General features: G+C 42.2%; 5 protein-coding genes across 9 annotated transcripts in view; 1 reads left to right on the top strand and 4 right to left on the bottom strand.

Moving 5' to 3' along the window:
* The window catches only part of LOC138969683 (uncharacterized), a 3,339-nt gene extending 3,274 nt beyond the window's left edge, over positions 1–65 (bottom strand). Inside the window, exon 1 of the mRNA XM_070342541.1 lies at positions 56–65. Within this exon, the coding sequence (XP_070198642.1) occupies positions 56–65 (10 nt within the window). The remainder of the gene's footprint in view (positions 1–55) is intronic.
* An 11,619-nt stretch (positions 66–11,684) lies between these two features.
* On the bottom strand, positions 11,685–16,671 carry LOC138968589 (uncharacterized). Its single transcript, XM_070341179.1, has 2 exons — positions 16,145–16,671; positions 11,685–16,070 (listed from the first exon to the last, which is right to left on the bottom strand). The coding sequence occupies exon 2, from the start codon at positions 14,501–14,503 to the stop codon at positions 12,338–12,340; it is 2,166 nt and encodes a 721-aa protein (XP_070197280.1). The 5' UTR covers positions 14,504–16,070; positions 16,145–16,671; the 3' UTR covers positions 11,685–12,337.
* A 241-nt stretch (positions 16,672–16,912) lies between these two features.
* On the bottom strand, positions 16,913–37,116 carry LOC138968587 (ribonucleoside-diphosphate reductase large subunit-like). Its single transcript, XM_070341178.1, has 20 exons — positions 36,952–37,116; positions 35,994–36,082; positions 35,132–35,309; positions 34,530–34,630; positions 33,729–33,788; positions 33,405–33,444; positions 32,941–33,017; positions 31,965–32,050; positions 29,606–29,747; positions 29,201–29,284; positions 28,483–28,724; positions 28,034–28,235; positions 27,119–27,271; positions 26,285–26,506; positions 25,684–25,760; positions 25,104–25,239; positions 21,614–21,709; positions 20,140–20,328; positions 19,601–19,753; positions 16,913–17,606 (listed from the first exon to the last, which is right to left on the bottom strand). The coding sequence occupies exons 1-20, from the start codon at positions 36,968–36,970 to the stop codon at positions 17,448–17,450; spliced, it is 2,505 nt and encodes an 834-aa protein (XP_070197279.1). The 5' UTR covers positions 36,971–37,116; the 3' UTR covers positions 16,913–17,447.
* LOC138969685 (uncharacterized) lies at positions 36,969–37,865 on the top strand. Its single transcript, XM_070342542.1, has 2 exons — positions 36,969–36,973; positions 37,511–37,865. The coding sequence occupies exons 1-2, from the start codon at positions 36,969–36,971 to the stop codon at positions 37,863–37,865; spliced, it is 360 nt and encodes a 119-aa protein (XP_070198643.1).
* Positions 37,866–45,215: 7,350 nt separating this feature from the next.
* LOC138968585 (histone acetyltransferase p300-like) lies at positions 45,216–58,367 on the bottom strand. 5 transcript variants are annotated; one of them, XM_070341175.1, is made up of 5 exons: positions 57,762–58,367; positions 57,347–57,445; positions 50,039–50,251; positions 49,198–49,308; positions 45,216–46,070 (listed from the first exon to the last, which is right to left on the bottom strand). In XM_070341175.1, exons 2-5 carry the CDS (start codon positions 57,420–57,422, stop codon positions 45,994–45,996), a joined length of 477 nt encoding a protein of 158 aa, XP_070197276.1. In that variant the 5' UTR covers positions 57,423–57,445; positions 57,762–58,367; the 3' UTR covers positions 45,216–45,993. The 5 variants fall into 5 exon arrangements, with proteins under 5 accessions (XP_070197276.1, XP_070197273.1, XP_070197275.1 ...); XM_070341172.1 differs by having other exon boundaries at positions 50,039–50,254; XM_070341174.1 differs by lacking the exon at positions 50,039–50,251 and adding an exon at positions 52,807–53,019 and having other exon boundaries at positions 57,762–58,339.
* Between the last annotated feature and the right edge of the window lie 13,722 nt (positions 58,368–72,089).

The following is a 72,089-nucleotide window of genomic DNA, read 5'->3' on the forward strand; positions in this document are numbered from 1 at the left end:
GGCCACCCCAAAGAAACCGGAACGAGGTTCTTTTCCATAACAACCACCTGTCTACAGGGACCCATTTTGATTTGTCCTGTTTCTTTCTTTATTTGGTGTTTAACGTCGTCAACCGTTCAAGGTTATATCGCGACGGATTTGTCCTGTGGGTGGTCAGTCGTAATACAGTTTCGTTCGACTGTACTGCTACGCGGCCATGACCAAAGACAGCCTTTACTTGACTACCCAAGCAAGAGTTAGAATATATGTTTATCCTACATACCTGAGAGAGACACTCGTGATAATAATCGTTTAAATCACACGTGTGTATATCATGTAAATGAGGTCATGTCAAGCAAGTCTGGCAGGGACCTGTTTTTCCACTCAGTGTGCTTATGATGCCAAAGTCACCGAGACAAACGTCATTATAGAAACAAAAATTGCGCTCGCTAATTGACTTACTTGACTTATTCCTGTAGACTCCCTGTGGAGCATAGGGCCGCACGCTAATTACCCTCGATGAATTTTTAGAACTAACACGTCATGCCACACTTTCAGAGTGACGTTTCTTTACTTTGACGTAATAGATTGCACGAGGCTTTAGAAGAGATCTAGGTTCCAAAACAAGTGTCTTCAAGTTAGCTGCCTCGACTGCAGGAGATTTTCAGTAAAACACTCGTACGTAAGTACAGTTTGTAGGATAAACAGAATACTACATGGCTTGCTGTGTCGTACCAGATTTACACTCGTTGCTTTTTCAAATAGTGAACAGCTCGCTTTCGCTCGCAATTCAATATTTTAAAAAATTAAGTAGATGTGCAACGCCAAGGCACTGCATACCCCAGCGAAAGACAAACCTCTCTCTTACTCTCTCTCCGAGGCTCCCTCTCAAACACACACCCCAAGTTACACACTCACTCACACACACTTCATACACACAAAACACACCCCCATATAGACAGACGGACATACACACCTTTACAAAGAAACACACATACACTTACGCACTCGCACATACACCCACCCACCCACTCTCTCTCTCTTTTACAAACAGACACACACCCACACACATGTACATACGCACGCATGCACGCCCGCGGCGCACACACACAATTCTCATACACACAAAACACACTCCGTGATACGCACAGAGACCGGCACGGTTGGCCTAGTGGTAAGGCGTCCGCCCCGTGATCGGGAGGTCGTGGGTTCGAACCCCGGCCAGGTCATACATAAGACTTTAAAATTGGCAATCTAGTGGGTTATATGGCCCATGGGGTTAGTGGCGGACACCCCTCCATAAATAGTCCGTCAGAATAATGTGACTGGGTGAGACATGAAGCCTGTGCTGCGACTTCTGTCTTGTGTGTGGCGCACGTTATATGTCAAAGCAGCACCGCCCTGATATGGCCCTTCGTGGTCGGCTGGGCGTTAAGCAAACAAACAAACAAATACGCACATAGACACACACCTTTACAAACAAACACATGTTCACACTCATACACACACAAACAGACACACAAACTCATGCACACACACACACTCTCTCTCTCTTTCTTACACACACACACACGAGTACAGACTCATACGCGCACACACACACACACACACAAACAGTAACACTAACACATGTGCACAAAATGAACACACACACACACCGCGCGAGAGAAAAAGACTACAGGGAGGCATGACGTGATGATGCATTAATTGACGTCAAAGAGGGTGACAGAATCTATATATATATACGACTTGTGTCTGTGTGTGTGTGTGTTCGCGATGCACGGCCAAAGTTCTCGATGGAACTGCTTCAAATTTGGTGGGCATATTCAGGTAGACCCCGGACACAACCTGGTCGATGAGAATTTTCAACACGTGCTCTCCGCGCGCAGCGCTGAACCGATTTTGGTTTTTCTGTTCATCTTCCCAGATCCATTCCCAGTAACTCTTCCTTATCTTCTCCAGTGTTTTGCGTTTATCTCCCTTCCTTCGTGTGGCGTCAATCCATATTCCCGTTACTATTTTTAGAAGGTCACTGTCCACAACGCTTTTATCCCGGCGAAGCCGGATATTCCCGTTACTATTTTTAGAAGGTCACTGTCCACAACGCGGCTTTCATCCCGGCGAAGCCGGGTATTCCTCTACTTCTTCCCGGCGAAGTGGGTATTCATTCTAGTAAGCAATGTATACGTAGAGGTTACATGCCGAGTCTCAGTGATTATTAAAATTAATGGTCGAAGTTAGCGGATCATGAAAAATGCACAAGGTTTCAACAGTGATCACGGGGCGGACGCCTTACCACTAGGCCAACCGTGCCGGTCTATGTGCGTATGGAGTGTGTGTTTTGTGTGTATGAGATTTGTGTGAGTCAATGTGTGTGCGTGTGCGTACATGTGTGTGTGTGTCTGTTTGTATAAGAGAGAGAGAGAGAGAGTGTGGGTGTGTGTATGTGCGTAAGTGTATGTATGTAAAGGTGTGTATGTCCGTCTGTTTATATGTGCGTATGGGGGGGGGGGGGGGGGGTGTGTGTTCTGTGTGTATGAAGTGTGAGAGTGAGTGCGTGTACGTGTTTAACCTGGGGTGTGTGTGTGTGTGTTTGAGAGAGAGAGAGGTGTCTTTCGCTGGGGTATGCAGTGCCTTGGCGTTGCACAGTGCCACTTCTACTTAATTTGTATTTTTGACCAAAATGACATTTTACACAAATCGAGACAGTGTTCCTCCGAGTCCGCGCTAGCGGTCGAGGTGAACAATGAAACAATAACTGTCGAGATCTGTGTAAAATTTCATATTTTGGTCAAACACACAAATAACCTTTATGTATCGATCGATTCTGGTTAGAATTTTTTTTTTATTTCAATTTTTTCAGGCGAAGTTGACAAAAATGAAGATGAATAAGTACAGAATGTATGATATGATTAGACACAATAACATACATTGGCAGAGTAATTATACACAATGTAAAATACAAAACATGAAAATATTATTGGTTAAATAAATTGTTATACATTGCCCATTTTAGAGTAAAATTATGTTCCCTCATTTCAATTTGATGTACATATCGGTCAACTTTATATTGGTAATTAATATAATTACAAAATGCCACAAGGCGTGGTTTACATTTATTGAAACGACATTTGTACAGAAAATATTTGGCATGTAGCAACAAGAAATCAAAACCATCATCAGTTCTCGTTTTTTTATCGTAACCAAAAAGAACAAGTACTTTATTCATTCTCAGTCTTTGACAATGATCACATTGTGATTTTAACCACCTTTCAAAATCTTTCCAAAATAGTTGAACATGTTCACATGACCATAAGTAATGATAAATAGTATCTTTTTTCATATTGCAAAAAGTGCAATTGTTGTTTTCTACTATTCTCATTTCTTTTAGAATAGAATTCGTTACAAGTGTCCTGTATGTGATTTTCATCTGGAACCATTTTAAACGGATTTCTTTAATTTTATGTGTTTTGAAAAATATCTTATCCCAATCTATTTCATTCTCTAGCATTTGTTCCCATTTTTTGCATGGATTAGGTGTATCAATTTTTTGAACAAAAACATCATAAAACAGTCTAGATCCTTTAGGACTTCCTAGTGTCATACTGTACGCTTTACTGGAGGTATTCGGAAGTGAATTGTCAATGTCTATGTTTGAATCTTTTACGTATTTCTTGATAGCTGAAATGCAGCTGTAATATTCAAGAAAGTTAACTGTTTGTATATCATATTTTTGTTTAAATTCTTCAACTGTGTAGAAAGTTCCTTCTTCATTTGTCAGATCTTTAACAAGAAGGATGTTATGTTTGGTCCATTGATTATAACAAAACGGATTATTTCCAATTTTGAATTTGTTGTTATTAAAAATCGGCTCTGCCAATAGTTCGCTATATTTTTCTAATTTAACGTTATCATGAAACTGACCATATGCTTGAAATACGTCAGTCCAAAATGGATTTAACTTTTTGTTGTGTTTGTTAACATATTGTGGACCATAGTTTTCAAAACAATCTATATTCGGACAATTAGTTAACAGGATTTTGCTCCACTTAGGTTTGTTATGAAAAACCTTTTTAATCCAAGTCACTTTCAATGAGAAAATAAATGCTTTAATAAATGGAATTCCAATGCCACCTAGTTTTGTATGGCGCACAGCTGTATTCCGTTTGATTTTATCACGTTTGTGGTCCCAGACGAAATCAAAACACTCCATTTGAAGTTGTTTAATTAAATCATTTGGTGGGTTTGGTAACAACAACCAAAGATAGGTTAATTTGGATAATATTAATGATTTCAATATTGCTACTCTCCCTAGGGGTGTGATTGATCGTTTTGACCATATGTTGAATAAGATTTTAGTTTCCCTCATTTTCTCTTTAAAGTTTATATCTGCCATTTCACTAAGGTCATTAGTGAAGAAAATGCCAAGGAGTTTAAATTTAGGTGGGTTCCAAGTCATGTTAGTGTGAGACATATATTGTTTGGGTGAATTTTTTCTCCTTCCCAACCAGACATTTATTGTTTTTTCGTAATTTAATTTCAAGCCTGATATTTGTTCAAAACTATTCAAAGTATCGAACAGTTTTTCGAATGAAGCTTCATCTCCGTTCAGAGTAAATGCTGTATCATCAGCAAATTGACTTATTTTAAACTCTGTATCAGAAATCTGTATTCCTTTTATTTCTGTGTCTTCTCTAATTTTACACGCAAGAACCTCAGCACAAAGGATGAATAAATAAGGAGAAATGGGATCCCCTTGACGACAGCCACGTTTAATGTCAAATTGCCTGGATGTTTTACCATTGACTGTGATGGATGATTTTATATTTTTGTAGAAAGCTGAAATCCATCGACAGATGTCTTCTTTAAACCCATATTCTTTTAATACTTTGTGCATGAATGACCAGCTGACCGAGTCAAATGCTTTTTCAAAGTCAATTGATACTAGCAATCCTGATTTGTTGTTAGTGTCCAGGTAGTGAATAATGTCATATACCAAACGTATGTTATCTCCAATGTATCTACCAGCGACAAAACCAGTTTGATCTTCATGTATTAATTGAGGCAAAACCTGTTTTATTCTAGTAGCGATGCAAGAAGAAGCAATTTTATAGGTGACATTATTATTGACATGATTATGCCTTCTTTTTGTGTGATTGACATTTCACCATTAATAAATCCTTCATTTAATGATCTAACAACGAATATCCCAATTTGTTTCCAAAAAAATTTGAAGAAGTCTACTGTCATTCCATCAGATCCTGGACTTTTGCCATTTGGCATATTTTTTAAAGCACGCGCTGCTTCGTCTATTGTTATCTCCCCTTCTAAAAGTTCGGCATCATCATCAGATAAACTAGGTAGTGATGTAGTATATTCACCAATGTCAATGTCTTGGACAGGTCTCTCTGAGTACAGCTGTTGATAATATCCCTTAGTTTCTTGTAGCATGTCTTCTGTACCCGAAAGACTACGTCCATCCTGAGTTGTCAATTTAAACATTTGTTTACTAACAAAATGTCGTTTTTCCAAGTTGCAGAAATACTTTGTAATTTTTTCGCCTTTTGATGCCCATCTTGCTTTTGAACGTAAGAGAATGCCGTCCATTTTGGTTTTCCTTAGATTCCCTAAATTTTCAATTTTTTCCTGTAATTCTTCATTTTCTAGCTCAGTCCTGTTAATTTTATGTTCCAGTATTTGTATGTCTTCCTCTAATTTAGATTCCTCCATGTTATTATTCTTTTTCTTTTTAGAGCTGAACTCCATTGTTTTGCTACGAATGTTCATTAATAAAACATCTAAAAATAGTTGATCTGATATTGTGAACTCTATCTCTTCAAGAGGAACAGTCTGTAAATGTTGTCTGTTATAGGGTGTAGCTGCATACTGTTCTATTGTGTTTTTAATGACTTCCTTTATTTCTGGTGCATATTGTGTATCTCGCAATAAAGAGGAATTAAATTTCCAGGATGATGTTCTGTGCTTTTCCTCGTTTGAAAATTCTAACTGAAGAGTTATGAGTGAATGGTCTGTTCTGTAACCATATAATATATCAGCATCTTTTATGTATGATAGCAAGTTATCTGAGATAAGAAAAAAGTCCAGTCTGGCCTGTTGGGGTGGATTAGGTCTACGCCATGTGTATCTCTCAACTTCTGGATTGATTTCTCTCCAAATGTCAACCAACTCTGGTTAGAATTTCGTTTAGTTTTTATGATTGAACGCACACAAACATGCACTATGTTGTAGTCTCGGCTGGCCGCCTAAATATGAAGTTTTGGCTCAAAGAAGGGAAATCGTGTTCAATCGATACATCATTCATTGTTGGCCCAACCAAGGAAAAAATGCCATGTTTTTCACGTTGTATTAAAGGTTTGTGACAAGACGTTTCTAGACCTACAAAATGTTTGTAAAATCATTATATTTAAGGGTGTAGCAAAGTGTCACGTGACCTCTAACAAGCTCCGAGAAAACCACAAGGAAATGCATTATTGATTAACTGAAGGCCAAATGAGACACCTTCTGTCGACGTTATAAATGTCTCAGGTTTGTGACAGGACCAGGAGGTAGAATGTGTGTACGGTTGTGTCATTTGTTGTAGGATAAATTGAACAGGGCGAATATTTTAATAGTTTGTGTAACCATTGTTTATGTCACTGTATTTGAACGTTGCTGGTGATTGTCAATGACGTTTACAAAAGAAAAAATGGCGCAACGACTTACAACGGGTGGCAGGTGAGTACTTTCAGAATATTTTAGCTGAATGTCTAAAATGTATTGAGTATTGATGTTAGAAAATTGCAATATCTCTACTCTTTGGTCTGTCAGTCATTGAAAATGGTACCCGACTAGTCCAAACATTTTAACTTTTCTCAAATTTCAAGAAACAAGTTCGTGTGTTAACAAAACACATACGACCCTTTATTTCACTTGCATATGTGTAGGTCCAACCCCAATCTTGACATATAATAATAACTCCACCGTCTTTGCTAACAGACTTCAGGGCCTAGCATTGGAAAAAGTGAGTTCAGCTTACAAAGGCGGGGGTCTGGGGGCCGCAGGAGGCCCCTCGTGGGTAAATTAAAATTAGAAATATAAATAGTGGTGAAATAGAAAAAAACCCTCTGAAAATAGAAAAAATTTTAGAGATGTTTTTTTTTTTTAATCAAAAATGACCCTCTCCCCAGTGGGGTTCAGGGGGCAAAGCCCCTGGTGGGGAAATTAAAATTAGAAATATAAATAGTGGTGAAATAGAAAAAAAAACTCTGAAAATAGAAATTTTTTTAGAGATTATTTTTGTTTTTAATCTAAAATGACCCTCCCCCCCTGTACTGGAGATGCTATTTCGGCGTAAAGTAAGCCGAACGGCTTACAATGCTAGGCCCTGCGACTTCTACGGGCCAGCCACAGCGTCTAGTTCTTAGGGTATCCAAATTACTCCCCTTTACCCATCGGTTTATAAATCACTACTCACTGAGGCTAATTCAAATGCACATTCTGTCCATAGAGAGAGGAAAGCAACATTTTCACATTCAAATCTTGGCTGGAGAAAAGCGCATAAATAACCCTTGAGACCCGATAAGAAAACAGATTTACACACGATTTGAATTTCCTCGTAGAATGTTCAAATCTTGTAGAGGAAAATACTTTTCTTTCTTTATTTGGTGTTTAAAGTCATTTTCAACCACGCAGGTTATATCGCGACAGGGAAAGGGGGGAGATGGGATAGAGCCACTTGTCAATTGTTTCTTGTTCACAAAAGTACTAATCAAAAATTTGCTCCAGGGGCTTGCAACGTAGCACAATGTATTACCTTACTGGGAGAATGCAAGTTTCCAGTACAAAGGACTTAACATATCTTACATACTGCTTGACTAAAATCTTTACAAAAATTGACTATATTCTATACAAGAAACACTTAACAAGACTAAAAAGAGAAACAGAATCCGTTAGTCGCCTCTTACGACATGCTGGGGTGCATCGGGTAAATTCTTCCCCCTAACCCGCGGGGGGGGGGGGGGGGGGGGGGAAAGGAGGAGGAGGAAAATACTTGTTGGCAGTAATCCACTTTCAACAAAAGCTCAAATGCAAGGGACATTATCAAATCTTGCCGTTGTGTCACCAAGTCCTTTTCCGTCCACACACGTGACTAGCGAAGGGCAAAAACCATATGGTTAATCACATGGAAAGCCCAGGCATGGAATAAAATCTTCCTTTCACATCGACTAAGTGCAACAAATCAACGTCGGATGGATTCTGTGAAGAGTGGGAATTTGGGTATGAATGAATATCGCAAATTGGCATAGGGCTCACATAAAATCAATGCAAAATCAAAAATGTAACAAGACATTAGCTGTGGATTTGGCATTTATGTAATAGTAATGATCTTATCCAGCCTGAAAGATATGTGGCGGTGAACAAGACTGCTTTCCAGAGAAGTCGGACACTGACAAAATATATCGACTACTAGATTTCCTTTCTTTGAACCATGCGACATCAGAGGCCGACTAAAATTGATACTTAGGCAGCTGGCCAAGACTACAAAAGAGTACGTTCAATAATTAAAAATGAGAGGAATTCACTTAAATTGATACTTAGGCGGCTGGCCAAGACTACGTTTGTTTTGCGTTCAATAATTAACAAGAAGAGCAAACGCTCGATCGAGTCACTTTCGCAGTTCTGAATATTATATGAGGCATCAGATGGACAGGAAGAAATTGCTATTCACAACACAATGAGTCACGTTCACATAAAATTTGAGCCCGGTCACTTTTATAGTTTCCGAGAAAAGCCCAACGTTAAGTTGTGTGTTGCCGAACAGAAAAGGCTAGTTATCTCCCTTGTTTTTCTGATAACGTTCGTAAAAGGCTACAGATGTAAATACTTTGATGTAAAGAATAATCCTACAAAGTTTCAATCACATCCGATGAACTTTGTCAAAGATATAAAATGTCTAATTTTTCCTTTGACGCTGACCTGTGACCTTGAAAAAGGTCAAAGGTCAACGAAACCATCGTTAAAGTGTAGAGGTCATGACTAAACAAAATATGAGCCCGATCGCTTTGATAGTTTCCGAGAAAAGTCCAACGTTAAGGTGGTGTCTACGGCCGGCCGAACACTGACCGATTACATAGAGTCACTTTTTCTCAAGTGACTCAAAAATAAGAGGAATTCAGACTAAAATCGGACACACAAATGTTATTTACATTTTTGACCAAAATTTCACATTATACAGATCTCAAGTCACTGTTCACCTCGACCACTAGCTTGCTCTCGTAGAAGAATAATGACTGTCTCAATCTGTGTAAAATGTGTTTTTTTTCCGTCAAAAATATAAATAACATTTTCTTGCACCGCAGATGTGAGACCGAGAGTGAGAGAACAAAATAAAACACAAGCAAAGTGTATCAAACTTTGTTTAAAAATGGAAAATTTCCTAAATAAATTATCATTTAATTAATATACTTACCCGAATCACATTAGCATTGAGTCACCTGAGATGCTTATCACTGAAAAACGCTTACCCGGCTAAAGAATTTAAAGGGAAGCAACCCCATCACCAAAACGAAAGTGAAAGTAGCTTTGGTAATGGGCCAGTACACCGGGAGTTACCTCCCATACGGGTGTATGCCACGTCACTTCCTCTAGGAACACGTGCCTATTATCATACGGCTTTAAAAAATCTTAAAACCATAAGCGGGGCAGGTGGGAGGGAATACAGTATGTGATTCGGGTAAGTATATTAATTAAATGATAATTTATTTAGGAAATTTTCCATTTAATATCATATTCTTACTCCGAATCACATTAGCAGATAACATCAACAAGGCGGTGGGCTAGAAATGAATCAAAACTCACCATCAAGTTCTGGACAGGAACTGGCCTGCTGCTATGAGCGCTGGAAGGCCTCTGGAGCCATCCTGTCGAAGAGCTGTGACGTCCCGAAGATAAAAGTTTATGAAAACATCTTCGGAACGCCAATACGCAGTTGTCAGCACCTCCTCTAGACGTCTGGAGCGCAGAACTGCCAGAGAGGATGCCCACGCCCTCGTCTCATGGGCTCGGGCCGAGTCAAGTGGCAAGGAGGGCATAACCCCCCCCCTCTTTGTGCGCCTCCACTCATAAGCCTGCTTGATGAGCGAGGACACCCACCGGGCCAACGTTACCTTCGACAAATCTTTCTCGCGCCTAGTAAGGAGAGAGATAAACAACAACTTCTGAGAACTAGACCGAATCGGCTGAGTCCGGGCTAAGTACAGACGAAGTGCCCTCACAGGGCAATTGACCGAATCGGGGTCACCCGGGGCCAACGCGCTGGTCAGAGCCTTAACTCTAACCAGCGGAGAGGCCTGCCCCGGAGACTGATTCTTGGCCAGGAAATCAGGCCGGAAACGCAAAGATGCGGAACCGTCCGGCTCAAAGGAGATATCTCCAGGCTGACCCGACAGGGCGTGGACCTCGCTACCCCGTCGGGCCGTAGCCAACAAAAGGAGAAACAGCGCTTTGCGAGTGACATTGAACAGACTGGCCTCGCTAAAAGGCTCAAAATCCGCAGAACGAAGGAATTCCAGGATTAAAAACAAGTCCCACTTGGGAGCGGGCAAACGAGCTTTAGCTTCCTTAAGAGCAGCCCCTTTAATGACTGCAGCTATAACGCCCCCGACTCGAACAGAACGACCAATCTGCTGAAGAGTCGCCGAGATAGCGGAGCGCCGGACCCTCAACGAGGAGACTGAGGCGCCCTGTGAAGACATGAAAGAGAGGTGGTTAGCGACCTGAATAGAGCGCGGAGCCACCGAACTCACCCCTCTAGCTGAACACCAGGCAGTCCATGCCTTCCAGTGGGAAGCATAAACTGAAGAGGTGGACGCTCTATGCGAGCGAGCCACCAAGTCCAGAGTCAAAGACGACGCCCCAGAGCGCTTCAGCGAGTCCCGAACAACTTCCACACGTGAAGCTTCAGAAGACTGGGCTCCTCGTGTGGAATGCCTGTTCGGGGCTGCACTAGTTCCCCTCGCACGAGTGCGAGAGGAATGGGGGGCCCTTGGGCAAGCCGAAGAAGATCTGGAAACCAGACCTGCGACGGCCACAGAGGAGCGACCAGAAGAAGAAGGGCCGGCTCCTCCATCTCCGCTTTCCGGATTACTCGGCTGAGTAACGGAAAGGGAGGAGTCTGAAGATCTGTATGTGCCCCCCAACCCTCCCTGGACGCATCTGTAAAGAGGTCCAGGTCGGGGAGGGGCACGACGATCGGAACACCTCTGCAGACCCACTCCGTGTGCAACCACGGAAGGGTCGCAGACTGGAACCATCCCTGCAAAGGGATGAGGGCGTCCCAGTCCACCAGAGGAGAGTCCACAAACGGCTTCAGCGCGAACTGAAGCGGACATTTGTGGACCCGGCCCAGTGAAACCAGAAGAGCCATAGACTCCATCTGCCCCAAGATGGAGGCGAGCGAGCGGATGGAAGCCATCAGGAGAGGTAAAGTGGAGCGAATCTGAGCTTGGAGCTTGTCCACCCTTCTCTGAGAAGGCTGGACAGTCCAAGCGACCATGTCGAAAGACATCCCCAGATAAGTGAATGTCTGTGACGGGGTCAGCTCCGACTTTACCCGGTTGATCGAGAACCCCAACCAGTTGGATTCTCGAAGAACCGTCAGGGTATCCTGCGAACAGCCGCTCTGGGACTGGTTCATGATGAGCCAGTCGTCCAGATAAGCCCGCAGACGGATACCCTGGGACCTCACCAGTGCACAGACCTGTCTCACCACCATGGTGAAAATCCACGGTGCGAGAGACAGCCCGAAAGGGAGTGCGCGAAACTGGTAGATCTGATCTCCCCACCGGAAACGAAGCCATTTCCGGTCGGTCGGATGCATAAGAATGTGAAAGTATGCGTCCGTGAGATCGATCGAGGTCACCCAGTCTCCTGGGCGGAGAGAGTCTCGGACAGAGGCTGGCGTCTCCATCTTGAATTTTATCTCCCTCAAGAAAGTATTGAGGAGAGATAAATCCAACACGGGACGCCATCCTCCTGATGCTTTGGGAACAGCGACCAGACGCCCGTAAAATCCCAGGGAGCTGTGGACCCGAACTCTCTCCACCGCGCCCTTCTGCTCCAGGGAGGCAATTTCCGACTGCAAGACGGAACGTGCTTCCTGCGAGAAGGGGGGCTTGAACCGCGGAGGCACTCGGGTAAGAGGCGCCTTTTCCTCCCGCCAGAGTAGACGGAAGCCCGAACTCACCACTCCCACAATCCATTGGCTGTCTACTACCGACATCCAACGAGAAAGTGCCCGGGAGGGGCCTCCCGCCATCACCAAGGTGGAGGGCGGGAGGGAGGTGAGATCGGGAGCGCTTCATTGGGGGTGTGGCTTACTTCCAGAGCCGCCACGCCCCCTCCCCGATGCCGTCCTCTTCTTCCCACCACGAGCGGCCGGCGAAGCCTGCCGCTTCTGAGCTGGCTTGGGGTTAGACGATGTCTGAGCCTGCTTCTGTTTAGAAGGCTGAGACTGTTTCACCCCCTTCAGAGTGTAGTCAAGGAACTGACTGTCCTTGTTTGACTGAATCTCCTTCTGTCTGGCATCCAGTGCCAGCGGACAGAAGAGAGACTCCTCTGAGACCGGGGAGACTCTCAAGGTCTCCCTAGTAGCCAGCTCCGTGAATTGGGACTGCGAGAGGAAGAGATCCCTCCTGCAGAGTACCGCTTGGGTGTACTGCAGGGAGGAAAGACGCAATTGTTCCTCATTGACCTTGGCCAATGCGGTCAAAAGCGCAGAGACATCGTCCGCATTCTGTTCTTCACTGAGAGTGAAAGGAACTAGCGAATCGGTCAATGCCCGAGACAGAGCCCGAACGAGAGTCTCCGCAATGGAGGACAGTTCGATCTGCCGACGTCCAACCTCCTCAGCAGAGAGGAGGGAAGCCTCGGAAACCGGCAAAACCGAATCACGCTTGATCGGTTTAGTCAGAAGAGGCAGCAATTCCCGGGAAACCGGAAGGGTAGCCCTAGGGAGTGCAAAAGACGCCAGCCAATTCTGGCTCTGATTGGGCATGCCAAGCTTCCTATTGGCCGTAGGCACGAAGGAAGAGGCTTGGGCAGCTGAAGCCACCCACTGCTGAGCTGATTCCGGAACTGGACCAAAAGAAAGCAGTAACGGAACAGGCACTGGCCGAATACCACTCCCCGCATGTGCTGGACGAACCAGTGAATGCGAAAGTTGGTAAGCCACTGACGGAGACTCGGCGAACCGGAAGGAAGAAACATCCTCCTGTGCCGGCCGGAAGTCCGCCATGGCAGAAGGAACGAATGATGCGGAAGAGTCCGCAGCCACCACCCCTTCAGGAAAATAACGAGACGTTACTTCCGCCGCGACGTCAAGAACAGACTTGAGCTTCGACGGAAACACGCCCCGCGACTCCTCGCTGACCACTGATGGAGCATCAGAATAGTCACACGTGGAACCATGACCGAAGTCACCAGTTCCGGAAGCAGAAGCATGCCCTGGCAAACCGGAAACCGGAAAAGCCTGAGCACTAACGTCATCCTGCCGCCCAAAACCCTGTGAAGGTAAAGGGTAAGCAGGACGACCATCCGCAAAAACCGGAGCTGGATGAGCTGACGTCACTCCCCCGACTGAGTGGAGTGATGCCTGCTCAAGCCTAGGCGCTTGAAAGCCGGAAGGCGCACGCTGTAATCCACTATCTGGTATCCGGAAGGAACCACCAGAAGAGGAAGAAGCGTTTCCGGCCGAAACCGGAAGTGTAGTCAACGGAACCGCAAAATGCGGAAGTGAAGACTGCACTGGTTGACTTCGCGATCCGGAAGGACCGGAAGTCAGTGAATACTCCATCCTGCCGCGACCGCCGTAGCGTGCCGGAGCGGACGGATCATCACTTCCGGCAAGTGCCGGAAATGCGGCAGTCGAAACCGACTGCCGCCGCTGTTCGAACAAGTCCGGGGCCTCGTAGGTTATCGCCGGAAATGAAAGATCAGCAAGGTATCGGTCGTGACCCGATGCGAAAGAGCTGTCCCCCGAAGGAGAACGTCCAGGCGCCTCACGAGGGCTATCGGACCAGCTCTGCTTACCAACCGACGCTGAAGAGGGAGGACGCTGCTCCAAGCCGGAAGTGGAGGACAAAGACACGGAAGCCAATGCCCGGACGTCACTGCCAGATGCCGGAAACGCCGAACTGCTGGCGACGGAACGCTGAAATTCTGCCTGCACCAAGCTGCGGATTTCTGGAACCAGTGACTTTAACAGAGAGGAAACCAACGCACCTTGTCCAGGTGCTAACAAAGAAGACGAAGTCTCCGATGTAGAGACAGGTGCAGAAGTAACAGTAGCGCTAGGCGCCGCAAAAGAAGCAGAAGTAGTAACAGCGCTAGGCGCCGAAATTGGTACAGCCAACAAAGTGTTACGCTCTTGGTCTGTAACAAGTAACGTTGCTTTGGAAGAGGAAGACTTAGCCTTAATTTTCCCCTTGGGGTCCGACTTGCCACGGCGCTTGTCTGAATCAGACATGTTGACAACAACACGTGGCAACGCGAAAAAATTTACTGAAACATAAGTCTAAACGACTGGAAAATTCAGTAAACACACGCACTAATGCGTTAACAAAATACTATAGCTAAACTTGCCCCACAAGCAGAGGCACGGAGAGCTACAAACAAAGTCACACGAGCTAGAAAACTAACTCACACAACAAAATGGCGACACGCAAGACACTGACACAAACGTCAACAACACGTGGCAAAGTAAAAAGATTTACTGAAACGTAAGTCAAAACGACTGAAAACACAGTAAACACACACGCTTACGCGTCAACAAAATACTAAAGCTACACTTGCCCAAACAGAAAGAGGGCACGCAGAGCTACTAGCAAAGTCACACGAGTTAGCTAACTAACTCACACAACAAAATGGCGAAACACGCAAGTCACTGACACACAAGTCCGTAAAAAACGGACAACGTACAGTAACGAAACAGCGCAAACAACCAACAACAAACGGGAACGAGCTCACCAAACTGTAGGCAAGGCGAGCAGACAAGCTGGGTAACGTGGCCGGCGGGTGTCACTCAAACACACAAGGTCAGCCACAGAGCGTCAAAAAGTGAACCGTCCTCTCCGAGGTGAAAAAGACGTATGATAATAGGCACGTGTTCCTAGAGGAAGTGACGTGGCATACACCCGTATGGGAGGTAACTCCCGGTGTACTGGCCCATTACCAAAGCTACTTTCACTTTCGTTTTGGTGATGGGGTTGCTTCCCTTTAAATTCTTTAGCCGGGTAAGCGTTTTTCAGTGATAAGCATCTCAGGTGACTCAATGCTAATGTGATTCGGAGTAAGAATATGATATTAAATGTATTTTACATACCAGCGTTAGCAGTTACGTAATTTCATAAGGAACAGAGAATGAGATGATGTACATAATAAATAAGGCACATTTGTAATTAATCACCATAAAGAAAACAAACACAAACATTTCACTATAACTAAGCAGATCTTAATTTGCATGTGAGCCGTTACCTTGTTGCGGTAAACAGAACATTCTTACGACACATTATTTCATTTAGAAGAGGTAAATTAATGTATCATCATGAGTATCACCCATTCAAGTTCATGGTAGATGGATATTGATTTTGACTGGGCAAAATTCATTTGATGCAAGTACTTTATACTGTGAACAAAACAATCAAGAACAAATGTGGTGGTGGCGATGGCGATAACAAAATCATCAGGACAGGAGACAGAAAAAGAGAAAAAAAAACCACTTGAAACACGTGCAGTTACATCATATTTCTAAATTCAACTTACTGGTTGAAACAGAACGGGCGCTGTGGTGGGGTAGTAAGACGTCGGCCTCTTAATCGGAAGGTCGTGAGTTTGAATCCCGGCCGCGGTTGCCTGGTGGGTCAAGTGTGGAGATTTTTCCGATCTCCCAGGTCAACTGATATGCAGACCTGCTAGTGGCTTATCCCCCTTCATGTACACACGCAAGCACAAGACCAAGTGTGCACGTTAAGGATCCTGTAAACCATGTCCGAGTTCGGTGGGTTATAGAAACACGAAAATACCCAGCACGCTTCCTCCGAAAGCTTTCTTTCTTTCTTTCTTTGGTGTTTAACGTCGTTTTCAACCACGAAGGTTATATCGCGACGACCTCCGAAAGCGGCGTATGGCTGCCTAAATGGCAGGGTAAAAACTGTCATACACGTAAAAATCCATTCGTGCAAAAACACGTGTACATGGGAGTTTCAGCCCACAAAAGCAGAAGAAAAAGAAAAAACAGAACAGATTTTGTCATATTCACCTTTTATCAAAATAGCAATTGCGTCCATACTTGAACACCGGGTCCTACTTTTACAGAGGTTCACTGAACACAGATTAAATGCAAGGCATGTGATCATTAACTTGAAAAGAGCCAGACAGCGTGCCATCTCGAAATTTTTGTAAACAAAAAAGAAGAAGCAAATTCTTGCAATCTGGGGATCTCAAGAATGATCACTGGAGCTTTGAAAATCCGCCGATTGGTGGAAAAAGATCTCGTGCCGTAATACAGTGTAGGTGACAAGGAGTATTGAACAAATTACTATGCATACTGAAATTGAATGAACTGCCAAATGGAGGTATTTAGTTCTTTGTTTTAGAGGATATCGAACCAAAGAGAATATATCATGTGATGCAAATTCTCACAAAGGCTACCACAGTAATCATGTTGATTGTTGTATCAAGTACACAGAAAAAACATCAGATTTGAATGCACAATTCTTTGTTCAACTTTCCCAAAAAGTACATGTTTATGATAACATACATTCAAACCACACACAAATTCATATGAAATATTCATTTGCTATAAACACACACCATGCTATGGTGCCAACAGTCATCATTTCCTTTCATGCTGAACATGAAATGCACTTGTATGTTCTAACATGATAAACTTTATCTGAGCAAAGAATTTGAACAATTATAACAACAATGCCACTTGCCTTGATCCCTATATTGCACGAGTCTGCCAAATCCTGCATGCATGGGTTACAAAGACATGTTAATACAAAGACATGTTTAGTGTCTGTAGCATGGCACTGGCCTCTCTTTGTCTTACAAAAGGGAGAGTGAACAGTACTTCTTTCCAACCTCTGTTCCTACAAACCCCCAGGTTCCAGAGAATCACATGAATGAGGTTATAAATCCTGCAACAAATTCTGATCCATGCTGCCTTTTCAGGGTTCTGTACTCAATATTCCAGTGAAAAATAAGGGCACTCTTTAGCATAAAGCTAAGCTAAATGTAAGGATAAGATTTCATATGGTCCTGTGAGGTTAACCTCGTGGAAATTCCGGTTGCTTTCTCTCCAGGGAAAACGATTTCTGTGCAAAATCTTCATATCTACTCATCCAGTCGGCTTTTCCCCTTCCCATTCCCCAAATCAGCAATGTTCTCTTTCCAAGCCAAGCTCTAGCTTAAGAGCCGCACATGAGGCAATCATCTCTGTTCTGAAGAGAGCACATGAGTGCAGCCATGTTTTTCTTGTCCTGCGCTTCCTGTTCCGGTCTCTCCTCCTGCGTGGGTTCCCTCCCCTCCTTGGCTTGGCCCAATATCTTCTTGGCCTCGACCTTTACCTGCACAATGTAAACTTTAGTCAGAGGTGAGACAAACGGCGAGTAATGTTGAATCATTAAAGTGTTTAGAATGAACACACTTACACCCTCCCCATTTAGGAGTAGTCTTCCTGCTTCTGCATTACCAATACCGCAGGAGTGGGAAACAGTGTCATGATCACTTTAGGCAGCAGCACTATTGAATTCTCAGACTCCGTCCGTGATCTTGGCATCTTTCTTGATAGCGAGCTCTCCATGAAACACCATGTTATGAAAGTCTTGTCAGTCCGCTTACATCGAGCTTAAGAGAATAGGTTCTATCCGCCCATACCTTACCGAAGATACCACCAAGACCCTTGTTTCCTCCTACATTCTTTCTCGATTAGACTACGGAAATTCTGTTCTCATTGGCTGTCCTCAGTCTGTCATCCATCCTTTGCAGCGCGTTCAAAATTGTGCAGCCCGGCTAGCCTGCAAAGCCCCTCGGTCCCAGTCCTGTTCCCCCTTGCTTAAGAAACTTCATTGGCTCCCTGTAGAGCTGAGAATCCAATATAAGTGCTGCTGTATCTGCTACAAAATAATATCTGGCTCAGCCCAATCCTACCTGTCTGACCTGTTCACACGCTATACACCCTCACGATCCCTCCGCTCCTCTGTAGACACTAGAACATTCCGTCTATCTTCTTTTAGTCACAAACACCACGGTCAGAGAGCCTTCTCCCACTCTGCAGCCGTTGCGTGGAACTCTCTCCCTTACTCTATCCGACAATGCCAAACTTTTTGTTCCTTCAAATCAAACCTTAAAACACACTTCACACAGTATTTTGATTAATTTTTATTTCAATATGGTGCATTTTTAATCAGGTGTTTGAATGTTTTGCCTGTGTTAGTATGCTTGCAGCTTGTATTGATGTAGTGTTTCGTTGTTCACTTGTGTGCTGAATGCTGCTGCACATGCTTTTTCACTTTGCTTTGTATGTATATGTATGTTTTTTTCATTGTAAAGCGCTTAGAGAACGTAAAGCGCTGTATAAATCTCCCATATTATTATTATTATGTTCAGCAACTGAATACATTTCTTCTAGAATACTGTATACACGGCTGCTGTTCTGTGATTATTGCTTCTCAGGCAATAAAATAAACTCTTTCACAAAAGGTTGTTGAGACATGCAAAAGTCAGCAGGCATGGGAATTGAAAAAAGTTAAAAAGGCTGAACATTTGTAAGTAATATCAAAATCGTCGGCGCGGGGTCCGGGGGCATGCTCCTCCGAAATGTTTTTCTCCAAAGAACCCAAATAGTGCAATTTGGTGTCATCTGAGCTCCAAGTTTGCCATTAAATTCTATTTTCAGAACCATTTTTGCCTCCCCCATTTATTTTTTCGGCGGACACTTTTGCTTTTACCGCGGAAAAAAAAAAAAAAAAATCGGCGGAAATGTGCCTTTCGGCGGACAATTCCCATGCCTGGTCAGTAGGACTCGATACACAAAAATATTGCTTCCCAACACATGGTATATTGTTATCCCCATTGTTGTGAATGTCTAATGTGGTTTTATTTTTTATTTTTTTAAGCTAGCATGATCCCCATGGCTGGTTATAAATACTGCTACCAGAAATCATTTGCCCAACACTCATTCTGTATTGGTTGTCAAAGAGTGAATACTCATGGTTTTATTGAGGCAAACTTTCTACTCAACTCTTTCACAACCCATGCACATCCAACAGAATTTCTTCCAAAATCAGTTTAATAGGCAGATGATTTCTAGTAGCAGTCATCATGACTACCTGCGGGGATCATTCCAAACATCACAGTCCTGAACGAGGGGAGTATTTTCATGTAACTGGCGAGTAAAAATGTTCATCTACTCGCCAAATATGAGACAAGTTGCTGAAAGAAATGGTTGGTTTGGCGAGTAAAATTTGCTCTCTAGCTAGTACATTTGTTGGACTTTTAGGGCTGCATCATCATTTTTTTTTTTTTACTTTCAGGGCTGAATCATCGATTTGCATCTTACCTTTGAAGCGCCTGCAGCACCTATCTGCAGCTTGTCGACTGCCAGTTTATCCCCCTCCTGAGTGGCCTGGGCCAGGACCTCCTTGTCGATGGTGAACTGGATGGCGTTGGCTGCTGGCTTCGTACGCAGGTAGTACATCCCCGTCTTCAGGCCCTGCAAACAAGGTCAACAAACTTTTACAAAGCCAAGTGAAGTCAATTTTAACAAACTTTTATTATTCATATTCTGACCGCTACACAGAGTTGGGATTAGAAATAGGTTCTAGGGCTCACAAGAACGGACTATTGCATGCTTGTGATTATTTGTTTTGAGCGTAACACTAATGTGAACAAATGTACATTACAGAGCTGCCGACTTTCATTGTGCCTTTTAAGTGCGGTTCACATGGCAGACTTTTAACCAACTTGCCCCCAACTTTCAAGCAATTTTGGTCGGCGCCAAATCAATGATCTGAAATCTCTTCAAAATGTACAGAAAATAATAAATTAATGCAAAACATCTCATTCACATTTTCTTTAGAGAAGCAAAAAAAAACTTACCATCTTCCATGCAAAGAAGTGCATGCTGGACAGCTTCCCGTAGTTGGGCTGCGCTATGTGGATGTTGAGCGACTGGCTCTGGTCAATGAACGCCCCTCGCTCTGCGGCCATCTCGATGATCACTTTCTGTGAAATCTCCCACGTCGTCTTGTACAGAGCCTTCAGATCTTCAGGGATTCCCTTGATGTTCTGCGATGAATTACAGCATGGTTAGAGAACTTTCTTTCCTGTGCTTTTGTAATGGTAGTGCCAATAGCCAGTGCAACACAAGTGAAACAAAGAATCGCTTCTGAGCTAGCACACAAACGATTGAGCTGCATGCTAAATAAAATAAGCCAACACAGTTTAACAGTTTAACCTGGCCTGGGGACCACCTTTCAATAATAAACCCCTTCCAACAACAACCGCCCCAAGAGATCCCTGACAAGTTTACTTTCGATATTATGTACTCGCCCATAGCAAACACTTGTGAATTTAAAATAAAAAAAAAATTCTGTGCAAAATCGTACTTATTTGGAACATGTTTACTTTCGATATCATGCACTTGACTTGCCCATAGCAAACACTTGTGTATTAAAAAAATAAATAAAATAAAATTCTGCAAAATCTTACTCTACTTTGCGCATACTTCTGTCTCTTGGAAGTCGTTATAGACAGGTTCAACAGTGTACAGAAGTACACGGACACAGAGAAAATTACCGGCAACCAGATTTAAAGACACAAAGTAGTTCTGCATGTGCAACTGATTCAAGGGAAACAACACTTACAAGCACGCACCAATTTTGGATATGCTCCCTTCAATATCCATGGGTGGGACTGAAAAATGTCATGAATCCTGAAGAATTTTAAGGGGGGCCCCCAGACGCTGAAGGATTTTAAGGGGGGCCCCCAGACGCTGAAGAATTTTAAGGGGGGGCCCCCAGACGCTGAAGAATTTTAAGGGGGGCCCCCAGACGCTGAAGAATTTTAAGGGGGGGTCTGGGGGCCCCCAGACGCTGAAGGATTTGTATAATTTCATTTTTTTTCATTTTCATTACTTTTTTGTCCCATCGCTGGGAAATTCGGGTCGCTTCCTCCCAGTGGAAAGCTAGCAGCAACGAAGTCGCGCTACCCAGGTGTCTGCGTGTTTAGGTGTATTCAGCCACCTGCACTTATGGCAGAATGACCAAGGTCTTTTACGTGCCATTGTGATGACACGGGGGTGGGACATGGCTTCCGTCTCTGGGTCTGCACATAAAGTTGACCCGTGTCCGTCCCGGGCCCGAATTCGAACCTGCGACCTTCCGATCACAAGTCCAGTGCTCTACCAACTGAGCTACCGGGCCCCCCAATTAACAACCAAATACGTTACCAGACAATACGAATCCCGATTTCCTGAACAAACTGGTAGAATCCCGTCCATGAATATCATCCACGCAGATTTGAGACAAAAGACAGACACACAAACATTTGCAATGCTCTTTATGGTCTATACCTGAATGGATCCGCCCTCAGAGATGAGGAGCGTCTTCATGTTGTCACTCCACAAGCCCAGGTCAGTCAGGTCTTTCAGCAGGTGCTGGTTGACAATCTGAAAATAAGTTTAAAATAAGTTTCAAACTCAGAAGTTTTCAAGAACTTAAGGCAAGGTAGGGGCCATCAGCTCTCACTCACCCAGTGGGGATGGGGAGGAAGAGATAGAGAGAGCAAGGTCTTAAAAATAATATCAGGAAAAATAATAATTTGAAAACGAGCACAAAGAAAGGACTGGTTTGAACTGAAAGAACGTACTAGCACACAGCATAGTACAATGTCAATATCAGATTATAGTACTATTTACAGAATACTACATTGCTTGCAGTGCCGTACTGGCACACAGCATAGTACAATGTCAATATCAGATTATAGTACTATTTACAGAATACTACATTGCTTGCAGTGCCGTACTGGCACACAGCATAGTACAATGTCAATATCAGATTATAGTACTATTTACAGAATACTACATTGCTTGCAGTGTCGTACTGGCACACAGCATAGTACAATGTCAATATCAGATTATTGTACTATTTACAGAATACTACATTGCTTGCAGTGTCGTACTGGCACACAGCATAGTACAATGTCAATATCAGATTATAGTACTATTTACAGAATACTACATTGCTTGCAGTGCCGTACTAGCACACAGCATAGTACAATGTCAATATCAGATTATAGTACTATTTACAGAATACTACATTGCTTGCAGTGCCGTACTAGATTTACACGAGTTGCTTTTATAAATATTGCACTGCAAGCAAAAGTGAGCTTTTCAATATTCAGGCATGGGAACTGGAAATCATCAAAAAAGAGGAAAATAATGCGGGGGCCAGGGTGCAACGCCCCCTGAAGCTGAGGGTTTTTTGCTTTTTCCAAACCTAAGACGTGCACCAGGAGACACCATAACAGACCTGTTTACCCTAAACCCGAGGCAAGAGTACTTTCCCAAAAAGTTGAGTGTATTTTTCAAAAAGTTGGTGTACTTTGCAAGCAAAGCCATATGGGCTAGGGAAAATGTACGCGTGGGTGCAAACGTGTTTGTGTAAGAATAGCATGTCTTTGTGAAGACCTTCAGAATTTCACTCCTTCCAATACAACTGGGATAAAACAATTTTATTTACCTGTCAGTTTATAGCATTATAACCAGTGTCTTCCAAACAGATTGATAATTTCGTGAAATAACATCTGTGGTTGACAGTGGCAAGTTCATTTTTACAATCATCTCAGAAAACATTGCTTCAGCACGGACTACAGCCTTTTCTTCTGGCAGAACTTCATAATTCCTTGGCAGCTTTCAGCGGATTTCTTTGCAGCAACCTTGTCCACGTGAGATTTGGAACTGCAGTGTCGTTCGATGTCATATTTCCCAGCATGGGCAACGGAGAAATCTGATTTACAATACTTGCAGTGTGCATGACTTTTTCCCATAGTAGACTCCACAATTCCTGGCTCTTTCTTATATTTCTCCAAGAAAATCTGCTGCTTCTGCTGTTTAGATTTGGTACAGTCATCCGAAACTGGCACATTTTTCCGCTTCATTTTGCCACGATTGTCCAGACGATCGCACGTGCCAACAACTGAACAAGGTTTCCACAGCTGAAGACTCGCTGTGATGGTTATCTCCCTTCGACCGAAACCAGTTGTACGATCCCATAATCAGCACACCAACACCGGAAAACGTATTCTAGACTTTTTCTTAGGCGTATTTTGTGTGTGTGTCGCGTATTTGCGTACCGATAATGGCGTACAAAATACGCCCAAATCGTACTGGTAAACAGGTCTGCCATAACTTTACAAAACAGTGCACTTGAAGCTGCAGTAATTTCTCACCAATGTGTTCAAAATCGTTAACAGAGAGCTCCACTGTGTGTTCTTTTTTGACTTTGCCTTTCGTCAACCAGATCGAAGTCTTCACTCTCTCCTCAAGCCAACCAAAATGCCATTTGTTTTTCACACTTGAGTTGATTTCGGCCGCAGAGGCCTTTTCGCTTTTCGTAGATGCATGGTGACCAAAATGGCGCGTGGTCAAGAAAGTGCACTATCCGTGAAAACAAAGAAAGCGCTGGGAAATCTTCAGCAAATTCCGGAACAAGCATAAAACCACTTGCTCGGCTGTTTCCGACAGCTTTCTTATCCCCGGGTTCTACTCGGAAAATTTCGTACAAGCAACATTCAGTCCAAACAAGAATACGCCAATTGAGAATAAACTATCGCCGATGGAAGCTGTGTTACGCGGGTGAAAGTACCCCCCCCCAAAAACAAATTTTCTCAACGGATTTACACCAATCTCAGAGATGACCCTGGGGCTCATCAAAAAGGCGGATTTCCGCCAAACGGAGGAAGATTCTCTTGCCTGAATATTTGAAAAAGCAACTCGTGTAAATCTAGTACAGTAGTCCCTTCCATTTCCGGCCCTTTCGTGGGCGTGAACCTGCCCGGAGCGGCCAGCTTTCCCATGACTAATGAGTTTTCCTTCTATAATTGACTCTTAATGGCCGTTAACCTGTCTGACGCGGTCAACGGTCACTGATTTTTGCCCAAAGGTGCCCCTCTTACTCGACAGGAGCGGCCACTTAACGGCCACTTGTCACTTTCACGGGCGAGCGCCTGTGGTGTGTGTGTGTGTGTTGTGTGCACAGAATGCACAGCACGAGCAGACGACATGAATACTTACGCATGCGCAAACTGTAAATACAGACATGCGCATACATGTACATTTACGGCAGTCACTTCCGGATCGATCACAGCTGATGTGAGTTTGAAACACTTGTTTATCTGACACTCAAATACATATATAATAATCCAAACAACACACATAGAAACATACGAAACAATAGCTTAGCCAGGACGATCGAGTTAAACACGCAAATAATTAAGATGTATAAACGAAAGCAAAACTAACAGAGACAATGAATCGGCGGCTCATGGATGATCGCTTTCTTTTCTTCATGAAAACTTGATCGTGTTTTGGGGTTTTTTTTGGAGGAGGAGGGGGCCTGTAATGGACGGCCACCTGATATTTGCGGTCACCTTTGCAATGACTAATGGGTGACCGGATATGGCAGGTACTACTGTACATGTAGTACATGTAGTATTCCATTTATCCCACATACAGTACCTGCGTATCTTTTGCTCCAAACATCCCTCAGTTGAAGTGCCCAAATTGAGGACGCTTCAAATAGAACCCAGATCTTTTCTGAACCTCATGTAATCTTTTACGTCAAAGCAAAGAGACCTCACTCTAGAAAGCATAGCTTGACGTGTACGTTCTCAAAATTCTTCCACGGGAAACAACGAGCGCAAAAGTGTTTCCAGAATGACATTTGTCTCGGTGACTCAGCATTGTAAGCAGTGGTTTGAACGATATTGTTATCTCATGAGTGGTATATATATATCTCTCTCACGTATGTAGGATAAAACACAATATGAGATGAAGTATGTACCTGGAACTCCCCAGACAGCACTCGGCGTGTGTAGATGTTGGAGGTGTAGGGCTCGATGGATTCGTTGTTGCCCAGAATCTGTGCTGTGGATGCTGTGGGCATGGGGGCCACCAGGAGGCTGTTGCGTACGCCATGTCTGTGGACAAGAGATCATTCAGTATCACTGCATCAACAGATGAGAATGGATTCGAAATGACCAAAAAAGATTAAAAAAAAAAAGGGTTTAAAAGTTTCAAAATTGGAACAAAGGAGTGATCATTCACTACCATTGCACAGACAAAAATCAGAATGGAAAATGGCCAAGAAAGATGTTTTTAAAGTTTTAAAATTAGAACAAAAGAGAGATTATTCACTATCATTGAAGGAAAAGAAAATGGACCAAAACAGGTTTACAAGTTACAAATTTAGAACAAATTTTCAGATTTGCATACATTTTGTTGTACTCCTAAATGGATAAAAGACAGGCACTCATTCACACATGACCTTAGTGTCGTTTACTGCTTCACAATAAATGAGTCTTGTCGAACTGTTCACACGAAACGGAATGCCAGGGGGAGATAAAGAGGAGGACTGAACTCACTTGGCGATCTTGGCTCGGAGGCCGTCCCAGTCCAGATCTGTGTAGGGCTTCACATCCCACATGTCAAACTGCAGGATCTGTACAGGAAACAGAAATGAAGATAAGCAAAAGGAAAAGCAACGCAAGTTCATAAATTCTTGAGTGTTGTGATGAATTCTATGACAAAAACTTGAGGCTTTCAAAGGCACAAAGATTCCTGCTAGTGCTACATGCAGAGAGCATACAGTCAAACATTGATTATCAACTAAAAAACCCAATTCAGCTGTGTACTGCTTGGAAAACTACCAGGTAAGATCAATGTTTCTCTCATTTTCATTCACATTTATTCAGCCCTAAAAAGTAACCAAAGATTTCAGCGAGATGCCAAGGATCAAGTAATTATCTTAAGAAAAAAAAAAATGTAAAAATAATTATTTTTTTAATAAAAGCCGACGCACCCATCTCCCCTAGCTTTTTGTATGTGCAAAATAGAAATATGTTGATGTCAAGAGTGATAATTGAAACGGACACATACACACAAAACCCCTGCAAGTCTGCTCTGAAGCAGGATAATCTCTCGACCGATCAATCAAATCAACTAAAGCATCAACGCAAAACCTACCCCTTGACTGACAGGAGATCCCTGGTATGTCTCGTACGCACCGTCCCTCTCGGCCACCTCACAACTGGCCTCCAGAGCGGCAAAGTACAGGTGTTCAAAGATCTCCTTGTTCAGCTGCCGCGCCTCTGGGCTGTCGAAGGGGTATCGCATCAGGATGAAGGCGTCCGCCAAGCCCTGCACCCCCAGTCCGATCGGCCTGTGCCTCATGTTGGATCGGCGAGCCTGAAAGTCAGAGAACATCCAAGATGTGGTAAGATGATTTAACACAGACCTTTCTGTAATACAGAAGAACAACCCTTTTAAAAACCCGGACCCCCCCATCCCCCAAAATAATTTCAAGAATTCAGACTTCTTTTATAAGACCCCCTTTTTTCAGATTTTTTGTTCATAGCCTTTGTAAATTTACCTCCATTTCAAGACTCGCCGTCTCTTAACACCTGATTTTCTTAGATTTTTGAAAGTCGTTCCACTGTATCGGCAAGAAAGCAACTGGAAATTCTAACAATACTACTAGCAACATTAAGAACACTTTCCTCCTGATTGCTTCAGTTATTAACATATCCACAGTAGTAGTTACCAGTAATCAATGCTCACCTTATTGACATAATCCACACAACGAGTAGATGTATAAGCTCGGTATCTTATAGGATCACCTATTATACCATAAAACCAAAAAGGGAGAGAGGGTGCGAGTGATTGAACGTAATAGAGATCAAAAAGATCTAATACAGCCATCTTATGCACATCAATGATTAAATTAAATTCTTGTTCCGTAATTTAGTATTTACCAGCCTTATCTTTCACATACTTTTTTCATTCCAGACACTGTTTTACCTCTTCAATGGGGTAGAAGTTGATGTCGATGATCTTGTTGAGATTTCGCACCATAACCTTCACCACCTCGTGGAACTTGGTAAAGTCAAACGTCCTCGTCTTTTGGTCCACGTACATATTGAGAGCGATGGAGGCCAGATTGCACACTGCCACCTGAAATACAATCATGAATAGTTACGAATTTGCTGGAAAAGTCAAGGATGAAGGAGAGTGGTACAGCAGTACCTGCGATGTGTGGACCCTTCCATGAGAGGACACCTCCCTAAAAAGGACACCTCTTGTCCGTTTTTATATTATCTCTACCAAAGTATACCTGTCACGAAAGGACACCTGCAATGTAGGGACACTTTAGGCTGGTCCAAGGGTGTCCTTTCATCGCAGGTACTACTGTACCACTGACATATTCAGACCTCAAAATACTAAAATTGACATGAATTTCAGAGACATTTAATGAGCCGGAAAGAAAACCAAACCAACCAACACTTGCAACACCACTATGCATTTGATAAGCATTGACAAACAATGTAAAGGTTGCTCTTAGCGCTTGAAGAGAAAAATCTGCTCTGCTGGCAATTCATAAGCAGTGCTCCAAGAGCCAAGAAGGGGGCGACAAATTCCTAAAATATTGTGGGCAAAGATTGCATGCAAAGTTTGCAAGAACGAGTCTTCAAATTTAAGATAAATTTTATTGTTATTTTCTGACGGGTCAGCGTGAAATTTACGACTCGTTTAGTCAGTGCGACAGTGAAACCTCACAAGGCGCTACATCCGGAAATAGCAGCTGTTGTATAACTGTTCACTCCTAAATACCCATATTATTTTTGCAGATTAAAACAAATCGGTCTGGGAATCATAAACATTGAACAAATATTTCTTGGCCTTATCCAGTTTATGAGACATCTCCCAAAGCCACACCTCATCAGGACTGCTGTACTCCACAATCTCTGTGCACAGGTTGCTGCACTTGATGGTGCCCAGGTTCTGCTGGTTGGACTTGCGGTTGCATGCGTCCTTGTACAGCATGTAAGGCGTCCCTGTCTCTGTCTGGGACTCGATGATTGCATACCACAGCGTCTGCGCCTTCATCGTCTTCCTTCCTTTGCCTTCACTTTCATACCTGTTATCAGGAAAATAACATGGTCATTTTTAACTGAAAAACTCCAACAGCAGACGTTTCTGTCAACGATAAATTCATGATGACGAACCAACTTGCTGCCACAAAAAAATTGCAGGCAGACCTCAGTTCAAGTGCTCACACCCCATACTTTATCATCCACAAAACCATAGACATTATGAATACGGATTTCCGGAAGAATCCCACCCATGCCCCAATCCCATGCACACACAGTTCAAAACCCACTCACTTTGTGTAGAGCCTTTCAAACTCCTCGCCCCAGACCTCGTGCAGGTTGGGACACTCGCTAGGACACATCAACGTCCAGTCTCCGTTCTCCTGCACCCTCTTCATGAACAGGTCAGGGATCCACATGGCATAGAACAGATCCCGCGCCCTTGACTCGTCCTTTCCAGTGTTCTTTTTCAGGTCCAGGAAGTCGAAGATGTCAGCATGCCAGGGCTCGAGGTAGATGGCAAAGGCTCCTGGCCTCTGCAAAACACATATGGGTTTTGTGAAATGTACAGTTATACAACAGCTGCAATTTCTTGATTTAGCGCCCTTATGAGGTTTCACTTTTACACTGAACAAGTCTTATAATGTACACTAATTTTTCACTACATTTGATGTCATTTCCACAGAGCTTCACGAAAAGTCAATATGCCACTAAAACTGTGCAAAAACAGCCCCTTCTTTTTTTTGTCTGCTACAAGTACAACTCTTACTCAGATGGGTTCCAGATAGAACTTCTTGATCTGTCCGCTGTCCCAAAAAAGGGTTAAAGTATCAGCATATTCGAAAAATTGCAGATCATGTGTCAACTTGAACTTGAAGCGAACCAGGTTGGTTCCCGTGAGAAGTGACTTTACATAACTTAATTTCAATCAACCTGAAGGCTTTGGACCGTCATTTCATTTTGAAAGCTGAAGTTGTCAAAAGGGCCTGCATAAGAAGAAACTCGGACAAACCTTGTTCCCTCCTTGGTCCACGTAGCGAGCGGTGTTGTTGTACACACGAAGCATAGGGATCAGTCCATTGGAGTGGCCGTTTGTCTGAAAACACAAGGAAAATATGTTACTTTGTTACAGTGTAACCAAGTAGATCATATATGTTGCTAAAAAGTCAAATGTCCGGTCACAGTCACCGTTGAAAATACAGATGGAATATTTTGTTGTTCTATCGCTTACTATGAACAGCTTCTGCAAGGTTCACTATTGTAACTGAAAGACTAGCACGATTTAAAAGAAAAATATCTAAAAAAATCTGACACAAATCAAACATCATTCTCATTTCTTTGACAACTCATTAAATATTACAATTTACTGGGATTAACTTTAAAAATAAATAAATAAATACAAGCGGCAAAGACTCACCCCAGCGATGTAGCTGCCAGTGGCACGGATGCAGTGCACATTGAGTCCGATGCCGCCAGCACTCTTGGAGACGAGGGCGCACTGCTTCAGCGTGTCGTAGATTCCTTCAATGCTGTCCGAGTGCATGGTCAACAGGAAGCAACTGAAACGCAAGCACCAAACTTCAGAGTCAATTCACTGATGCAGGTTACGAGGGAATATATGTTCATGTCACATCAGAATTATTTTAAAAGCGGTATGCAGAACTCTAGCAGCAGTGGTGTGTACAACAATCAACAAGGTAGTTAATAACACTAAAATTCCATTCCTCGCAGAAACTGCGGGTCTATCAGATGCGCATGCATGGGGATAGCGTTAGCCTTCAAACCAGGAGAATTTTTACCATCTCCCTACCTTCCTGTAAACTGCAATCATGGAATTCTACACAAACTTCAATGTGGTAAGTACTTGTCTATGTGACACAAACCGACAAATCCGAACAGATGCATTTGCACACACAAGTGCCAAGTCAGGTGTGACAAGAGTGCAGAATTGACAACTAAGGACAGGTGTGACAAGAGTGCAGAATTGACAACAAAGGACAGGTGTGACAAGAGTGCAGAATTGACAGCTAAGGACAGGTGTGACAAGAGTGCAGAATTGACAGCAAAGGACAGGTGTGACAAGAGTGCAGAATTGACAGCTAAGGACAGGTGTGACAAGAGTGCAGAATTGACAGCAAAGGACAGGTGTGACAAGAGTGCAGAATTGACAGCTAAGGACAGGTGTGACAAGAGTGAATTGACAACTAAGGATAGGTGTGACAAGAGTGCAGAATTGACAGCTAAGGACAGGTGTGACAAGAGTGCAGAATTGACAGCTAAGGACAGGTGTGACAAGAGTGCAGAATTGACAACTAAGGACAGGTGTGACACGAGTGCAGAATTGACAACTAAGGATAGGTGTGACAAGAGTGCAGAATTGACAGCTAAGGACAGGTGTGACAAGAGTGCAGAATTGACAGCAAAGGACAGGTGTGACAAGAGTGCAGAATTGACAGCTAAGGACAGGTGTGACACGAGTGCAGAATTGACAACTAAGGATAGGTGTGACAAGAGTGCAGAATTGACAGCTAAGGACAGGTGTGACAAGAGTGCAGAATTGACAACTAAGGACAGGTGTGACAAGAGTGCAGAATTGACAGCTAAGGACAGGTGTGACAAGAGTGCAGAATTGACAGCTAAGGACAGGTGTGACAAGAGTGCAGAATTGACAGCTAAGGACAGGTGTGACAAGAGTGCAGAATTGACAGCTAAGGACAGATGTGACAAGAGTGCAGAATTGACAACTAAGGACAGGTGTGACAAGAGTGCAGAATTGACAGCTAAGGACAGGTGTGACAAGAGTGCAGAATTGACAACTAAGGACAGGTGTGACAAGAGTGCAGAATTGACAACTAAGGACAGGTGTGACAAGAGTGCAGAATTGACAACTAAGGAGAGGTGTGACACGAGTGCAGAATTGACAACTAAGGATAGGTGTGACAAGAGTGCAGAATTGACAGCTAAGGACAGGTGTGACAAGAGTGCAGAATTGACAGCTAAGGACAGGTGTGACAAGAGTGCAGAATTGACAACTAAGGACAGGTGTGACAAGAGTGCAGAATTGACAACTAAGGACAGGTGTGACAAGAGTGCAGAATTGACAGCTAAGGACAGGTGTGACACGAGTGCAGAATTGACAACTAAGGATAGGTGTGACAAGAGTGCAGAATTGACAGCTAAGGACAGGTGTGACAAGAGTGCAGAATTGACAACTAAGGACAGGTGTGACAAGAGTGCAGAATTGACAACTAAGGAGAGGTCCATGACCCTACACAGTGAGAAAGACCAACACCAAAATGTCCAGTGCTTTGCTCGCATTTCTTAACTTTGTTCAGGGGACACTAGCACTTGACACACCACCATGTTTCACAAGTTGTAACAATCAGGCATAGGAATTTGAAAAAAGTAAAAACGGCTGAAAATTTGTAAGTAATATCAAAGTTGACGGCGCGAAGCGCTTAGCCTTACTAGGGGGGTCCGGGGGCATGCTCCCCCGGACATTTTTTTCTCCAAAGAACCCAAATTGTGCAATTTGGTGTCATCTGAGCTCCAAATTTGCCATTAAATTCAGTTTTCAGAACCATTTTTGCCTCTCCCATTTATTTTTTCGGCGGGCACTTTTGCTTTTTCGGCGGAACAAACATTTTGGCGGAAATTTGCCTTTCGGCGGACAATTCCCATGCCTGAACAATCACTGAATATTATTGATAGTGTCAATCACAGGACTGGAACAATTTGACATCGCAATATGTTTTCAAGAGTAGAAGTAAAAGTACCTGGACAGCTGAGGCCTACAGGTGCCAGCATTGAACAGCGTGGGTGAGGCATGTGTGAAGCACTTCGTGGACATCAAATTGTACGTCTGCACAATTTATCACACATTAGTCAAGTTAACACAGAACTGGTAAGATGAAAACGGAAAGGGACATGTAATAATGAAAGCAGAATGCAAGATACAGTTAAGCTCTACAGACATCCACATGTTCACCAAAAGTAATTACTTGTTTCATCTTTTTATTAAATTATCGTCCCATTGCTTGGAAATTCGGGTGGCTTCCTTCCAGTGAAAAGCCAGCAGCCCAGGTTTGTGCATGTTAAGTTGTAAGCAGCCACCTGCACTTATGGCAGAATGACTTGAGGTCTTTTACGCACCACAGGGGTGGAACATGGATACAGTCTTAAGAGTCTGCACATAAAGTCGACCAGTGTCCGCCCCAGCCTCCAACCCGCGACCCTCGGATCACAAGTTCAGTGCTCTACCAACTGAGCTACTTGGTCTCCTTGGCCCGGTAGCTCAGTTGGTAGAGCACTGGACTTGTGATCGGAAGGTCGCAGGATCGAATTCGGGCCGGGACGGACACGGGTCAACTTTATGTGCAGACCCAGAGACGGAAGCCATGTCCCACCCCCGTGTCATCACAATGGCACGTAAAAGACCTTGGTCATTCTGCCATAAGTGCAGGTGGCTGAATACACCTAAACACGCAGATACCTGGGTAGCGCGACTCCGTTGCTGCTAGCTTTCCACTGGGAGGAAGCGACCCGAATTTCCCAGCGATGGGACAATAAAGTAATGAAAATGAAAGAAAATGAAAAATGAAGTAAGCTTGACAAACAAACTAACAATTAAAAACAGAACGTTGCAATCTATTATACTGCAGTGACTTTCAAAAGCAGAACCTGATCTCTCAGACAAAAACAATGGTCACTGAAACCCGAGACTACGGCACAGAGAATAAAACTGAGCAGTACCTCTATCGCAGCTGGAATGTCTTCACCATGTATCCCCACCGATACTCGCATCAACATATGCTGGGGTCGCTCCGCAACTGGAAAAAGAAAACAAAGGGGAAATTTAATTTAAAGAAGAGAGTTACAGTTAAAGTTACAGAAATGAGGCAACACACCACCACTTAATTATACAAAATGTAACATCCATGGTACTGGAACCTGTAGCCCTAAGGAGCTTCAACTTTCAAAGCAATGAAATAACATTCACCTGGATACAAACAAAAACAAGTTAACAAGAAAAAAAAAAGAAGAAAAAACCAGATCTGCAGCAGTCAATTTGACAATAGCATACTGCAGCCATTTTTATGCACCTAATCTAGATATAGCCCTAGGCGCTTACATATTAATTTCTGTATTCTATCTATACTGAGGTGTGGAATCAAATACTGAAATAGGAACACAGTTTAAAAGAAACAAAACATTACCTTTGCCGTCAATTTTCAGAAGGTAGGATCTTTCCAAGGTCTGCAATTAAATCAAAATGACAATAATGAATATTAATGTGAACTGTCTGAAATTATGTTTACCCAGGTCAAAACATTTGTACTGATGGCGAAACAGAATCAACTAAATTGTTATCTGGAACTAATCCAACCCCCCCCCCCCCCCCCCCCAAAAAAAAAACCAACCCAACCCAGATCACATAATCAAAAGAAAAACATGCATGCGTGCCGCATTACTAAGTCAATCCACAATTACTTAAATAGAAATCTAATACTACACACAGGTGGTGCAATCTGAAAATGTACCTTGAATCCAAAGTAGTTGTAGCTGTAGTCCCTGTCGTACACTATGGCAGAATTCAAACGCTGAAAAATAAAAAAAAATAAAATAGAATTAGAAGTGTAACTGTTAACTAATAAAGCCAACAATTCTTAAAATGTCACTTTCTCCACAAATCTAACATTTGGAACAATTTGATTTCTGTACAAAAGTTAACACAGCGTATAATTACTGCTACTCACCAACCATGAGCAGGGCTTGACATTAAAATATAACACATCAGATAAAAATGTTTGAGCAAATACACAGCAGTGATTACAATAAAAATCAAGACACAGCACGGAATTATATTTATTTCAAAAAGACAATTCAAAAAAGCTAACAAAAGGGAATGCATTCCCTATGTTTAAAATACAAGCACATGCATTCTCACACATCACATAAAATGTATAACACATCAGCAGTGACTTAAAAGGCTCAAACACTACACACAACGAACACATCCTTCATTTATACTTTATTGTTAACGCACCACACAACGGACATGTGGCTATTTCTGCTCTGCTTAAAGTTGCATGCAGGCCTTGAAAGTCCAACAAATGGTGTACTCGCCTTTGGCTAGTGATTCGGAACATGTATCAGCCAGAGAGCAAACTTTACTACTTATACTAGCCAAACCAACAATTTGTTTTAGCAACTTCACTCGCATTTGGCGAGTAGATAAAAAAATTTACTCGCCAATTACATGTTCCTACTCGCCACTTTCAGGCCCGACATGTCAACATCTTTTGGTGTCTCGTGTCCATCGACAACAAAAACCAACTCACCGATTCATGCTTCATGATGATGTCGTAGGTTTCCTTGGATATCATGGGCGAGTGTTTGCCAGTCTTTGGGTTGACCCATTCATACAGGTCAGTCATCACCTCTGCAGAAGAAAAAAAAGCTCATTTTTAGATGTAAGGCTTGGAGTATTCCCAAACAAAGTTGTTGTATTTTTTTATTTTTAGAAAAATGAGCGTACTCCCCACAGCATTTGAACATCCATGATTCAACCATGCTTCACACGCATCCGTCGCACCCACCGAGTAGTATATAAACTCGATCGGCTTTGGGATGTGCTTGTGAAGAAAAGTAGTCGAGGTATTTTTCTCGTCATCTTTTTTCCCCACTGACCATACTGATCGTATTCTAGACAATCATGCGTACAAAATCGTATGGGTTCCCAGGTCTGAAGACCCCCTCCCTTATCAGACCCCGTTTTCTCAGAGTTTTTGTTCATAACATTTTCAAATTCACTCCCTTTTAAGACCCAATTTTCTCAGATGCATGGAGGTCATAAAAGCGGGGGGTGGGGGTGTGGTGTCCCACTGTACGACATCAGTTCCAACTTCCATTCAATTGTATTTGGACAAAATTTGACACTGACCGCTGTAGACTTTTCTGGTCTCCTTGTGCAGGTTGGACACTGCGATGCGAGCGGCCAAAACAGCGTAGTCGGGATGTTTAGTGGTCATGGTGGCCGCAGTCTCCGCCGCAAGATTATCCAGCTCCACTGTGGTAACGCCTGGGTACAGCCCATTGATCACCTTCAGGGTGATGGCTGTCTGAAAGTTGAACACAATGCATATTGTTTTCAACAAGCTGTTGAGAGTGACTAATCATATAAAAACATCAGTCAAAAACAAAAAAAATAACATGTCAGACACAGCTACTTACTCAAACAGTATGCATGAGTCACAGTATTGTGATGTTTAAACAGAACAGTCAGCTATACACACATGAAATTAAGTACTAAAAGATAGCTGCCAAAGGCATGCACAACCATATCAAATGATCCAAATTGATCAAGGTATCCATATAAATACCATAATTTCCACTATCATTTAATTGAAATGAAGGTGAGAAAAGCATACATAAATGTGAAACAGATACACACATAACGAAGGCAAAGTTAGTAATATCAGGCACGGGAAATTAAAACAGTCAAAAAGGCTGAAAATATTTAAGTAATAGCAAAGTCGACAGCGCGAAGTACCTAGCCTTACAAGGGGGGTCCGGGGGCATGCCCCACCGGAATTTTTTTCCACTCCAAATAACCCAAGTGGTGCAATTTGGTGTCATCTGAGCTCCGAGTTTGCCATTAAATTAAGTTTTTAGAACCATCTTTGCCTCCCCCATTATTTTTTTCGGGGGACACTTTTGCTTTTTCGGCGGAACAAAAACAAAATTTGGCGGAAATTTGCCTTTCGGCGGACAATTCCCATGCCTGTAATATGAACTGTACTCACTGGTTGTACAAACTCCTTGTGAAGACCATAGCAGAGTTTCTCAATCCTGGACGTAATCTTGTCAAAGTGCACAGCCTCCTCACGGCCATCTGTAAAAGCATGTGCAAGCAAAAGTGAAATTTGGTGGTCAAGCTGAACAAAATTATAATGACTCAAACAAAGTAATGTGACTGTTATTACTGACAGTGACACACATTTTAAATCAAAAAGTAGGTCATCACAGATCATTGGGTCAAAAGCGTGGACTTTGCGATAAATTTCACCCAGCGATCAAGCCCACATGAAATTATTTTTTGGATAAAACTGTGGACTTGGCAGTAATTATTATTTTCATCAAGCAATCAAGCTGACACAAAATTATTTCTTGGAACAAACTGAGGACTTGGTGGTATACCAGTTACCACTATAATTTGTATCAAGCAATCAAGCCAACACAATTTGAATTATTTTTTGGGATAAAACTGTGAACCTGGCGGTAAAAGTCAATATTGTCTGTATTGAAAGTTAACACTGACTGCCATACCTAGCTATGCTCATGTCGCCTAGCATCTCTGTTTAAGAATACCATCAAAATTTCAATGCAAAACAATGTCCTAAAAGTAACGTTTCGCTGTATTACGGATCATAAAACTTCTTCCTGGTAAACTTGTTTTTCTTCTGAAGCAAGCAGTAGCAAGGCCATCAATTTCATGATCACTGATCAGACAACACCCAAAGCCTGCTGTTACCTTAAATATATCTGCTCAGCACTGAAAAGTGGACATCTAAAAGAAAGAAAAACTGAAGTTGTGACACAAAATAATGGCAGGTCTGAGTTGTATAAAAATATTAAAATTACGGTTGACTTTGTTGACTTGAACCAAGTTGGAAGTTGAACCTGATGATTGTAAATGTAACTTCAGCTGCTAAACCCTGCAGAATGCAACGACAATATTGAGAAATATCTTGCACAAAGTACCTCTTTTCTTGACGAACATGATGTGAGTTTGTAGTAGGATCTGAAAATTCGCGGTTGAAAATCACAAAGGACGAACAAGGCTGCCCCCTCTACGCTTCGTGTGATGAACAAGGACTGTGCGCGAAAACTTCCTATTTGGCGCCAATTTTCTCTGCACGCATGCGTATTAGGCGTAATATTTGCTGACGTGAAAAAGGTGGATAGTTCGTGGTTTTGAGCTTGTTCTGAACCGTTTCTTTGCAGGCGACGGGGGAGGGAGATTCAATCTGTTTTGGCCGTGTCACACATATGACTGTACCAATATTGCACCTGAATTTAATAATAAGTAAATTCAACTTACACAAGGGCCTCGCTGATGGAGACCAGGTCAACGCAATACCTACTCGACTTCTCCAAGGCTTTTGATAAAGTCCCGCACCAGCGCCTACTGCATAAACTACAGTACTATCATATGGAGTGAGAGGTACAACGCTAAACTGGATCTCATCTTTCCTGGTAGGCCGCTCACAGCAAGTAGCACTTGAAGGAGTTTTTTCTCCAATTGCCCCTGTGACATCAGGAGTACCACAAATCACCGTATTAGGCTCGTTACCGTCTTTCTAATCTACATCAACGACCTCCCCGACTCAGTGAAGCATGCTAAAGTGAGATTATTTGCAGATGACAGCCTCCTTCACAGAAACGTCAAGACGAAAAGAGATCAAGTTCTGCTCCAACAAGACCTGGATGCCCTGGCTGAATGGGAGACCACATGGCAAATGAGCTTTAACCCCAGCAAATGCAACACCATCCACATCACCCATGGAAGAGGCAAAATCGCACACCCGTTTGACTACGTTCTTCATGGTCAAAAGCTAGAAACCGTCACAAGCTGCAAGTACCTTGGGGTCACAATCTCCAACAATTCCACATGAACCCACCATATCAACAACGTGGCTGCTAAAGGGAACCGGACTGTTGGTTTTCTGCGACGCAACTTCAGGGACTAGTGTACCCAAAAGGCGAAGACGGCAACCTACACCACAATGGTCAGGCCCACCCTGGAGTATGCTGCACCAGTATGGGACCCCCACCTTGAACAGAAAAAGGCTCCACTTGAAAAGGTCCAGCGACGAGCAGCTAGGTATGTGTTCAACAACTACACAGACAGGAACCCTGGCTCCGTTACCACTATGCTCAACAAACTCAACTGGGACAGCCTGGAGACCCGCCGCCAAAACATGCGACTATTGATGTTGTACAAAGTCAAAAACTCACTAGTAGCCATCGCCGCAGCAGCGTACACCTCTCCCTCCGACCCTCGAACACGGGGAGCTGGCCGGCTGCACCACTAGGAGTACGCCCTCCACCCAGCCCTTTCAAACTCATTTTTCCCCCGCACAATCTCCGACTGGAATAAGTTGCCAACACGGGTATCATCGTCGGCCCCCTCCCTGGAGTCGTTTCGCTCCCGTCTCGGCGGCAGTCTCCTGCAGTCGGGCATGAGAGTCCCCTGAACGCACTCTCCCCGTCCATAGTTTTAAACCTCCCCACCTTTTTAATCTCCCTGTTTGTCGGAGCTAGCCACTCTCGGTAACAGTGACTCAACCGCAGGACTCTGAGACGTTCGCAAGAACCCAGTCCTCTACGGAAGAAGAAGAAGAAGAGGTTTGCATTCTTCTTAGAACCTTGTCGATCAAACATTCTTTTGCAACCCAAAAATATTGTTTACCAAAAATGTGTGGGTTTTTTGTACACTTCAAATTAAGATTATTCGGGATTTTTGTGTGCGTTTTCTTGGATATTGTTATGAAGCAAACTTGTTATTTCACTGGCCAAGACACTTGAAGCTGTATCAAACCACTGAGTTACGTGTAGGTTTATGACTGGAAGCGGAAAACCATGTGGTGTAGAAATCCCAAAACAACATTTTGTCAGATAAGCTTTTTTCTGTATAGTTAGTGTTTGTCTGTCTGGTCGAAATATCTGGGAACGTAACGTTTTGTTAATAATTAAACGCCCCAACAACATATCTTTCTTGTGGTGTTTTTTTTATTCATGTGGTGTAGACTTGTAACCACAGTCAAATATTCTCACAAGGTTATTCTGCTTGACCCCCTCCCCGACACCCCCCACACACACACACCCACACACACACACACACACGTTTCCCCTATGAATCCTGTCCGTATTCCATTGCTTCGCACTGTTTTGCACTGCATCCTGAACCTTGGTCCAAAATCCTTACCAACAATACGCTAACCCGCGCTTACCTTAATGCGTCGTCTGCTGAGCTTACACGCTTGAATTTGAAAGAGGAACTGACCTAACACAACCGCTCTGCCGCGGTGCGAATCCATGGATATGAATCACTAAATGTCGTTGTTTTTGACAGTAAAGCTTTCTATTCAAAATAGGTGCTTGCTTGAGTATTGCTGTGTTATTATTAAGTCTATTATTTATTTCCATGCACGTCCAGTGAATTGTTTTGATTTTGATTTTTGGCGCACGAAGGGAAGTGACTCTCATTTGGTTTTCAAATGTGTGCACGTTTGAGCCACACCCCGAGGATATTTTACCTACAGAATCAGAGAAAATCATGCTGTGTCAGTAATGTGCTGACCAGTGTATTTCCATTAGGAAATGATCATGACATAAGGTTCCAACAGGAGTGAAATCTGCTAGAGAGGGACGACTCAGGCGTTGGACTCGAAACAAAGAGAGGGAAAGGCGTGACAGCGGCCGGAGAGCGAGAGATCAAATTCTATGTTTTACGAATGAGGGAGAGAGCCAAGAGCTCGGAGAGAGGTTCAAGTCAAACACGAGACGCGCACACACACAGCGGGTACACACCACCTCGCCTCTGTGGCACGACACTGTGATACACACTCACACACACACTGACTGACTTGACACACAAGGTCACCGCAGCCGTACCGTCGTACACGCATTGACATACACACAGACACATCTGGACTCACTGGCTCTGTGGCACACTGACACTGTCACACACACACACACACACACACACACACACACTGATTTATCCTTGGCACAAAGGGTCAAAAATCCCACAAATGAGGCCTTATTTCAGAAAATAAGGGCTTATTTTCGAACTGAGGGACTGACAGCTAGACACAGAGAGAAAGATAGAAAGAGGGGGTGTGTGCGTGCGTGCGTGCGTGCGTGTGTGTGTGCCACGATGTTTGTGTGTTGTAATGTCTTTATGTGTCTTTGTGTCTAGGTTTGTGTGTGTGAGTGCGTGTGTGTGTGTCAGTTGCAAATGCGTTAGGGTAGGTACAGGAGAGTCCAGGTGCGACAACCGATTTCAACCAGTGTCATAATGTTTATCGTTTGGAAATGTTTTCTCTTGTTCCATTCATTATCTCTTTTTTCGCGCTCACGCGCATATAGTGTGCGTTCGAGAGTGTGCGCGTGCGTATGAGTGTATGTGTCAGGGGCGGACGAGGGGGGGGTTTCAGGGGTTTCCGGAAACCCCCCCCCAGCCAAAAATTTTTTTTTTAAATGGTGTTTTTTTGGGGTATTAATCAGTGACAAAATCTGCTGCCTGAAACTGGTAATGATCATCCTCAAAATGCACCAGATTGCACCATTTTGCATCCTTTTTTACAAAATTTTCCGGGGGGGCATGCCCCCGGACCCCCCTAGCAAGCTAGGCGCTTTGCGCCGTCGGCTCGGCGCTTCGCGCCTTCACACCCATATCTTCACAATATACTTTTGGAAACCCCCCCCCATAAAATGAACTGATCCGCCCCTGTGTGTGTGTGTGCCGTGTTGTGTCTATATGTGTCATTAAATTATTATGGGGGCCAGGAGGCCCCCATTCATACGGTTAGTTTCGAGGTTGACCATGGGCAGCGCCATTTTGTTGTGAAATACGTCATCAGTTTGTGTACACAGGAAGTTGTGACATCCGTCACCCTATGGGAGGGGTGAAGGCAACGTGACATTGTTCATCAGTAGAACTTGAAGTTGTGAAATCCGTCACCCTATGGGAGGTGTGAAGGCAAAATTGGTCATCACTGAGTTTGTGGCAAAATTGTTCAACAAAAACATCATAGGTCGAACTGTGCAGGGTCAACCGCAACAAACTCAAACCATTCATACTATACTGCATTTGAGTGACTTATATACCAACATTTTTATGTCTTATTTTCAGCACAGGTGTAGGAAAAAATCATGAATCAAAATGTTATTTATTTTCTAGTTTAACATTTGTTTTACAAATGTGACCATGGTCTTTCAAACATACAGTGACATTAAACATTGCTATGTTAAAAAAAAAAAGAAAAAAAAGAAGCTTTTGTGCACAAATCAGAAAATACATTGTACATTTTACCTACAGGCCAAACAAGAGATCCAAGCAAGTTGTCAAGAACAGGCGCTTGCATTTGGATGTGTTCAATGATAGTAGGTTTGGTTGTGTTCAATCAGAATAATGTAGGAATAAAAATGTATGACAGTTTGGTATGATGACATGTAATTCACATATTCTGAAATATAATATTATACATCATATAATATTAATATGGCTGTTGCCATGACCATGAACCCCAAGAAACGTTTAATGTTATGTAAATCAAAATACCAAAATCAAGCACCTATTAATCTGGTCTACGGCGCGGGAAGATTGAGGCCTTTGTTAACGTTCAACGTTGGCCAATAATGATTTTAACAATGTTGTGTCGTTTTGTATTATGTTTTATTTTGTTGATCAATTGATAAATATGTCTTCCCAGCATATTACAAATCAAACAGAAATAAAGTCTTAGAGAACTACAATAATTATTGTTGCCGTCAAAACCTTGCAAGGCCTCAACCGTTCTCACGAGATCAGTTACATTTTCTCTCTCTCTCTCTCTCTCTCTCTCTCTCTCTCTCTCTCTCTCTCTCTCTCTCTCTCTCTCTCTCTCTCTCTCTCTCTCTCTCTCTCTCTCTCTCTCTCTCTCTCTCTCTCTCTCTCTCTCTGTATGTATGTCTTTGTATGTGTCTCCCTTTGAGTCTCTCCGCTTCTGTGTTTCTATGTCTGTTTCTGTATATGTATGTGTGTCTGTCTGTCTGTCTGTCTGTCTGTCTCTCTCTCTCTCTCTCTCTCTCTCTCTCTCTCTCCCTCTCTCTCTCTCTCGCTTTCTCTCTCTCTCATCTGACTTGGCACACAGGTCAAAGCAGAGGTTAACTTGAGTGCACGTGTACCTAGCAGGAGGGGGGTGATTTCTTGAATTAGCTGAGGGCGGTAAACATGTGTCTCAAAGCAGAGGTTGGCGCAGTAGTGTATTGTGCTAAGCAGGAAAGCGCGCTTTTCTGTATTCTTGTTATCTAGTGAACGACGAAGAAGAAGAATGTATTCTTGTTAACTTCGCAATTTCCGGAAAACATCCACTTTCACTTTGAGACTGTTCTGTTCACATTCGACACTATCAAATCCACTTTGCAATTCTGAAATAATTTGTTCTGTGTTCGAAAGCTACAGCCAATCGTTATCATATCCCCTTAGGTACAGTTTTATAACATTACTGGCACATGTAAACAATTGGAATTAATTAATGAACGCTACGAACAGGGCAGCCTTTAACCTCCCTGTTGTCACTCAGCATTTTTGTTTTATTCTCATCCACACTTTCAGCACTTCCCCCACCCGCCCTCCCCATCTCAGATGTAATTTGTAAATAACGTTTTCAGCCTTCAATCCACTATTTAACATAGTAAGTCAAGCTTTTCAAACCTTATTAATAATTGCTTTGATGTTTTGCTGATGTTCAGTTTATTTTTTAATAAAGATCTCATGGTTCAAAATTTCATATTGTTTTTTTCAAAAACGTGCGTGTGTTCCATTTCAAACTAACCTCACTGATGCGAACTCCATTATTACTGTCACATCTGTTTTACAAATTACACCCATAATCCAAACCAACGCGCAAACACACACACACACACCACAACTACACACATATGTACTCGTTACCATTAGCCAACGCTCGTCACAACACTGTCAGTCTCAAGTCTAAATAATAATAGTATAAATCATAACTAATTTTCTTCACACCATCATAGACATAATGTTGCTTCACATGTTCTTTGTACAATCGTTGGTTTTCACAATAAATATTGCATTACTGTAATTGTCTTCTTTTTCTTTAACAATATCTTTCCAAAAACAAAACTCAAAGACCACACAAGCTATTGCAACCTACTCCTATCTCTGGTCTCACTTCCTGGGTACAATGGTACCTAAGACTTACATTCAAATGCTTACATTTCCATGCTACCCACATTGTCAAAATACCAATACACGTAATTATTCAAAACAAATGTTAACTACTACCTAACTTCATTTCAGACCCACACCCATTATTATACACACATTTCACATTTAAACCATTAGTCGCCCCCCTGTCGATCATTATCGACTAAGTTCCTTGTTGTGTGCTGCTATTAGGGTGAGCAGTAGTGATGCGCAGAAAAATAAGGCCTTATTGTTTTAAGGCCTTATTTTTTTAAGGGCTTATTTTTCTTAAGGCCTTATTTTCCTAAGGCTTTATCGAAAATAAGGCCTTATTCTATTAAGGTCTTAAAATCAATAAGGCCTTGTTTCTTTACGCCTTCATTTTTAATGACTATAGAGATTTAAGGCCTTATTTTCAAAATAAGGCCTGGCCTTATTTCTCGAAAATAGGGGCTTATTTTCAAAAATAAGGCCTTATTTTGAAAATAAGGGCTTATTTTTTTAAGGCCGCCTTATTTTGTGGATTTTTGACCCTTTGTGCCAAGGATACTGACTGACTTGACACACAAGGTCACCGCAGTACACGCATTGACATAATTTTACACAAACACATCTGGACTCGCGCAGTCAGGCTGAACTGAAGAAATGACCGACGACAGACGCTTTAGCATTTCAAATTCAAGTTTATTAATCTCCAGTCACTGAGGGAATGGTATGCAATTCAAAATACGTGGATAGAGACGGCATGGCGAACTTGACAATTGTAAAACTGGCATCTTGTTCTTTTAACATTTTAAACTAAGACTGAATCAATCAAAATAAATTGTAATGATTGTAAGATCTGAACTTTGTATACTTTTTTTTTAATCATTTTTTTGTGGGGGTCGGTGTGCACGTGTGTGTGCCGGATAGATCGACAGATTTTGATGATTGATGTTTGGCGCGCCGGTTTTTTATCTATATTTATTTATTTTTATTTATATGGGAGATTTATATAGCGCTTGACGTTATCTAAGCGCTTTACATATTAATCTATACCGTGTGAGATGGAATTTTTAACACAATATATCACGCATTCACATCGGCCAGTAAATCTCAAGCGATTACGGCGAATAATTATTTACTATTCACGGCCTATTATTCCAAGTCACACGGGTATTTGGTGGACATTTTTTTTTTATCTATGCCTATACATTTTTGCCAGGAAAGACCCTTTTGTCAATCGTAGGATCTTTAATGTGCACACCCCAATGTAGTGTACACGAAGGGAAGAAAATTGCTAACGCCCCGACCCAGGGTCGAACTCGCAATCTCTCGCTTCCGAGGCAAGTGCACTTACCACTCGGCCACCCTTTCCCGGTTTGATTTGAAAGTACTTTCAGTCTTAACTTAGGGTACGTATGCCTCGATCAGTGTAGTGGTGGATTTAGGGGGGGTGGGGGCGAAGGGGGCCCGGGCCCCCCCTTCACGGAGAAAAAAGAGAGAGAGAGAGAGAGAGAGAGAGAGAGAGAGAGAGAGAGAGAGAGAGAGAGAGAGAGAGAGAGAGAGAGAGAGAGAGAGAGAGAGAGAGGAAAAAAGAAATAATGGAAAGAAGGTCCCCAAAAACTGACCAGCCTCATGGGGGCCTGATTTCTGACTCCTCATCAGATTTCTCCTCTCCGATCACCAGCAAGTACAATATTATCGATCTTGGTCAAGTTTTCAAGAAGCACACGCCAAGAACCAACGAAGATCACAGCAGCAATATTTTGTTCGCGTGATTACAGTTTTAAACACGTGACGTCACATCCGCATATCAAAAAGTTGGAAACCGTTGGGTGTGATGCACAGGATTTGAAAAAAAGGAAAAACATAAGGCTTAAAAATGGAAATTTGGCCAGATGATTAAATGACAGTTTCTGAGCTCAGGTGGCCCTAGATTGCAGCATTTTGCTTCCTTGAAAAAACAAATTCCGGGGGGCATGCCCTCGGACCCCCCTAAAATGTTCGGGCGCTTTGCGCCCTCAATTCAAAAGTGCAAAAAAGTTTGGGTGTGCCCCCCCTTCCTTAAGATCCTGGATCCGCCCTTGCAGTGTATATTTTTTTTTTCTTTTTGCGTCACTGAGCTTGCCTGTGTTCATACTACAATCTGTATGCGACTGTACTTTATTTCATGTGATTGCTGGTTATCTATACTTCACCATCCGTTGTGTTTAACTGATTGCCTTTTCTGTTTGTTTATACGTGTGGTAATCGAATGATGATGAGTTCAAGGTTTGATATCCAATACGTTATTTAAAGCGGCATGAAACTATCGTTTCAATAATAGTAAAACTTACGGGCCCTGAACGAAAGTAATTACAGACACTAATGCATGTAAACGAAATAGCAATCACAGCAGTGAGCACACACCCCCCCCCCCCGCCCCGCCTCCCCCCCTCCTCTCTGGGCCCCGATTAGGTCGATGACGGTACGTAGCTATAAGTCTATGGTAACGGGAAACCTCAAACAAATTAGATGTGCGGAAAGACAGTGGTCGGTGCCACCACGTGCATATTTTTGTGTGTGTGGTCAAAATCCACCACAAGATCAAGTTGAACTATACAAGCAATGATGATAATACGTCTAATAATAATAATAATAATAATAATAAAAATGATAATAATAAAAGTAACACTGAACAACATCAACAATCAGAACAGTTTGTAAGATATATTGTACCTAACCCTACCAGATACATACGGCATGTTATTACGATTTTTACAGATCGTTAGACGGTTACGCAGGACACAGAAAGCCATGGTTCAGCCAGTTCAGCACCATGTGCAAAGACAGGTAATCTATCCTCCTTCCACAAAGTTCCAGGGAGCTCTTCCAGCCACGATTGGTCCTTGGCGAAAGGGCTGCTGCGCAACGCCTGAAAAGAAGAGTCAGCATTACGAGGATTGGCAAGCTTAAATGACTAAATGTGGCGCGCATTGTTTTTTTGTGTTTTTTTTTTTTACATTTAATCAAGTTTTCACTAAATGTTTTAACATAGAGGGGGAATCGAGACGAGGGTCGTGGTGTATGTGTGTGTGTGTGGGTGTGTGTGTGTGTGTGTGTGTGTGTGTGTTTGTTTGTTTGTTTGTTTGCTTAACGCCCAGCCGACCACGAAGGGCCATATCAGGGCGGTGCTGCTTTGACATAAACACAAAAGACAGAAGTCGCAGCACAGGCTTCATGTCTCACCAAGTCACGTTATTCTGACACCGGACCAACCAGTCCTAGCACTAACCCCATAATGCCAGACGCCAGGCGTAGCAGCCACTAGATTGCCAATTTTAAAGTCTTAGGTATGACCCGGCCGGGGTTCGAACCCACGACCTCCCGATCACGGGGCGGACGCCTTAGCCTACCACTAGGCCAACCGTGCCGGTCTGTGTGTGTGTGTGTGTGTGTGTGTATGTGTGTGTGTGTATGTGTGTGGTGTATGTATGTGTGTGTGTGTGTGTGTGTGTCTGTCTGTCTGTCTGTCTGTGCGCGTGTGTGTGTAGAGCGATTTAGAGTAAACTACTGGACCGATCTTTATGAAATTTTACATGAGAGTTTCTGGGTATAATATCCCCAGATGTTTTTTCTCATTTTTTTTGATAAATGTCTTTGATGACGTCATATCCGGCTTTTTGTAAAAGTTGAGGCGGCACTGTCACACCCTCATTTTTCAATAAAATTGAAATTTTGGCCAAGCAATCTTCGACGAAGGCCGGACTTCGGTATTGCATTTCAGCTTGGAGGCTTGAAAATTAATTAATGACTTTGGTCATTAAAAATCGGAAAATTGTAATACAATTTTTATTTTATTATTTTTATTTTTTTTATTTTTTATAAAACGATCCATCTTATTCTTCATCATTTTCTGATTTCAAAAACATATAAATATGTTATATTCGGATTAAAAACAAGCTCTGAAAATTAAAAATATAAACATTATGATTAAAATAAAATTTCCGAAATCGATTTAAAAACAATTTCATCTTATTCCTTGTCGGTTCCTGATTCCAAAAACATATAGATATGATATGTTTGGATTAAAAACACGCTCAGAAAGTTAAAACGAAGAGAGGTACAAAAAAGCGTGCTATGCAGCACAGCGCAACCACTACCGCGCTAAACAGGCTCGTCAATTTCACTGCCTTTTGTACGAGCGGCGGACTACGGTCATTGTGAAAAAATGCAGTGCGTTCAGTTTCATTCTGTGAGTTCCACAGCTTGACTAAATGTAGTAATTTCGCCTTACGCGACTTGTTTCTTCTTCCTACAAGAACTTTTATCTGGACACATAGATGAATGTCATGCACCCTCACTCTCTCCTCCCGCTCTCTCGCACACACATTCACTTAATCGCTACACACACAAACACACGCATGCGGCACACACACACACACACACACACACACACACACACACACACACACACACACACACTCAAACACACACACGCACAAGTACGAATGCATACACGCGAGCACACACACACACATACACACACTCTCTCTTTCTCTCTCTGTCTCTGTCTCTGTCTCTGTCTCTGTCTCTCTCTCTCTCTCTCTCTCTCTCTCTCTCTCTCTCACACACACACACACACACACACACTGGACATTTAGGTCCTTTCTGAACTTCCACCAACCGTAACGGGAAATAAGAGGGGGGAAGGGGGGGGGAGGGGGGGAAGGGGGGGGGGGGGGGAGGGGGGTTCTAGGGGATGTCATCGTAAAGGACAGTTGAACACAAGTTTCTGAGAGAAAGAAGTAATCGAAGAAACTGCGTGTCTTTTGCTAGTTCAAACATGTAGCGAATTTCCATGAGACCTGCTTTCCTGTATTTAAACTGGTTTATTGCTTGTTCAGGCATGACACATAGTTAATCAAAATAGCGCATAACCCGTTTAGTGAAACACATGCCTCTTTGCCTTAAATGTTTGTTTGGCTCAGAGATCAAGAAAGGTTAGTGTTTGGAACATGTAAAGGGATCATATCTAACAAGAAAACTGTCTCAAACCGCCCCAAGAGCTATATATACAGTTCAGATGAGGGGTTGTAATTAGGTGAACACACACCAGCGCCGAGTTACTCAAATTGCAAACGGCTGTGTTTTGAGTAGGAATCTCAGACTGTAATTCTCATTGTGACGCACTTTGCGCGACTCCTAGTTTTCGTCCTACCTTTCGACCCTAAGTACTTCATGCGCCATTCCTAGAGACACAGATTTCGTTTTGGGGGGAGTTGAAAAGATGACAACACACGCGAGGAAGAACTTAGAATTAGTGTTTGAGCGTTCTTTTTTCAAATCTAAATGCTGTGTTTGGTAGTCATTGCAGACAGTAATAATATCCAACGTACATTGTGTTTATTGCTGTTTTGCGTTTTAGCCCTGTATGACACGGAATTTGCATGCGTTAGCTAGACTGTAGGTTTGACTTCCTCAATCCAACGGATTTAATCTGGTTTGACGAATAGGTATCTATGAAAACTAAATAAACAAGTGTTGACCTTAACGGGGTCAAGAAGCCTCCCTTGGTAATATGGGGGTGGGACACGGAGACAAGACAGACAGAGGGAGGGAGATTTTTTTTTAAATGAATACATTATTAACTTCTTTTTTTAAAGTAAATAAATACATTTTTAGAAAGAATGGCCTTTCAGAAATCAGGGGGATGTCATATCCGGTGTCGATTGTAAACATGGACGAAGTTGCCGAGGTAAGTTCTGAAAATGCTAAAATAAACTCAGCTAAAGTGCATATGGAACATATCAAGTTATATTAGGTGAATATCTCAGCTCTTGTTTTGTTAAGTTTAGTTTGGAGGTTTGGAAAATCCAGTTCATTGTCACCTCCCATTGTCACAAATAACTGGAGCGTGCCTTCTTTTCACTGTCTTCGAATCGCTGGCCTTTCAAACCGGACGCTAAGCGCCCCTGAAAGTCGAGCGTCGTAACCTCGAAGGGTCACATGACGAGTTGGCGGTCCGGGCTATTTGGTCTATGGCCTGACAGACAACTCACGAGGTCTGTTTGGAACGCCGACGGGACGGAGAGGCATGCACACGGGGCAGTCATGTCTGACACAGTTTTTCCAATGGGTGATGATCTGCCTTGACGACGCACAATGAGCCACTGAAAGGAGGGAGAAGAAAGGCAGCAGTGAATAAAAAGAATAAAATCAAAACTTGACTAAATGTAAAAAGAATCTCACGGCGAGTTAGTCAGTGTTGAGAGAGGATTGGCACATCCCAGTTCACCAAAATCACACACACACACACACACACACACACACACACAAACACGCACACACACACACACACACACACACAAATACATTCACACGTATGCACCCACTGCACATAAATATGACATGCGCTGCTGGACACAAACACACACACACACACGCTCACACAGGCGCGCACACACGTACCTAAAGTGTGGATGGTTACCTAAGAGGCGGCACTGGGTGTAGTGCCTTTCTAGTGCACTTGCACTACAACAGCACTGGGTGCAGTACTCGCTCCGGCATCGAAGAATTTTGCACTAAAAAATGCACAAAATTTGACCTATTTCGTCGCCTATAGAGGACGGAAAGAATGTCATTTTGAACATTGTTATGACATTCTTTCCGTCAAAAAAGTCAATTTAACGGTGTTAAATGAAGCGACCATCCACACAATTAGGTTGTCATCCAGAGTTTAGGTTGCCATCCACGTGTGGATGGTTGCCTTATGGTGATTTAGGCAACCAAACCTGTGGAAACGGGGGTACACACACACACACACACACACACACACACACTAACATATACACACGAACACACACACACTCACACATACACACGTGCGTGTCAAAATCTTACCTTTACACGATTTTCCTGTGGTGCAAATCTGTATATGGTTGAGTACATTCTTCATGTTACGACAGTACGGCAGACGACATGTAAATTCGCCATTTACCATCGCCTGGCGCTGACACTTGTGGGCGTGCAGAAGTAAAACTAGCTGTCGCTGGATCAGTTTGGCCATGTCTGCGTCAGTATGGACCTGCCGGCGTCGCTGATTTGGCTCTTCACCTGCTGAAACACGTGACTGATATAACTGTTTTACATTTAGTCAAGTTTTGACTAAATGTTTTAACATAGAGGGGGAATCGAGACGAGGGTCGTGGTGTATGTGTGTGTGTCTGTCTGTCTGTGCGTGTGTGTGTGTAGAGCGATTCAGACCAAACTACTGGACCGATCTTTATGAAATTTGACATGAGAGTTCCTGGGAATGATATCCCCGGACATTTTTTTCTTTTTTTCGATAAATACTTTTGATGACGTCATATCCGGCTTTTTGTAGAAGTTGAGGCACTGTCACACCCTCATTTTTCAATCAAATTGATTGAAATTTTTGTAAAGCAATCTTCGACAAAGGCCAGACTTCGGTATTGCATTTCAGCTTGGTGGCTTAAAAATTATTTGATGACTTTGGTCATTAAAAATTTGAAAATTGTAATAATATTTTTATATAAAACGATCCAAATTTACGTTCATCTTATCTTACATTATTTCCTGATTCCAAAAACATATAAACATGTTATGTTTGGATTGAAAACAAGCTCTGAAAATTAAAAATATAAAAATTATGATCAAAATTAAATTTCCAAAATCGATTTAAAAACAATTTCATCTTATTCCTTGTCGGTCCCTGATTCCAAAAACATATAGATATGATATGTTTGGATTAAAAACACGCTCAGAAAGTTAAAACGAAGAGAGGTACAGAAAAGCGTGCTATGTAGCACAGAACCACTACCGCGCTGAACAGGCTCGTTAGTTTCACTCCGTTTTGCACAAGCGGCGGACTACGGTCATTGTGAAAAAATGCAGTGCGTTCAGTTTCATTCTGTGAGTTCCACAGTTTGACTAAATGTAGTAATTTCGCCTTAACCCTTACGCGACTTGCTTTTCTATCCCTCTGTTCTGTGTGCGTGTGTGTGTGTGTGTGTGTGTGTGTGTGTGTGTTTTGGGTGTGTGTGTGTGTGAGGGGGGGGGTCATATAAAAGTCCCACTCATCATAAGAGGCAGCTTGTCTGTTGAATTTTGGTATGTGTCAGAAGTGGTAGGATGCATACTGTTATCTATGGTGTTGTGCATGAAGGTTAAACAAAATCTAAGTGTCTTTAAATACACGATTTTCGAAAATAACTCGGTCGGGTTTGTATGGGTTCTGAAAGAGTGAATACCCTTGCTTTTCGTCTGACAAATACCTTCACTGGTGATCCTGTCCACGTGTTTCCGACACAGCCCTCGCTAGTGATTGGCCCCTCACATGTTTTTCCAAGTTAGAAGCAAGGGCATTGACTCTTTCACAACCCATGCACACCTGACAGAGTTAGTTTTTGAATACCGGCACGGTTGGCCTAGTGGTAAGGCGTCTGCCCCGTGATCGGGAGGTCGTGGGTTCGAACCCCGGCCGGGTCATACCTAAGACTTTAAAATTGGCAATCTAGTGGCTGCTCCGCCTGGCGTCTGGGATTATGGGGTTAGTGCTGGGACTGGTTGGTCCGGTGTCAGAATAATGTGACTGGGTGAGACATGAAGACTTCTGTCTTGTGTGTGGCGCACGTTATATGTCAAACCTGTTTGTGCTGACCCAGAAACGGTTTCCATGTCCCACCCCGTGTCACCACGGCCACGGGCGGATATCTTGACCCGTTAAGGTTAATGCTTGTAGTTTTTGGCTCAGAGGAGAAAAGCGTTAGCCTGACCATAGACCATTTATCCTGAACCACCGCCAACTAGGTCTTTCTCCGCTCTTTCTCTCTATTACGAGGTAGCGGTCTCTCGCATTTAGGAACCAACGCTTACATGGCCTTTCAGAAATCAGGGGGATGTCATATCCGGTGTCGATTGTAAACATGGACGAAGTTGCCGAGGTAAGTTCTGAAAATGCTAAAATAAACTCAGCTAAAGTGCATATGGAACATATCAAGTTATATTAGGTGAATATCTCAGCTCTTGTTTTGTTAAGTTTAGTTTGGAGTTTTGGAAAATCCAGTTCATTGTCACCTCCCATTGTCACAAATAACTGGAGCGTGCTTTCTTTTCACTGTCTTCAAATCGCTGGCCTTTCAAACCGGACGCTAAGCGCCCCTGAAAGTCGAGCGTCGTAACCTCGAAGGGTCACGTGACGAGTTGGCGGTCCAGGCTATTTGGTCTATGGCCTGACAGAGAACTCACGAGGTCTGCCGGGAACGCCGACGCGACGGAGAGGCATGCACACGAGGCAGTCATGTCTGCCACAGTTTTTCCAATGGGTGATGATCTGCCTTGACGACGCACAATGAGCCACTGAAAGGAGGGAGAGAAAAGCCAGCAGTGAACAAAAAGAATAAAATCAAAACTTGACTAAATGTAAAAAGAATATCACGGCGAGTTAGTCAGTGTTGAGAGAGGATTGGCACATCCCAGTCAGTTCACCAAAATCACACACACACACACACACACACACACACACACACACACACGCGCGCACACACACACACACACACACACACACACACACACACACACACACACACATATATCATATATACACACACACACACACACAAACACACACGTGCGTGTCAAAATCTCACCTTCACACGATTTTCCTGTGGTGCAAATCGTCATGTGGTTGAGTACATTCTTCATGGTACGACAGTACGGCAGGCGACAGGTATATTCGCCATTAACCATCGCCTGGCGCTGACACTTGTGGGCGTGCAGAAGTAAAACTAGCTGTTGCTGGATCAGTTTGGTCTTCTCTGCGTTGGTATAGACCTGCCGTCGCTGATTTGGCTCTTCACCTGCTGAAACACGTGACTGATATACCATTTTTACATTTAGTCAAGTTTTGACTAAATGTTTTAACGTAGAGGGGGGAATCGAGACGAGGGTCGTGGTGTATGTGCGTGCGTGCGCGTGTGTGTGTGTCTGTGTGTGTGTGTAGAGCGATTCAGACTAAACTACTGGACCGATCTTTATGAAATTTGACATGAGAGTTCCTGGGTATGAAATCCCCAGACGTTTTTTTCTTTTTTTGATAAATGTCTTTGATGACGTCATATCCGGCTTTTCGTGAAAGTTGAGGCGGCACTGTCACGCCCTCATTTTTAAACCAAATTGGTTGAAATTTTGGTCAAGTAATCTTCGACGAAGCCCGGACTTCGGTATTGCATTTCAGCTTGGTGGCTTAAAAATTAATTAATGACTTTGGTCATTAAAAATCTGAAAATTGTAAAAAAAAATAAAAATTTATAAAACGATCCAAATTTACGTTCATCTTATTCTCCATCATTTTCTGATTCCAAAAACATATAAATATGTTATATTTGGATTAAAAACAAGCTCTGAAAATTAAATATATAAAAATTATTATCAAACTTTCATCTTATTCCTTGTCGGTTCCTGATTCCAAAAATATATAGATATGATATGTTTGGATTAAAAACACGCTCAGAAAGTTAAAACAAAGAGAGGTACAGAAAAGCGTGCTATCCTTCTTAGCGCAACTACTACCCCGCTCTTCTTGTCAATTTCACTGCCTTTGCCATGAGCGGTCGACTGACGATGCTACGAGTATACATTCTTGCTGAAAAATGGCATTGCGTTCAGTTTCATTCTGTGAGTTCGACAGCTACTTGACTAAATGTTGTATTTTCGCCTTACGCGACTTGTTTTTCTTTCCCTCTGTTCTGTGTGTGTGCGTGTGTGTGTGTGTGTGTGTGTAGGTGTGTGTGCGTGTGTGTGTGTGTGTGTGTGTTTTGGGTGTGTGTGTGAGGGGGGGGGGTCATATAAAAGTCCCACTCATCATAAGAGGCAGCTTGTCTGTTGAATTTTGGTATGTGTCAGAAGTGGTAGGATGCATACTGTTATCTATGGTGTTGTGCATGAAGGTTAAACAAAATCTAAGTATCTTTAAATAGATGATTTTCGAAAATAACTCGGTCGGGTTTGTGTGGGTTGTGAAAGAGTGAATACCCTTGCTTTTCGTCTGACAAATACCTTCACTAGTGATCCTGTCCACGTGTTTCCGACACACCCCTCGCTAGTGATTGGCCCCTCACATGTTTTTCCAAGTTAGAAGCAAGGGCATTGACTCTTTCACAACCCATGCACACCTGACAGAGTTAGTTTTTGAATACCGGCACGGTTGGCCTAGTGGTAAGGCTTTCTTTCTTTCTTTATTTGGTGTTTAACGTCGTTTTCAACCACGAAGGTTATATCGCGACGGAGTGGTAAGGCGTCCGCCCCGTGATCGGGAGGTCGTGGGTTCGAACCCCGGCCGGGTCATACCTAAGACTTTAAAATTGGCAATCTAGGGGCTGCTCCGCCTGGCGTCTGGCATTATGGGGTTATTGCTAGGACTGGTTGGTCCGGTGTCAGAATAATGTGACTGGGGGAGACACGAAGCCCACGGGGGATAACCGGTCAAAGGCCGAACAGAAGCCGAAGGCCGCTCATGACACGTGTGAAGGCAAGTTTTGTCTGTTTTCTAGGTATTGTTTGATTTATGTGGGGATTTAAGGTAAGCTACTGATTCAGCGATGACTAAATTTGTTTCTCGATGCATAAAAAGTCAGGGAGCGATTGATATTTGCCTATAAATAGCCTTCAAAGCTGAAAATGTCCGCGATCGAGCACCGGAAATGGCTGTTCGATGGGTTTTGCAAGTAGAAATGTGCTTTATTTCACCAAATCAGCTCGTATTTGGTGTGGGTACGGGATTCTAGAGGACGAAGGAGTCATAAGAGGTGCAAAGAAGTGCTATTTGGGAGTAGAATAAATCTTCCGAGACAGTAGACAAGAGAAGGTCATATTTGAGAGAGGCGCGTAGGCCGATTGTCTTTCCGACAAGCGAATGATACAGCAGATTAACCATTCGTTTTGACCAGAAACCTAGTCTCTAGTTTTTACGAATGAGTTTTTTAATTACAACAATCACGAGAACTCTCTCGCTTAGCCTAATGGCTGTTCGATGGGTTTCGCAAGTAGAAATGTGCTTTATTTCACCAAATCAGCTCGTATTTGACATCGGTTTGGTATATATATATATTTTCTAATCCTACCGCGAACTGGATAGCAGACGCGGCACGACTGTTGCACCACACTTTGAAGTAATCCCACACTTTGAAGTAAATTACTTCAAAGTGTGGGGATGTGCCCCACACTTTGAAGTAAACTCAGTTTTTACTTCAAAGTGTGGGGGGATCTTCCCACACTTTGAAGTAACTTACTTCAAAGCGTGGGACTTTTGCATGCCTGTTTGAGCCTGATGATTTTGTCCAAAAAAATGGCAGTCTTTTGGATGAGTGAACAGAAAAAGTGAGCGAGCCAAGAAACATAGTGATGTTTGTTATCAGGCTTTTAAGCAATGTCCCATTGTTGAGTGTGACGAAAACTCGTGGTGACGATTTTAAAACATGTTGGGTCACGCATGGTCCAATCTTACATGGTCCAATCTTACATGGTCCAATCTTACATGGTCCAACCTTATATGGTCCAACCTTACATGGTCCAATCTTACATGGTCCAACCTTACATGGTCCAATCTTACATGGTCCAATCTTGCATGGTCCAATCTTACATGGTCCAACCTTACATGGTCCAACATTACATGGTCCAACCTTACATGGTCCAACCTTACATGGTCCAACCTTGCATGGTCCAACCTTGCATGGTCCAACCTTGCATGGTCCAACCTTACATGGTCCAACCTTACATGGTCCAATCTTACATGGTCCTATATAACATGGCCCAACCTTACATGGTCCAACCTTACATGGTCCAATCTTACATGGTCCAATCTTACATGGTCCAACCTTACATGGTCCAACCTTACATGGTCCAATCTTACATGGTCCAATATTACATGGTCCAACCTTACATGGTCCAATCTTACATGGTCCAATCTTACATGGTCCAATCTTACATGGTCCAATAATATATATATGGACCATGTAAGATTGGACCATGTAAGATTGGACCATGTAAGGTTGGACCATGTAAGATTGGACCATGTAAGATTGGACCATGCGTGACCCAACATGTTTTAAAATCGTCACCACGAGTTTTCGTCACACTCAACAATGGGACATTGCTTAAAGCCTGATTTTGTTAACAAACATCACTATGTTTCTTGGCTCGCTCACTTTTTCTGTTCACTCATCCAAAAGACTTTGCCATTTTTTTTGACAAAATCATCAGGCTCAAACAGGCGATGCAAAAGTCCCACGCTTTGAAGTAAGTTACTGAGTTTACTTCAAAGTGTGGGAAGATCCCCCCACACTTTGAAGTAAAAAATGGGTTCACAGTCGTGCCGCGTCTGCTATCCAGTTCGCAGTAGGATTAGAAAATATATATATATATACCAAACCGATGTCAAATACGAGCTGATTTGGTGAAATAAAGCACATTTCTACTTGCGAAACCCATCGAACAGCCATTAGGCTAAGCGAGAGAGTTCTCGTGATTGTTTTAATTAAAAAACTCATTCATAAAAACTAGAGACTAGGTTTCTGGTCAAATCTGCTGTATCATTCGCTTGTCGGAAAGACAATCGGCCTACGCGCATCTCTCAAATATGACCTTCTCTTGTCTACTGTCTCGGAAGATTTATTCTACTCCCAAATAGCACTTCTTTGCACCTCTTATGACTCCTTCGTCCTCTAGAATCCCGTACCCACACCAAATACGAGCTGATTTGGTGAAATAAAGCACATTTCTACTTGCAAAACCCATCGAACAGCCATTTCCGGTGCTCGATCGCGGACATTTTCAGCTTTGAAGGCTATTTACGGGCAAATATCAATCGCTCCCTGACTTTTTATGCATCGAGAAACAAATTTAGTCATCGCTGAATCAGTAGCTTACCTTAAATCCCCACATAAATCAAACAATACCTAGAAAACAGACAAAACTTGCCTTCACACGTGTCATGAGCGGCCTTCGGCTTCTGTTCGGCCTTTGACAGGTTATCCCCCGTGAAGCCTGTGCTGCGACTTCTGTCTTGTGTGTGGCGCACGTTATGTCAAAGCAGCACCGCCCTGATATGGCCCTTCGTGGTCGGCTGGGCGTTAAGCAAACAAACAAACAAACAAACAAACAGTTTTTGAATTCGTCTATTGGAAGGTCTACCTTGGTTGCTTGGCGGTGCTGGGTCCTCCTGTCTTGCTCTTTTGGTCGGAGGTCCGTTTACGTTGTTATCGTCCATCTTTTTGGCAGAAAGAGGTAAACCTGAATGTAAGACAAAAACAACAACAATGAATCTTTTTTTTAATGTAGGGAAGAGGGGGGGGGGGGGGTGAATTGGGATGGGGGTAAAAAATATAATTTTGAATCCCCACTGGCAAGTGTTACAAAGTCCACAAATAACAGCTCAAGCAGACATTGATACACACTGACACACACACACACACACACACCGTCACACACACACACTGAGAGAAAGAGAGAGAGAGAGTGAGTGAGAGAGAATATCAGTTCAGACGAGAGCCGAGGCATATGCCTAAAACAAGATCAACATCAATTCATAAACTAAACAACAACTTACCTCTCAAATGCGAGCACTGAAACCGTTCGGAAAATCACCGGTCGGGTTTATCGAGGCAACTCGGCTCAACCCTGATATCACATTAGCAGTTCCAATAGGCACACAGTTTCAGAGTTTCCAGGCTCCATTTATGACGCAGAAGCTGATGAAATTTCGCCACCCAAGAACTGGCAGCAGGAGTCTATGTGACTTGTCAAGTTTGGCTTGTCCTGCTCAGTATATCTTGGCTTTAATTCTTCCTACTCCTTATTGAGGAGTCAGTGTCCCTTTGATGGATATTCGAATTGACTTGGCACGTCGGATCAATGCACCATAATTATAGTCTATGACTGACTTGACCGGATTATGATCTAGTCATATATGTACGAAACTAGTCCGGGAATTACCGATTCTAGAAATGTACTCTGTATGTCGACGTAATGTTTCTCAGAATCAGTAAAGCACGAAATGCCGTACTCAAGATCTGAGTTGTTGTTGTTGTTGTTGTTGTTGTTGTTGTTGTTGTTGTTGTTGTTGTTGTTGTTGAATACTGCGGAACTGAAACAGACACTGAATCGAAGTAAGTGTAGGCAGGTCTGATGGAAATAGGCTACGTTAGAATGACAATGTGTGTGTGTGTGTGTGTGTGTGTGTGGTATAGTCTGACATGATTACGTTTAGCTGTTTTCGTCAAGTTCTTAAACGAGTAAGTCAACAAAGCGTACGTAATGCCGATACGATAGACAATGATTCACTGTTTTGCGGCAGCAATGCCGGGGGACACAACCAAGGCTGATGGGGTCTATGTCGACCAAAAGAGTGGGATTCCCTGTAGGTGGAGTTCCTGGAGAGGGATTCCCTGAATACAGGGAATACCACAGGATTTAGTTCCTGTAGCGTGTCGCTGATATCGCTGAAAGTCACGTGATGCTTGGCGACATCGTTAGAATATGATGTTTTTCAATCTTTTTTGATATTTCATAGAAATTCGAGTATGGTTTGCAAGTTTTATTAAAAAACTCCACCCTGTGGGATTCCCTGTATACAGGGAATCCCCCTCCAGGAACTCCACCTACAGGGAATCCCACTCTTTTGGTCGACATAGACCCCATCAGCACAACCAAGGGACAGAACCTGAGCATCAAAACGTTGCGGACATCAACCGTTATGATTACTTCCCTTCAACTGCTGATCACACGATATGCCAACCCCATACCCAACCAACTGCTACCCCGCGCCCCCCCCCCCCCCCTATCCTTTCCCCAACTTGACCCCTCCTCCCTGGCAATACTCAATGTGTTTACCCCCCGCCCCCCTCCCAACTTGACCCCTCCTCCCTGGCAATAATCAATGTGTTTACACCCCCCCCCCCCAAACTTGACCCCTCCTCCCTGGCAATAATCAATGTGTTTACCCCCCCCCCCAACTTGACCCCTCCTCCCTGGCAATAATCAATGCGTTTACCCCCCCCCCCCCAACTTGACCCCTCCTCCCTGGCAATAATCAATGTGTTTACCCCCCGCCCCCCTCCCAACTTGACCCCTCCTCCCTGGCAATAATCAATGTGTTTACACCCCCCCCCCCCCAAATTTGACCCCTCCTCCCTGGCAATAATCAATGTGTTTACACCCCCCCCCCCACTTGACCCCTCCTCCCTGGCAATAATCAATGTGTTTACACCCCCCCCCCCCAACTTGACCCCTCCTCCCTGGCAATAATCAATGTGTTTACACCCCCCCCCCCACTTGACCCTTCCTCCCTGGCAATAATCAATGTGTTTACACCCCCCCCAACTTGACCCCTCCTCCCCTCCTCCCTGGCAATAATCAATGTGTTTACCCCCCCCCCCCCCAACTTGACCCATCCTCCCTGGCAATAATCAATGTGTTTACACCCCCCCCCCCCCCCCAACTTGACCCCTCCTCCCTGGCAATAATCAATGTGTTTACCCCCCCCCCCCCCTCCCAACTTGACCCCTCCTCCCTGGCAATAATCAATGTGTTTACCCCCCCCCCCCCCAACTTGACCCATCCTCCCTGGCAATAATCAATGTGTTTACACCCCCCCCCCCCCCACAACTTGACCCCTCCTCCCTGGCAATAATCAATGTGTTTACCCCCCCCCCCCCTCCCAACTTGACCCATCCTCCCTGGCAATAATCAATGTGTTTACACCCCCCCCCCCCCAAACTAGACCCCTCATCCCTGGCAATAATCAATGTGTTTACACCCCCCCCCAAACTTGACCCCTCTTCCCTGGCAATAATCAATGTGTTTAAAATAAGGATTTTAGTTTTACATGCCCACACACCCTCCCCTCAATGAAAGGATCAGTATTTTCTTCTCTTTTTTTTCAAATCCTCGTCATCAACTGGCGAGTGTGCTTCAATTGTTATAAATTTCGATTGAAATCTTTCATAAATCATATTTCTCCAAGTTTACTTCTTTTTTTTTAAAACAACAACAACAACAACAAAAACAACAACCCAAAGATAACTGTTAACGGCGTCTTACCGTAAGTCACAGCCAGGTGAACACACCTTTGTTAAAATAGGTATTGTGCACAGCTATGTTTGTGGAAAGATTTCTGTAAAAAAAACCAAGTTGCGCAAGGCGAAAATACAACATTTAGTCAAGCTGTCGAACTCACAGAATGAAACTGAACGCACTGCAATTTTTCAGCAAGACCGTATACTCGTAGCATCGTCAGTCCACCGCTCGTGGCAAAGGCAGTGAAATTGACAAGAAGAGCGGGGTAGTAGTTGCGCTGAGAAGGATAGCACGCTTTTCTGTACCTCTCTTCGTTTTAACTTTCTGAGCGTGTTTTTAATCCAAACATATCATATCTATATGTTTTTGGAATCAGGAACCGACAAGGAATAAGATAAAAGTGTTTTTAAATTGATTTCGAAAATTTAATTTTGATCATAATTTTTATATTTTTAATTTTCAGAGCTTGTTTTTAATCCATATATAACATATTTATATGTTTTTGGAATCAGGAAATGATGAAGAATAAGATGAACGTAAATTTGGATCGTTTTATAAAAACAATTTTTTTTTTACAATTTTCAGATTTTTAATGACCAAAGTCATTAATTAATTTTTAAGCCACCAAGCTGAAATGCAATACCGAAGTCCGGCCTTTGTCGAAGATTGCTTGGCCAAAATTTCAATCAATTTGATTGAAAAATGAGGGTGTGACAGTGCCGCCTCAACTTTTACAAAAAGCCGGATATGACGTCATCAGAGACATTTATCGAAAAAATGAAAAAAACAACCGGGGATATCATTCCCAGGAACGCTCATGTCCACGTTCATGAAGATCGGCCCAGTAGTTTAGTCTGAATCGCTCTACACACACGCACAGACAGACAGACAGACAGACAGACAGACAGACACACACACACACACACACACACACACACACACACACACACACACACACACACACACACACATACACCACGACCCTCGTCTCGATTCCCCCTCTATGTTAAATCATTTAGTCAAAACTTGACCCATCCTCCCCTTGACTAAATGTAAACAAGTCGCGTAAGGCGAAAATACAATATTTAGTCAAGTAGCTGTCGAACTCACAGAATGAAACTGAACGCAATGCAACGCAGCAAGACCGTATACTCGTAGTCCACCGCTCACGGCATAGGCAGTGAAATTGACAAGAAGAGCGGGGTAGTAGTTGCGCTAAGAAGGATAGCACGCTTTTCTGTACCTCTCTTTGTTTTAACTTTCTGAGCGTGTTTTTAATCCAAACATATCATATCTATATGTTTTTGGAATCAGGAACCGACAAGGAATAAGATGAAAGTGTTTTTAAATTGATTTGGACAATTTAATTTTGATAATAATTTTTATATATTTAATTTTCAGAGCTTGTTTTTAATCCGAATATAACATATTTATATGTTTTTGGAATCAGCAAATGATGGAGAATAAGATAAACGTAAATTTGGATCGTTTTATAATTTTTTTTTACAATTTTCAGATTTTTAATGACCAAAGTCATTAATTAATTTTTAAGCCACCAAGCTGAAATGCAATACCGAACCCCGGGCTTCGTCGAAGATTACTTGACCAAAATTTCAACCAATTTGGTTGAAAAATGAGGGCGTGACAGTGCCGCCTCAACTTTCACGAAAAGCCGGATATGACGTCATCAAAGACATTTATCAAAAAAAGGAAAACAAGTCGCGTAAGGCGAAAATACAATATTTAGTCAAGTAGCTGTCGAACTCACAGAATGAAACTGAACGCAACGCAACACAGCAAGACCGTATACTCGTAGCATCGTCACTCCACCGCCCGTGGCAAAGGCAGTGCACGTGGAATTGACAAGAAGAGCGGGGTATTCGTTGCGCTGAGAAGGATAGCACGCTTTTCTGTACCTCTCTTTGTTTTTAACTTTCTGAGCGTGTTTTTAATCCAAACATATCATATCTATATATTTTTGGAATCAGGAACGGACAAGGAATAAGATGAAAGTGTTTTTAAATTGATTTCGAAAAAAAAAATTTGATAATAATTTTTATATATTTAATTTTCAGAGCTTGTTTTTAATCCGAATATAACATATTTATATGTTTTTGGAATCAGCAAATGATGGAGAATAAGATAAACGTAAATTTGGATCGTTTTATAAATTTTTATTTATTTTTACAATTTTCAGATTTTTAATGACCAAAGTCATTAATTAATTTTTAAGCCACCAAGCTGAAATGCAATACCGAACCCCGGGCTTCGTTGAAGAGTACTTGACCAAAATTTCAACCAATTTGGTTGAAAAATGAGGGCGTGACAGTGCCGCCTCAACTTTCACGAAAAGCCGGATATGACGTCATCAAAGACATTTATCAAAAAAATGAAAAAAACGTTCGGGGATTTCATACCCAGGAACTCTCATGTCAAATTTCATAAAGATCGGTCCAGTAGTTTAGTCTGAATCGCTCTACACACACACACACACACACACACACGCACGCACACACATACGCACATACACCACGACCCTCGTTTCGATTCCCCCTCGATGTTAAAATATTTAGTCAAAACTTGACTAAATATAAAAACGTTCGGGGATTTCATACCCAGGAACTCTCATGTCAAATTTCATAAAGATCGGTCCAGTAGTTTAGTCTGAATCGCTCTACACACACACACACACACACGCACGCACATACACCATACCCTCGTTTCGATTCCCCCTCGATGTTAAAATATTTAGTCAAAACTTGACTAAATATAACAAGTCGCGTAAGGCGAAAATACAATATTTAGTCAAGTAGCTGTCGAACTCACAGAATGAAACGCAATGCCATTTTACTCGTAGCATCGTCAGGCCACCGCTCATGGCAAAGGCAGTGAAATTGACAAGAAGAGCGGGGTAGTAGTTGCGCTAAGAAGGATAGCACGCTTTTCTGTACCTCTCTTTGTTTTAACTTTCTGAGCGTGTTTTTAATCCAAACATATCATATCTATATGTTTTTGGAATCAGGAACCGACAAGGAATAAGATGAAAGTGTTTTTAAATTGATTTGGACAATTTAATTTTGATAATAATTTTTATATATTTAATTTTCAGAGCTTGTTTGTAATCCAAATTTATACAACTCCTGCAATGCAACCGAGGGGTGGATTAAATCTAGTTGATTATTTTTAGACAAGTGAGAAATTAGAACGAACTACTTTGATTACACCAAAAATCACACGTGGATTATTCGAAGTAAGAATAAAGAGGGCTAAAAAATAATCAACACTAGAATTTATTTTTAGAACATTTGAAACCCAGACGATTGGACCCTGTTGCGGAAGAATACGTACAACGTTGACTCAAAACTGTAACAACAATGGCTGACGTGTATGAAGTACACGCATACCTCGCCAGGTTTGTTTCTGTGACTGAAGTCGACAGACGATGCCATTTGCTTTGTGTGTGTTTTTGTTGTTGCTTACTGTACGTGTAAAATCCAGTTCTTTAACAGGCAACAAACCTTGCAAATTTCCAGAAGCTGCAATCTGAAGCGACCTATCTCTGATTCTAGCAGACGATCTCTCCAATGTTTAACACAAAATCAGCAAACTCTCCTGTCACATAGAACGTCCATTATATAGTGCAATGTTGAAATGAAGTTACCGGTCTGAAACATTTAGTCGTTTCTTCTGAGACAATCCTTGTTCTCTTATCATCTACAGATTTACCGCAGTCTTCACCACGCGAATTCACAACAGAAGTCAGACTTTCGAACATATACAATCTACGTAGGCAAGCACGATACGTCATGACGTCATATGATTCCTAGCATATTGACGTAATGCTAAACATCCGGTTATCCCGAGTTTTCTCCGTAATACATGTCCGTGGGTTTTTCAATGTTCGGTTATTTCCGTGGCTTCATGCGGAAAGGGAACCGTCGTCTGCTATCAACGACATGGACCATTCTGGTCCTTGTTGCTGACAAAAACATGATTTTAACACAGAATGTAATGTCAGAATAGCTATATAAACGCTATTGTGTTTTAATCGTAGCAATGGGGTCCGATATTTAGACCAGACAAGTATAATGCCGACGAGTCGGAGACTAAGAATAAAGTAAAAGAATAGGGACTATTTGAATGACGCGCATTTGACACTCTGAGTGATTAGGCTGAAATGAAATTGCGTACAAAATGTCGTCTGCATGACTGCATGTTCGACCCGTGTTGTTCGTTGTATAAATAGCTTAAACAATGACGACAACTCGTTGATTACTGGAAAATAAACCACTCGTGGGTATTTGCAGCCGCTTGGTAATTCACTCGTGTGCTCCGCACACTCGTGAATTACCAAGCGGCTGCAAATACCCACTCGTGGTTTATTTTCCAGTAATCAACTCGTGGTCATTGTTTAAGCTCTATATAACATATTTATATGTTTTTGGAATCAGCAAATGATGGAGAATAAGATAAACGTAAATTTGGATCGTTTTATAAATTTTTATTTTTTTTTACAATTTTCAGATTTTTAATGACCAAAGTCATTAATTAATTTTAAGCCACCAAGCTGAAATGCAATACCGAAGTCCGGGCTTCGTCGAAGATTACTTGACCAAAATTTCAACCAATTTGGTTGAAAAATGAGGGCGTGACAGAGCCGCCTCAACTTTCACGAAAAGCCGGATATGACGTCATCAAAGACATTTATCAAAAAAATGAAAAAAACGTATGGGGATTTCATACCCAGGAACTCTCATGTCAAATTTCATAAAGATCGGTCCAGTAGTTTAGTCTGAATCGCTCTACACACACACACACACACACACACACACACAGACACACACACACACACACACACACACACACACACACACACACGCACATACACCACGACCCTCGTTTCGATTCCCCCTCGATGTTAAAATATTTAGTCAAAACTTGACTAAATATAAAAACGACAACTGGAAATACAAGTTGCGTAAGGCGAAATTATAACATTTAGTCAAGCTGTCGAACTTACAGAATGAAACTGAACGCACTGCACTTTTTGAGCAAGACCGTACCGTAGCATCGTCAGTCCACCGCTCGATGCAAAGGCAGTAAAATTGACAAGAAGAGCGGGGTAGTAGTTGCGCTGAGAAGGATAGCACGCTTTTCTTTATCTCTATTCTTTTTACATTTAGTCAAGTTTTGACTAAATGTTTTAACATAGAGGGGGGAATCGAGACGAGGGTCGTGGTGTATGTGTGTCTGTCTGTCTGTCTGTCTGTGTGTGTAGAGCGATTCAGACTAAACTACTGGGCCGATCTTTATGAAATTTGACATGAGAGTTCCTGGGTATGATATCCCCGGACTTTTTTTTCTTTTTTTCGATAAATACCTTTGATGACGTCATATCCGGCTTTTTGTAAAAGTTGAGGCGGCACTGTCACACCTTTAATTTTCAATTGAATTGATTGAAATTTTGGCAAAGCAATCTTCGACAAAGGCCGGGGTTTGGTATTGCATTTCAGCTTGGTGGCTTAAAAACTAATGAGTGAATTTGGTCATTAAAAATCGGAAACTTGTAATTAAAATTATTTTTTTTATTAAACTATCCAAAAACAATTTCATCTTATTCTTCGTCATTTTCTGATTCAAAAAACATATACATATGTTATATTTGGATTAAAACAAGCTCTGAAAATTAAAAATATAAAAATTATGATCAAAATTAAATTTTCGAAATCAATTTAAAAACACTTTCATCTTATTCCTTGTCGGTTCCTGATTCCAAAAACATATAGATATGATATGTTTGGATTGAAAACACGCTCAGAAAGTTAAAACGAAGAGAGGTACAGAAAAGCGTGCTATCCTTCTCAGCGCAACTACTACCCCGCTCTTCTTGTCAATTTCACTGCCTTTGCCATGAGCGGTGGACTGACGATGCTACGAGTATACGGTCTTGCTGCGTTGCATTGCGTTCAGTTTCATTCTGTGAGTTCGACAGTTACTTGACTAAATGTTGTATTTTCGCCTTACGCGACTTGTTAACTTTCTGAGCGTGTTTTTAATCCAAACATATCACATCTATATGTTTTTGGAATCAGGAACCCACAGGGAATAAGATGAAATTGTTTTTAAATCGATTTCGGAAATTTTATTTTAATAATAATTTTTATATTTTTAATTTTCAGAGCTTGTTTTTAATCCAAATATAACATATTTATATGTTTTTTGAATCAGAAAATGACGAAGAATAAGATGAACGTAAATTAGGATCGTTTTATAAAAAACGTGTTTGTTTTTTTACAATTTTCAGATTTTTAATGACCAAAGTCATTGATTAATTTTTAAGCCTCCAAGCTGAAATGCAATACCAAAGTCCGGCTTTCGTCGAAGATTGCTTGGCCAAAATTTCAATCAATTTGATTGAAAAATGAAGGTGCGACAGTGCCGCCTCAACTTTTACAAAAAGCCGGATATGACGTCATCAAAGACATTTATCAAAAAAATGAAAAAAAGTCTGAGGATATCATACCCAGGAACTCTCATGTCAAATTTCATAAAGATCGGTCCAGTAGTTTAGTCTGAATCGCTCTACACACACACAGACAGACAGACAGACAGACAGACAGACAGACAGACAGACAGACAGACAGACACACATACACCACGACCCTCGTCTCGATTCCCCCCTCTACGTTAAAACATTTAGTCGAAACTTGACTAAATGTAAAAACGACAACTGGAAATACAACAAGTCGCGTAGTTTAAGTTTTTACAGAGCCAGAGTTGGGTGCTTTTATGGAAGGGCAGTGGTTCTTTGTCGCAAATTGTCATTTTTGTGTAAAACTACTGTACTACCATTTTTGATCCTGTTGTTCTGTAAAGGTTCCAACCGTGTCACGATATCGTTGTGTACTTTCTTATTTTTTGCCAACTCTCTTTGTGCTAAGAAACGTGGAACTGAACGTCTTGTTAGCAGAGATATTTATGATAAAGACATTAAGAATAATTATGTAGATAAACTGTTTGCCCGGACATCACTTTATTTAGCTGGTGATGTTGAGAAAAATCCAGGCCCGGATGAAAATAAGGTCACTGTGGTACACATTAACGTTAGAAGCTTAAGGAATAAAATTGATTTGTTACAACCTGAAGTTCAGCAGCATGATATTTTGACACTTTCTGAGACATGGTTGTCACCGGCAGATGATAATTCCTCTCTAAGTATACCTAATTTTAATCCTCCTGTACGCCTCGACCGTCCAGGTGATCCTCATGGAGGCGTGGCCATTTACGTTAAGAATTATTTATACTGTAAACCCCGACCTGATCTCCAAGTTGATGGTCTTGAAGCAGTCTGGATCGAGACAAAGTTGGGCCACGAAGGCATTTTGATTGGCTCATTCTATCGCCCACCCAATGCAAATATTCATTATTGGGATTTAATTGATGAAAGCTTAAGGCGAGTGAATAACCAGTTTTTGAGATTTGTGATTTTAGGCGATTTCAACGTCGACATCCTGAACTCTCCATCGCGGAACTTTTTGAATATTTTACATGCGCACCAGCTCTGTCAACTTGTGAATACGCCGACACGTGTAACAGCCACCACAAGTACATGTATCGACCTCGTAATTACCCAGACTCCTCAGTTGGTTAAATCTGTGAATGTTTTGCCACCTATTTGTAGCGACCACAGTGTACCACAAGCTGTTTTAGATAGAAGTGTGAACAAAAATATTTCCTATAAAAGAACAATTTTTAATTATAATAAACTTAATGTTGATGGTTTTTGTGCAGCACTTTCTCAGGTTAACTGGCAAGAAATTTTGATGAAGGAGGTGTTTGATGAAAGTGTTAATATTTTTTCTGCAATGTTTATGGATATAGCAAAACAGTTTATGCCAGTAAAAGAAGTTACGATACGCCCTAAAGACGCACCCTGGATAACACCTGAAATCCTAACGTTAATTGACCAACGTGACCAGATTCACTTGAAAGCCAAAACAAGCAAGCAGCCGGAAGACTGGTTGAACTATCGCCAGGCACGAAACCTTATTACAACAAGGAAAAGAGAACGTATTATTGAATTCTATTCCGAATTAGATGTTAAAGTTTCTGATCCAACGCAGTTTGGCAGCAAAGACTGGTGGAAATTGGTGAAGTCATTTATGAAGAAGAAAGGTTTATGTGAAGATGAAATTCCACCTATCTGTGACAACGGCAAAGTTTACGAATTAAGCCAAGACAAAGCCAACGCCTTTAATAATTTCTTTATAAAAAATTCCACTGTCGAAGACCCAGACGATGAAGTCCCTCAAGTCCCGTTTTTAGATCGCGAATTTTGTGATATTGTCTTGTCAGTTAATGAGGTAAAAGATGTAATTAGAAACCTTGATAAAAGAAAAGCCATTGGTCCCGATTTGATTCACAACAGACTTCTCATAGCAGCATCAGATGTTATTTCGGAGCCACTGACGTATATCTTCAACAGGAGTCTGAGGGAAGGAGTTTATCCTAACATGTGGAAAACAGCTAATGTTACGCCTATTTACAAGACAGGTCCTGCAGACGCTTGTAATAATTATCGTCCGATTTCCTTGTTGAGCTGTGTTGGCAAAGTCTTGGAGCGATGTATTCACAGCCAATTATATACATTTTTACAATCCAACAACATTCTCACACCTACACAGTCCGGTTTTATACCCGGCGACTCGACGATCTGTCAACTTGTCTCCATATATAATGACTTGTGTTCAAACTACGACAACGGCTTAACAACACAGGCGGTATTTTTTGATGTGTCAAAAGCTTTTGATAAAGTTTGGCACAAAGGATTATTGGTAAAACTAGAGTCGATTGGTGTTCGAGGCCGACTATTGTCATGGTTTCGTAGCTATTTAACAAACCGTGTTCAGTCAGTTGTTGTTAAAGGTGCCAAGTCAGAGCTAAAAGGTTTACAAGCAGGCGTTCCTCAGGGTTCAGTGCTAGGCCCCTTGTTATTTTTGATTTATATAAATGATATTGTAAATGATATTGAGTCTGTTATCAAACTGTTTGCTGATGATACTAGTTTGTCATTTACATGACCCGATACGACGTGCCGAAATTCTTAATTCAGACCTTGATAAAATTAGTAGATGGGCAGCACGCTGGAAAGTTACATTTAATGAAACCAAAACTAAACTGCTGAATATAAAACGTGATTTAAACCAAAATGACCCCCTATTTTTTAATGGAAATCTCCTGGAAGACATACCAGAACACAAGCATCTTGGCATTTTTTTGCAAAACGATTGTAAATGGGACGCTCAAATTAGAAATATTGTGAAAAAGACCACTTTGTTGATTAACTGCTTAAGATATTACAAGTATAAGTTATGTAGAAATAGTTTGGAAATAATGTATAAATCTTTTATTCTGCCACACTTCGATTACGCTGATGTGTTATGGGACAATTGTACCGAAGCCTTATCAAAAACACTTGAAAAATTACACCTTGAAGCATTACGTGTTATAATTGGCGGTGTGCGGGGAACAAGCCATGATAAGATTTACAAAGAAAGTGGTTTTTGTAGTCTAAAGGAACGCCGAAAACGACATAAATTAATCTTATTTCACAAAATGGTTCATGGTAAATGTCCACAATATCTAATTAACCTCTTGCCACCACTAGTCTCTTCACTAAATCCCTACCACAGAAGACGACCATTCGAAAGATTCGTACCAGCACATAGGACAGAAATATTCAGAACATCCTTCATTCCATTCTCCACAGTTTTATGGAATAATTTGCCTGATGTGATTAAAACAACAAATTCAATAAGCGAGTTTAAGCATTATTTACAAAGTCCTGATCATAGTGTACCAGCTTATTATTATTTTGGAAAACGACAGACAGAAGTTCAACACTGCAGAATGCGTTTAAATATTAGTAACCTTAATTCAGACTTGTGTAAACGCCATCTAAAAGATAACGCACAGTGTGCTTGCGGTGATCCAAATGAAACATCCGAACATTATTTATTAAACTGCACTTTGTATGCAGATGCTCGTCTGACAACAATCAATTCGTTGCCTGTTCATTTCAGACGCGTGGAAATATTATTAAAAGGTAGCGAGCATTATTCTGTTCGTAATAACATATTGATATTTGAGTCTGTCCAATCGTTTATTGTTAAATCTGGTCGATTGATTTGATGGATGTGTTCACGCATTGATAGTGTATATGTGTGTGGGCAGGCGTATGTGTACCTCCACACTGCCTCTCCCTGTGTTATCGTATTTGATTACATAAGCAGCGTATAAGTAATGATTATTATCGTTTGTCTCGTATTTTACATGTTAACGAATTACTGCCTTCCATAAAAAATTGTTACATTTACCTGAATTTACATGTTGCATGTCTTAGACTTGATGCTCTCTTCCTATGCGCTTTCGTCCTAGTCTCTCCTTGTGGTTGTTAGTACCTTCTTCCCCCTTTCCCTCCCTTTTCTTTTTATCTTCTGTAGATTCCTTTGTTCCTAGTTAGCTCCCCATCCCCATCCTTTCAATTTGTTCCTCTGGTTTATTGTTGTTATGTCCACCATTACGAAAATGTGTGTAATTTAGTACTGTTCTGGTCACGTGATATAAGCATTTGCTTGAGTGCGTGTCCTAGTTGTGTGTTTTGAACTGTTCATGCGAAGAAATCCTGAATAAAACTTTGTTTAAACCAACAAGTCGCGTAAGGCGAAATTACAACATTTAGTCAAGCTGTCGAACTAACAGAATGAAACTGAACTGCATTTTTACAGCAAGAGCGTATACTCGTAGCATCGTCAGTCCACCGCTCGATGCAAAGGCAGTGAAATTGACAAGAAGAGCGGGGTAGTAGTTGCGCTGAGAAGGATAGCACGCTTTTCTTTATCTCTATTCTTTTTACATTTAGTCAAGTTTTGACTAAATGTTTTAACATAGAGGGGGGAATCGAGACGAGGGTCGTGGTGTATGTGTGTCTGTCTGTCTGTCTGTCTGTGTGTGTGTGTGTAGAGCGATTCAGACTAAACTACTGGGCCGATCTTTATGAAATTTGACATGAGAGTTCCTGGGTATGATATCCCCGGACTTTTTTTCATTTTTTCGATAAATACCTTTGATGACGTCATATCCGGCTTTTTGTAAAAGTTGAGGCGGCACTGTCACACCTTCATTTTTCAATTAAATTGATTGAAATTTTGGCAAAGCAATCTTCGACGAAGGCCGGGGTTTGGTATTGCATTTCAGCTTGGTGGCTTAAAAACTAATGAGTGAGTTTGGTCATTAAAAATCGGAAACTTGTAATTAAAATTATTTTTTTATTAAACGATTCAAAAACAATTTCATCTTATTCTTCGTCATTTTCTGATTCCAAAAACATATACATATGTTATATTTGGATTAAAAACAAGCTCTGAAAATTAAAAATATAAAAATTATGATCAAAATTAAATTTTCGAAATCAATTTAAAAACACTTTCATCTTATTCCTTGTCGGTTCCTGATTCCAAAAACATATAGATATGATATGTTTGGATTGAAAACACGCTCAGAAAGTTAAAACGAAGAGAGGTACAGAAAAGCGTGCTATCCTTCTCAGCGCAACGAATACCCCGCTCTTCTTGTCAATTTCACTGCCTTTGCCATGAGCGGTGGACTGACGATGCTACGAGTATACGGTCTTGCTGCGTTGCATTACGTTCAGTTTCATTCTGTGAGTTCGACAGCTACTTGACTAAATGTTGTATTTTCGCCTTACGCGACTTGTTAACTTTCTGAGCGTGTTTTTAATCCAAACATATCACATCTATATGTTTTTGGAATCAGGAACCCACAAGGAATAAGATGAAAT

Source organism: Littorina saxatilis, linkage group LG6 (assembly GCF_037325665.1).
Source record: "Littorina saxatilis isolate snail1 linkage group LG6, US_GU_Lsax_2.0, whole genome shotgun sequence".
NCBI lineage: Eukaryota > Metazoa > Mollusca > Gastropoda > Littorinimorpha > Littorinidae > Littorina > Littorina saxatilis.

What these genes read in the sequence shown, in the direction of transcription:
- LOC138968589 (XM_070341179.1), bottom strand. Translation starts at nt 14,503, where the DNA reads ATGTCTGATTCAGACAAGCGCCGTGGCAAGTCGGACCCCAAGGGGAAA.
- LOC138968587 (XM_070341178.1), bottom strand. An exon ending in ACATTCCAGCTGCGATAGAG is followed by an intron (nt 32,051 to 32,940) that starts GTACTGCTCAGT and finishes TAAATTGTGCAG; the next exon opens with ACGTACAATTTGATGTCCAC. An exon ending in GTGCTGCAGGCGCTTCAAAG is followed by an intron (nt 17,607 to 19,600) that starts GTAAGATGCAAA and finishes TACATTGTGCAG; the next exon opens with GTAAAGGTCGAGGCCAAGAA.
- LOC138968585 (XM_070341172.1), bottom strand. Translation starts at nt 57,422, where the DNA reads ATGGACGATAACAACGTAAACGGACCTCCGACCAAAAGAGCAAGACAG. An exon ending in CACAGGAAAATCGTGTAAAG is followed by an intron (nt 49,309 to 50,038) that starts GTAAGATTTTGA and finishes CCCTCCTTTCAG; the next exon opens with TGGCTCATTGTGCGTCGTCA. An exon ending in CGGCGTTCCAAACAGACCTC is followed by an intron (nt 46,071 to 49,197) that starts GTGAGTTGTCTG and finishes TCTTCTTTTCAG; the next exon opens with GCGTTGCGCAGCAGCCCTTT.